This window comes from Pteropus medius, unplaced genomic scaffold (assembly GCF_902729225.1).
Source record: "Pteropus medius unplaced genomic scaffold, Ma_sr-lr_union100, whole genome shotgun sequence".
NCBI lineage: Eukaryota > Metazoa > Chordata > Mammalia > Chiroptera > Pteropodidae > Pteropus > Pteropus medius.
In genome coordinates this window covers 1,884,136-1,945,083 of record NW_024344371.1, presented here as the reverse complement: position 1 = coordinate 1,945,083, position 60,948 = coordinate 1,884,136, and the positions used below count along the sequence as shown (strand labels likewise).

At 44.0% G+C, this 60,948-nt stretch overlaps 2 protein-coding genes across 6 annotated transcripts in view; one reads left to right on the top strand and one right to left on the bottom strand.

Moving 5' to 3' along the window:
• Window positions 1-13,553: 13,553 nt before the first annotated feature.
• On the bottom strand, window positions 13,554-35,543 carry UTP25 (UTP25 small subunit processome component). 2 transcript variants are annotated; one of them, XM_039870316.1, is made up of 12 exons: window positions 35,324-35,543; window positions 34,514-34,553; window positions 33,653-33,902; window positions 31,733-31,906; window positions 29,942-30,030; window positions 28,403-28,813; window positions 26,466-26,685; window positions 24,623-24,825; window positions 23,293-23,475; window positions 23,081-23,193; window positions 22,092-22,337; window positions 13,554-14,853 (listed from the first exon to the last, which is right to left on the bottom strand). In XM_039870316.1, exons 1-12 carry the CDS (start codon window positions 35,428-35,430, stop codon window positions 14,610-14,612), a joined length of 2,280 nt encoding a protein of 759 aa, XP_039726250.1. In that variant the 5' UTR covers window positions 35,431-35,543; the 3' UTR covers window positions 13,554-14,609. The 2 variants fall into 2 exon arrangements, with proteins under 2 accessions (XP_039726250.1, XP_039726251.1); XM_039870317.1 differs by having other exon boundaries at window positions 14,267-14,853; window positions 31,733-31,903; window positions 35,324-35,542.
• Window positions 35,544-55,639: 20,096 nt separating this feature from the next.
• IRF6 (interferon regulatory factor 6) overlaps window positions 55,640-60,948 on the top strand; it is a 15,975-nt gene continuing 10,666 nt past the window's right edge. Inside the window, exons 1-4 of one of the 4 annotated variants that reach the window (XM_039870307.1) lie at window positions 55,682-55,710; window positions 56,859-56,921; window positions 59,697-59,782; window positions 60,312-60,488. In XM_039870307.1, coding sequence (XP_039726241.1) covers window positions 60,315-60,488 — 174 coding nt within the window. In that variant the 5' untranslated portion in view covers window positions 55,682-55,710; window positions 56,859-56,921; window positions 59,697-59,782; window positions 60,312-60,314. The other 3 variants (XM_039870306.1, XM_039870308.1, XM_039870305.1) reach the window with 3 other exon arrangements.

Here is a 60,948-nt window from a genome sequence, read left to right as displayed (position 1 = left end):
TCGTGTACATGAGTGAAATGCTCCTTGGGGTCCCCTCTAACCAGCAGGGAGGACTATGAGGAGGCTGAATAAAGAGATGCCATCTTTTAACCTCTGGGTGGTAGAGGAGGCAGCAATAACAGTTACAAGTGCTAATCCTCTCACCTGCCTTTGCAGGTTTTAGAGCTTCTGTCACGGAGGAGACTTTGGGCTCTTTCCAAGCCATACCTTTGGAGGTGGACACTTAAGCCGCCCAAGCTGAGTTTGTTAACCCTGGTTCAACAGGGCAGGGATATACTCCAAGTCGATCAGCAAGCAACTCCCTCACCGTCAGAAACTGCCTGCCTATAAACAGTTGTTTATGGTATTGGCATGGCTAACCTGTGGGATCCAGAGAAATGGTTTGGCCTGTGAGGGGAAAAGCAAAAGAAAACAAACACTCGTTTAACAACTATGATTCCCATTCGTGATGGGAAACATTGGCTTATAAACCGAGGGCTTACAATAAGTCCGAGTTAAGTCTAACCATTGCATGGGGGAGGTTATTTCCACCGCACCGATGAACGCGAAGGGAGATGTAAAAATGACAAAACAGTGACAGGCTGAAAAGTACGTAGGATTTGCTGTTTGGGTCACATAACTTCTGAAAACTATTTTCTGAGCTTACATGTGCTCGTGTATGGAGACTTTGTAGGTAAATGGCCTGTAAATATTATAAAGAGTGAAGCTATCTGTTAAGAAAAATTATTCAAAACTTGGAAATAAGAGAAAAATCACATGAGCCATTTAATGTCATGCCCTCTCATTGCCTAACACGCCCACCTTAGGATCACCTGATGCTCTAGGTGAGGTGACTCAATTAGACTTCCTAATTACTAATGGTCAGGGCCCTTGTTGTAAAGCTAGATGTTAACTTGAGAAGATTGCTAAGTTGCAAATGACTTTTAATTCGGTAAAATGTACATGAATTCTGTCAAATAGAAAACATAACCCCATAGGGTCTGATCCTATCACCATGTAGGAAGTTAATCAGTTTTATCTAACTTTGCAAACTACTTCTGCATCCTTTCTTTTAATGATCATATAAACCTGTCTCTTGGGTTCGAACGCCTTTGATTTGGCTTTGTTGTCCTGCTCATTCCCTTACTAATGAGTTAAATAAATCTTTGACTGTGTGTCTGTATGAGAATCTTGTTTTCAACATTTTATAGAACACCCCCCAAAAAAATTCACTGTGGGCTTCCCTGTTTATAATTATCATCTTATTCTTTATGCATCATAACAAATTGGACTCATCTGGCTTCCATTTCTCAGCTGGCAGATTAGACGAAGTCTCTTTGTTTTAAAAAATGAAAGTTCCTCCAATTTCTACCTGGAAGCCAGTTCACTTTGGCAGTTGCTTGCTGACGTTTTGGGCCCAGCATTGTACTGGTTACTCCACGAATTACAGAAGTCATAGCCTCTGCCCTTACGTATCTCAAAGACAAAATGGTGAGATTAACAAGTTGCATTTTTTAACAGTAGTTATCTGCATTGAGACACTGCTGTGGTATGTATGTTCAGACCAGTTAGCTATCTTGAGCTCTGAGGCTAATCTCATTTGATTCTAGGATCTAGAAAAAAAAGGTAGCAAGGAAGGTGACTAGAGCTGTAACAAGGTTCTGCCTCTCTTGGCTCTCGCCCAAACTAATCGGCCTGGGAAATTGATTTCCCCTCCAGCCAGCATCTTGTTCAGCATTTCTGCTCATCATGCGTCTGGCATTGCTTTCTCAGAGGACTGTCCATCATTCCTAAACCATCTCCCATCCTCTTGATAAATCAGCAGACAGGTGCTGTGGATGCAGGATAGAAATTCAGAAAATATACCTGATTCACAGACTCATTCCTTCCTCCTTCTTGTTACCTAGTGAACCAGGAGTGTGTGCGTGCGTGCGTGCGTGCGCGCGCGTGTATGTGTGTGCGTGTGTGTGTGTGTGTATGTGTGTGTGTGTTTAGGGTGGAGGTGGGAGCAGTTGGTGTAAAAGGGAGATTGCTGGGATGAGTTTGAGGGGAAAAAGCTTCTAAACAAGGTGTTCTCTAGCCTCCGAATTCTTATAGGCCATCTTTGAGAAATGTTTTGGATACCGATGCTGATTTTACAGTCTCTTCAAGGTCAGAAACAAAGGCCCGGGTGTTCAGTGTTAGCACAAAGGGAGAAGGAGGAAAAGCGGGCTTTGGCACCACATGTTCAATTGGATAAGAGGCTAAGAATTGGCTGCGGGTAGAGTGGGGAGGAGGTGGAGACAAATCTGTCCATACTTCTGTTAAACCATTTTATAAATGAAACCCAGCTGGGATCTCCCAGTTCCTTCAGAGCCAGATAAGGTTTGTTTGAACTGTCTGGATTATTCAAAAGCTGGCGTTCTCCTGTGAATTTCTGTGAATTATTAAGGAAGCTATATGATCTCTGGCTCCAACTTTTTGTCCCTGCTGAGTTCTTGTTCTCTGCCCTATATCTTGTGGCTGTTCCTTTATTTTCACCATGGCTTTAACCCAAAGATGAAAGAATGTGGCCCCCTTCCCACAAAATAACCATTCACACATGGAAACGAAGGAAACTTATGTTCAGCAACATAAATTATTTAAAATCGAGTAGTAGATATTCTTCTCTTTAAAAGTGCTTAGACCACTTTGCCCGGTAGCTCTGCTATCACCCAAATTCTCTTCTCCTTTTTTGCAAAGGCAGTATGGTGTAGAAGTTAGAGGCATGGAAGCTGACGGCAGGAGTTCAAATCCTAGTCTAACCCTCACCAGCTATACACCTTAGGTGAGTCGCTTCACCTCTCTGTGTCTCATTCTTCTCACCTGTAAACTGGAGATAATGATCTACCTACCTCATAAAGCAGTTGTGAGCATAAAAGGATAGATATGCCACTATACACACTGAAAAATGTTCGACATCGCTAGTCATCAGGGAAGTTGAAATCAAAACCGTAATGGGATGCTACTTCACACCCACTAGGATGGCTAGAATAAAAAAATTCAGATAACAACAAGAGTTGGTCAGGATGTGGAGAAATCAGAACCCCTGGATTACATCAGACACGTGAAAAGCTGCAGCAGCTTTGGAAAACAATCTGGAGATTCCTCCAATGGTTAAACACAGAACTACTGTATGACTCAGCAATTCTCCTCCTAGGTACACACCCCAGAGAAATGAACACGTGTACCCATGCAACAACCGAGACCGAATGTTTACAGCAGCACTATTCACAACAGCCAAAAGGTCGCAGCCATCCAAATGTCTATCACCTGATAACCGCATATTGGGACACTAAAAGGAAGGAAATACTAATACACGATACCATGTGGAAGAATCTTGAAAACATTATGCTGCGTAAAAGAAGCCAGTCACAAAAGACCACATACTATGTGGTTTTTCTCACAGGAAATCCCCAGAACAGGGAAATCTACAAATAGACTAGAGGTTGCTTAGGACTGACGGCTGGGGTAGAGGTAGCTAAAAGGGTTGATAGCTCAAGGAGATGGAGTTTCTTTGTGAAGTGATGAGAATGTTCTAAAATTGACTATGGTGATGTTTGCACCTATCCATGAATATTCTAAAGACAACTGAATCGTGTACTTTAAATGAGTAAGTTATATGGTATACAAATATCTCTTAATAAAGCTGTTTAAAAAAAAAAAAAAAAGATTATAACAGTGCCTAGCACATAGGAAAGCAGCCACTGCCTAACTGTAGCCCAGCAGGGAGAAGCCAGCAGAATGGATGCCTCCTCGTAATCACTTCTCATCTGCTGGGACGCCCCATCATCAGAACCCATAGGTCAGCCTGAGATGCCCACTAAAGGGCCCACAGATGCAGTCCATACAAGTTAGCCTCCGGGAGTAGAGGCAATTATTATTACGTGGACCAACTTGGCCTTCCTCTGTTCTGTCCCCTCCTCATCACCCCACCCTACAACCAATCTTCTAGGCCCTGGATTTTCCCACTAAGTGGTCTAGTAAGGTATTTTCTTAAAGACTGTTTACTTACTAAGAGGTTTGGGTACTTTTCTGCAACAAAATATCTGTAGCCTTTTGCAAAGATGCCCCCACAAACTTTCTCTGAGAATAATTGGAGAAAGAAAACTAAAGCATCGGAATGCTTCACAGAGTGGGAATGGGCGGGCAAGGACAGACAGGGCCGGACTGTGCAGTGGCACCCTTGCCTTGCAGTCCAGGTATAGGAAGTAACAAAAGCATGTATTGAAAAGAGACAGAAACAAAAGTGTATGTTGAAAAGAGACTCTCAACTTCCTAGTCTAGTAACCACACATACAGATGCCTGTATCTATTCCTCCCAGATGTTATTTCCTCCTGGAAATGTGGCCTGCTCCTCATAGCCTGGTGAATCTATGTTTGGATTAAGGTCTGAGCAGAAAAAGAGTATGGCTACCGGTTATGAGCTGAATTGTGCCCCATCCTCAAATCTCTATGTTGACGTCCTGACCCCCAGCACTTCAGAATGTAATTAATTTGGAGACAGAGTTTTTAAAGAGGTAACTGAAGTAAAACGAGGTCATTGGGGTGGGTGCTAATCCATAATGACTTAAGTCCTTAGATGATCAGAACACAGACAGACACAGAAGGAAGACCATGTGAAGACACAGAGATGGCCATCTAAAAGCCGAAAAAAGAGGCCTAAGGAGAAACCAACCCTGGTGACACCATGATCTTGGACTTTTAGCTTCCGGAATTGAAAATAAATTTGTGTTGTTTAAGCAACCTAGTCTGTGGTACTTTGTCACGACAGCCCCAGGCAAACGGATGCACCACCCATTCTAGAATGCCTGTCTTCTCATCTTTCTCCTCCAACTCCCCCACCCTACTTTCTCTTTAGAAGGTTGAGAATAAGGCGACTTGAGTCCCACTGAGTTTTGCTCCCCAGTTCTGCCCTATCGCTTACTCACGAAAGAGTATATGGGGTGCCGTACTAATCCTTTGAGTCATGTATACATTCTGCTCCATGAAATTTAGGAGTATAAGCAATATCATATTTCATTTTATTTCCTTAGAACAATTTCATCGGCCCTGAACTTCTTCTCTCCTAGTGGACTAGAAGCTCGGTCTAAGTCCCAGCTGAGGCTCCCCTTGCCAGGGCTATGCAAAGGTCCTGGGGTGCTGGAGAGTCTAGTGCTTAGGAAGGCCTTCAAGTCTAGGCTCCGGTCACCCTGGTCTCCGGTGACCTGCTTATTTTCCGACTTCTGAGAACTCTTAAAGGGAGCAGCTGCATGGCTCTTGTCACACTGCTTGGGCACGGGGCGAGTGTGTGTGTGTCAGGGGCGAGTGGGGTTCCGATCTAGAAGAAGCCCACGAAAGTCTTCTTTGGCTACTTCTGCCTCTTCTCCTCCAACCCTGGCCTCAGTGTTCTCCACCTCCAGGACAAACCGACAAAGTTCTCTCGGCCTAGAAAACGCTGTTTCAAGCCACCACAGAAGGCTCCCTGAGGCTGGGAAAAACACGGGCTTGGTAACCTCTCGGTGGGAACTTACAGGAACATCTACAGCAATAAACGCAGAGCACAAATTAGGATCTCGCTAAGCTGCCCTGCTCTGTTTTGATGGAGTTTAAGGAAACTAGCACACTTTCCTCACTTGCAGAGTCAAATTTCTGTCACAACGCAGCTGGAATTCTTCATGGAAGAAGCAGGAACAGGACTCCGCTGGCATGTCCTCTATGGTCAGCCTCCTGTGGGGAAAAGAGGCAACTGTAGGAATGATGGCTGCTGGGTGGAATTTCTTTCTGTGCCTGACAGGCTCGAGCTGCTTTTCGGACCAGGGGAGCTAAGTTAGGGTGGCTGGATTTTGTCTTTGCCTCAGGTTTCATAACCGATAGGACGAAATGGGGAAATCTCCCTGCCCACAAACAGTGGCTGGAAGAACTCGGTGACAAATATTACACATCCATTCTTCTTCCTGTCGACACCTCCTCACCTCACGTGGCTGGAGACGGAAAGAAAATACAAGTCAAAAACTCCAATTCCAGGGTGCAGGGTGGCCTTCTGGGAAATGATTAGGACCCCAGGGAGAGGCTACGTTCGCACTCTGAGGATCTAATTAAAAAGATGAATCTGACACCATGGTGCTTGAGCGAGGGGTGATGCAGGTGGCTGAGGGCTCATCGGGAGAACAGGTGGAGTCACTCGGTCACTGGATGTCCTTCACGTGCCATGCCTTCATTACTATGGCTCCTAGAAGTCCAGCCTCCTTCAGGAGGCCTTCTTAAGCTTTTTGGAAAAAAAGAGAACCAGTATTCCGCCTGCTAGAAAATGAAGGTTTTGCCTCCTATCAGCCTTCATCCCTGCCTCCAACACACACACACACGCACACGCACTACTCTCTCACATACATGTGGTGTGATGTTTCATTTTGCTATTTATTTGGAAGTTTGTTCCTTTGACCCCCTGCGAGGTTCCAGGGTACCTGCCCATTTCTCCCTTACCCACCCCCCCATGCCCACCCTGAGGGTTCGGCTCAATTGATAGTTGCTTGGGGTGCTAGTGTCAGTTTTCCTTTTCAGTGTATCCAAGGGGTTTTTCTCGAAGGTGGACAATGGTTCGGAGAACGTAACAATGAATAAGAGAGTAGTGGTCCTGAGCCTCCCAGACAGGCTTAGACAACCAGTGGGAAAGCTCAGACGAGGGCGCGATTAAGTTTGATAGGAAACTGCGATGATTTGGCAGATGATCATCAGAAGGGAGCCCTGGAAAAGGAGTAAGAGTTTCACACGGTGGAAGCAGCAGCTGGCATTCTGTGCAAAGAAACGGGATGGTCAAAGACCTCTGCCCCCTGACCCTGCTTTATTTTCTTCCGGCATGTAGTACCACTTGAAATTATACTTTTACCTAGCTTCTAATTGTTCATTTTCTGTCTCCCCATGCTCTCTGAGTGCAGAAGTGTGTCTGTCTCATTCATTGCTGTGTCCTAAGTGCCCAAAGAATTCCTGATGCTCAATACATATTTGTAGAATAAATGAATCAATGGGCGCCCGTGGGAAAGGGAGCGAAGGAAATTCTTATGAGCTCCAAAAGTGTGTATGTGGTTTCATTTACTCCTTACAAAACCACTCCCCTAGAAAGACACATCATTATCTCCACCTTACAAATAAGGAAACTGAGGCAAGACAAAAGTAAGCAACTAGCCAAAGGTCACACGCTCAATAAAAGGTGAAGCTGGGATCAGAGCCTAGGCCATCAGGTTCCAGAGTCAGGACTAAACCAGGAAGGGGCTAATAAAGGTCCGAACTAAGTAAAACTGTGGGACAGGAGTTAGAGAGGAGGGCTCATGCTTAGGAGGCGCAGCATTGACATCAGTGATCAGACGTGGCCACAGACTGAAATGCCCACGCGGATTCCTCTCCATCCAGACCACTGGTCCTGATGTGTGGCTTTGGCCACTAAGTAGCTGTTTAACTTTGGGAGACTTACCTACCTTCTCTGAGCATCTTTTTCCCCTGCAAAATGTGAGTTGACGTAGGTAAAGCACCCAGGACAGTTCCCGGCCCATAGGAGGTGTTTGATATGTCTTTCCCCATGGCCTCCTGCTGTCCTTTGGTCTGGTAAATACTGTTCCCAAGATGAGGACCAAAGATGCAGGAAATGGTAGGAGGACATCTTGCCCAGTGTAGGTGAGGAAGTGAACAGTCTCAAGAAGGACGTGAGTGACAAGCTAGGCCTGGGGGAGGTGGCTGGATAAGAGGCAAGAAAACTACCCAGCAGAGAAGACCTCCCTGTCTGCAAGATAAACTCTGACCCCTCCAGAATGAAGGTTTAGACAAGCGACCGAGATTCTAGGTCACTGTGGCCAATCTGCTCTCTGCAGAAGTTGCCAGAAGTTGATGAAGGAGAGCCAGGTTTGGGCCTCATATATACAAATTTGGTTGTATTTCCAAAGGAAGTTATTCAGAAAGTTATTATAATTTTGGTTTTGTGTTAGAAATGTTAATTTTAAAATTTATTTGTGAGTTTAGTATACATTGCATCTACTAGAGTTTCCATTTCTTAAAACACATGTACACTACTCTATAATTGTTCCTGAAATAAACACACTATCTGTGGAATCATTTTATAAGGTGCTATTTCATAAATATAAACAAACTATACCACAAATTTCTGTGACTGACTGAATTTTTTAATTTTTCCTGTGTTGGAGTGAATAAGAGAGAGAAAGGGAGGGAGGAAGGGAGAGGGGATCCGGGTCTCTGCAGCTCAGGAGTGCTCATAACAGGAGCAGCCCAGAGGCATCCAGAATGGGGAGGTGAAGAGTCTGCTACTGTTCTTGTTTACAGCGCCACCTGGTGTTTATAACTCATAAAAAGTTCAAACTTCCTCCTGTTTAAGAGTTGAAATTTGCTGAGTAAAATCCCCACAGCTACTTACTGAAGCACTTCTTTCAAATACAGATAAAGAGCTTCGAAGAGTTTCTGGTGCATAACAGTTCCAAAAATGTTACCTTTTAGTATAATGAGCTAGGTACTATGCTAAGCAGATTACTAAACAAATCACCTTTTAGTGCAAGGGTCTCTGTCTATAAACTGTTGGTCAGTATAATTCTTATTCATGCAGAAAAGAATCTGGAAAGAAACATATCAAGATATTAATAATAGTTATCACCAAGAATATGTAGTTGATTTTTTTAAAATCATTTTTCACTGTTTTACTTGCCTTTGCTGAATGAGCAAAAGTAAAGAATAACTTTTCAAGAAAAGAAAAATCATTGAAGGAACTAAGGGTGACTGGCCTGGAAAGAGAAGTGTCATAGGGGACATGGGAGATGTCTTCAAATAGTTGAGGGTTAACAAGAAGAGAAAGACTCGTACCGTGTAATTTCAGAAGCAGAACTAGGACCAAGTCCCTAACAATCAGAGCTGATGAGAAAAGCCACAGGAGTACCTACCTACCTCACCCTTGAAGGCATGCAAGCAGAGGCTGGACACCGCCTCTCAGAGATGACCTACAGGTGACACACGGGTCAACTGGCAGATTGGATCACGAGTCTGCTGAGTTCCTACCTTACCAGGGATCCTGATTCATTACCTAATTTTGCTTTGAAATACACCAGAAGAGATGACAAACAGGTGGTCATCAGCTTTCAGAGGGGAGATCTGATTTCTTGCCAATTCTTTTTCTGCTACTATCAGTGTCTATAAATTCTATGAGAAGACGCTTGTCCTCTCTCATTTTTATGCATTTGGTGTGGACTGGAGGTGACAGAAGTGATATAGTGCAGTCAGAGCCACCTTAGTGCTCACTCCCCACTGTCACCAAACGGCCAGCCGTCAACCCTGAAGTTCAGTCCTTCTGCTGGTTTCTGTAGAAAACAGAAGAATAAACAGGCAGAGTCTTTGTACTTCAGGACTCTGTGATTCCATTTTTGTCTTTTGTTATCAATGAGGAATTGCTAATAATAGAGGCCTGGCTTCCATGGCTTAAACAAATTAGGGATTTAGGTTTTTACATGAGAGTGCACAGGGAGGCTGTGTAGCATCAGCATGGCAGCTCCAGGCTGTGATCAGAGAACCAGACTCCTCTGACTTTCTGCCTCACCATCTTTTATTCTCAGGAGCTGCAGCCATCACTTGTTCACAGCAGGAGAAAGGGAAGAAGAGGCAGCAGCACTGTTCCTCTCAGTGATAAAGAGCTCAGTGGCTAGTGTGCACTTGCCTGGCCCCACCTTACCGCAAGGGGGACTGGAAAATGTAGTTTTGGCTGAGCACAGTGTCACCCCATAAAATCCAGGGGCCTGTGACCAGGGAGACTGTAGCAGTCTCTTCCACTTTCTCTCAAGTCCCTGTCAAGATAGTGTGGATAACTCCTTACTTCATAAAGATGAGAGAGCTGAGAAGCGGCCGGGGGGAAACGCACGGAGCTGCGGCAGGTTAGTGGCAGTGTGGCTCCCATCACCCAGTTCAGTGCCAACTTTGGGAAATGATGACTGCGAAGGCAGAAACCCATGAACATCTGTGGGCAAACACCAGCTGTGAGCCCAGGGCCATCTCTCTGGGAGGAGTCAAACTGGCCGATAAGGGGGGCTGCAGAGGGCAGTGAGGACAAGGGCTGCAGGACACGAGGCTCCGTGTCATTCTCTGGGTTGGTAAGAGGTAGCTAGTTTTGGCCTTGGCTCAGTTGGGAGAACAGATGGGCAGGAATTCAGCACAGCTTCCAAGTCAGCCAGGCGCAAAGACTCCTGCCTTCCCATTCTGTGTCAGTTGAGGCTCCACGTCCCATCCTGCCACAGCCACAGAGGCCCAAGACTGAAGAACATGACAGCTGGGCCAGTAGCAGCCCTAGGAATGTGTCATTCTGCCCAACTATGGGGGGCAATCAGGAGGACAAGCAAGTGCAGGTGTTTCTCCAGCAGTGAGGGTGACACCTGGGTAAGCTGTGACAAGGGGCAGGCTCAGATTCCCCTTGTCGCAATCAGATCTCAGTCCTGACCCTTTGGAGCACTAACTCTTGAGATGGACAGTGTATTTGTTTGAGAGAGGCCTGGAGCTGCTCCTTCTCACGCCCTCCCCTCCCCTCCCATGGGAATAATGACAGTGTGACCAGAGGTGTAAGGGGACCCCGGAATGATGCGGAAATACATGCAATGCAAGCAGAGGCAACTCCTTCCCCCACCTGAAAAGAGGAAAAGTCCTCAGAGCAGAAACAGAAACAAAGCAAATTTGAAGAGGGGATGGAAACGTGTTCATCTTTAGCGAGGATATAAAATGCACAGAATTTTACTGCAACTCTGGTTAGAGCACGTGGCACAGGAAGAAGCAATCCAAGTTTTTAGACAGAATCACACTATCTCCTGTCAGCCGAACACGGTGGGGCTCACTTGGCTAGGCCCAGAGGAAAGGAGAGTGAGCTCTCTTCTTGTCTTCAAAGACTACATCCATTTTGGATTATCTGTGTACTACTCCCAATTTGCTGACTGTAATTAAAAGCTGACTGAAATTTGTTGGGAATTCTATTTAGCTGGGCTTCCGGAAAAGCTTTTTCAAACAAGAAGCCTGGAGTAGAAACAAGGTGGTGAAGATCACTACCGTGACTTCTTTAGAGAGAGAGAAGCGGGGAGAGACTGGAAGGAACCTGGTGGGAGGAGAGGGTGCGCCAGCTGTGAAGGCTGCGCCCCACTTGGAGGCCGCATTCCCACTACATTCCCCTTGCATGAAGCTTCTGGCACCTCACAGCCACCTGCAGGTTGCACAGTGAGGCCCTTTCGATGATTATAAAGAACTTGCAGCCCGTGCCCTCACGCCTGGCCTCTGTTATCGTGAGAACCTAGACTCCTCACATCTAGACTCTGCTGCTGGAAGAGCTGCTCCTGTGGCCTTGCGGAGGCTGGGCGGTGGGGCTCTCAAACCACCTGCCTGCCCCTCCTCCCTCAGTAGCCTGGCTCCTTGTCCCCATGAGGGCACAATCAGGGCTGAGGGTCTTCATGAGCCGCGTTGGCCCTCTGGGGTGGGAGGAGTCAGCAGGGACACACTCCTCATCCCACCCGAGCCATCTGCACTCAATTATAAGCCCTTTGGAAGCCAGAGGAGAGCTGTTTAGCTGCTGCTGCTTCTCTATGATTAGCTAGTTCTTGTATTCTGAATATTGCACATGGTGCAGCCAGCTGTAGGAAGCATTCATGATTCAAAGCTTTTTCCCCCTCAAAGAGAAAAACGCTAAGCTAGTTGTTATTACTATGGGGAAGGGAAAACAAGTTTCAAAGTCTTACTTTCTGGATAAGTTCCTCTTCCCACCCTATAATTCCACCTCCTCCCAGGACTGGGACCATTCCTTTGTCTGTTTTCTATAGGCACCATAAAGCCACTTGCTACACATGGGCCTTGCTAAGAAATACCAAGATAGTGTGTAATTGCAGCTTAGGCAGTATTACCCGTTATCCAGTAGGCTCTCTTCTCTCCCTTTATTTTGTGTGTGCAAGAGACTTGATGTTAAGGCATCCTTTCAATGAAACCATTCCAGAGATGCAACTCTGTAAGCAACTCAGGAGCCGGGGCTAACTGCCGAGGCTTACCTTCTTTCCCAGGTGCTGAGTTAGGAACAAAAGTAATACTTAGTTCACACTTGAAATCCTCAGTGTTCTCTGCAAGGAGCAGCTGGCCCGCTCTGAGCCAGCATTAAAATCATCAGGAATGCTTACTATAATGCTTATTCCTGGGGCTACAGCGTGGACTTGAAACCCAGGCTCAAACGTGAGTGGAGGTCCAGAGGAGCTGGAGATCTGGGAGTCTTGTGAATAGTCATAATGAAAGACTTGAGATTAGCTACAATTCACAGGGGAAAGAATATGGAAATAGAAGATGAGGGTAATCAGAGTCCCTTCTTCTTCACATCTCTGAACTAGGCATATAAACTCATTTCTTTTCTCAAAATATACAGGCTCGATGGTAAACAGCAGCACCAATATGCCAATAAGCGCAGGGCACTCTATAGATATAAAGAGTTCCTCGTAGCATCAGTTTGTAGGCTTACGATTGTCATCCAAATTTTCATAACTTTAGGAACCCACCTAGGTATGCAATGAATAATTCTACTTTCTATGTTGAGAGAAAAAATAAAAATGCCTATTTAATAGCAGGAAGACTACCCCAAAAGTGATTTCATTTTTTTTTTTTTTTGATAAGCAATTTTATGTGTCCAAATAGAAGAAAACCTTAAGGGTTTTCTTATACCAATAAGGGCTGCTCCATTGAGAATAGTGGGAGCTACGTGTCTGCCTGAGAAGGGAGTTACAGAGGTGAAAAGGGAGAAAAATGGAAAGAACCCTGCGGTGTCAGACCAAAGTCAGAGGCATGACATTAATTCACAGTTTTCAACATATGGATACAAAAATAAATTCAGATGCTGTGTGCACATATGTGTGTGTATACATGTATCCACATGCAATATTCCCAAGCTCTGACCACTGACAAGGCCTGGAACCAGTGGCTCCACAATGGTATTGAGCATGCCTAGCACTCGAATCTTAGCTTTAAATTAATTTCCCACTAAAGCAAGCAGGGCTGGAGTTGGGAAAATACAAGACAAACTTGGAATGTCTTACTGTGTCAGAAAATGAAGAAATGCCCAATTATAAGGGGGACACGTCAAAAAGACACAGGTGCCAGCGTGAAGGTGCTCCTGCTGGCCACATCTGAGATCGTTTAAGTATCTAAAGAAATAATAACAGTAATGTATTACAACCCACTGAACAGAAGATGAAATTACGAGTCCACACTGATATAAATTAAAAAGTAAAGGAGGAAAGAATCATTCTGCAGTGGAAAAGCCTGGCAAACACCACCTTAAACATGTAGTCAGTTAGTGTCATCGATGATAGGACAAGTGGAAACTGTGCACCACCTGATGAGACGCAATGAGGACACAGCATCATTTCTGCACTGCTCCTGCCAAAGATACATAAACTAAACCTAATCACAAGAAAACATCCAATATAACCAATATAACCAGCCTGTAATCTTCAAAAAAGAGTCAAGGTCAAGGAAGCCAATGAAAAGCTGAAGTAGATTCCAGAATAAAGGACAGCACAGAGATATGACAACTAAAAGCAACATGTAATTCTCAACTGTATCCTTTTGCTATAAAGGTCATTTGTGAGACATCTGGCAAAACCTAAATGGGGTGAAAGGATTAGACGATAATAATGTATTAATGGCAAGTTCCTGATCACGGTTGGTTTTTGGTTATGCAGGAATGTCCTTGTTCATAGAAAATACATGCTAAATTCAGGGGTGATTTTCAGGAGCGACAGGCCCATCAGGTTAGCAACTTACTCTCAAATGGTTCAGGTTCTGTACTTTTAATTTTTCTGAGAATATTTCAAAATAAAAATGTTTTAAAAAGCACTTCCTTTTCATTTTTGTTATACAACAAAAAATGAATACAGTAATGTTGAAGATGGCGATGTTGAAGAGGAAGATTTCAACATCAAGAGTTTCACAAAATTATTTCTTGAAAGAGTAGAAATTGTTATTTTATATAACATAATTTTAAGTGTATATTTTAACTAAAATGTTTTCTATGAGTTAAAAAAGATCAGTGAATGAATACACTCTTCTAGGCTGAATTAAAATAGAATATTTACAATTTTAAAAAGTTTGGCTGGGGAAAAATAAGTTCTATAAAACCTGTGTGATCCAAAATTAAGACATTCAGCAGCAAAAAGTATTCTCATTTCTCATAAGCAGTTCTCACAAGCAATGACCTGTCTGCCTTACTTTATGAAAGTGTCAAACAGAAATAGGCAAATCTGAAAGAATTTACCAAGTGTAATAAATCAGAGGTCAAATCACAATAAAAGAATTTATGGCTTACAAAAAGATTCACAAGTAGGAGTTTCCTTCCATCAACTTCTCAGAGTCCCATTATCTCCCTCTTGACTTCTGAAAGATGGGAGTTACCAAAATTCAGTTTACATTTAACTTCTCAGGGAAATGTGACGTGAAAAGAAAGACATATCGGATATGATGCTGCCTGCTGCTTCTTCCTTCTAGCAGCCCTTCTCTTGTAGAAGTGATCAGAATCAGGGCCAAGTGGCACAGAATCAAGCATTATGTATCACTCCAAGTCCCATTTCCTGTTCAACAAATTCTCATCTTTCCCCAGTGATGAAGAGGTGTACATTCTTCGTGGACTGCAGCATCTGTGCAGCCCGCTCCACACCAACCACTGCGGCCAACCTCTGGGCATCGTACTTGGAGTAGAGGACAGTACAGGTCCAGGTGGCTTCCTCGCCTCTGGTGGTGGCTCTCAGCATGTTACAGACTTCACTGTAGAAGTGGGGATATGTTGGCAGCTCATAGAAAATTAGGTTCCTGATGCCTTTTATTGTATACCTGTTAGAAAGGGAAAGAGAGGCTATGTCTACTTGAGAAAATGTGTGGAAAAACTACCCAAGATTTATAGAGAAATATTCACTCTCGTTGCCTCATGCTCAAGGAAGAAGATAACGGCACAAACAACAGACCAAAAGTTATTCTAGTTTGAGGGCTTATTTTTGTGACAGCATATTTGAATTCCTAGTGTTTGGCTTAAGGTAATAAAATAAATTTGTATTTCTTGAGCCTACTCTGGGTAGACTGAGGTAGAGTGGAGAATAGCAGACTTAGGATTAGAAGTCTGTCACAGAAAACTTAAAAAGCAGGCACGATTTAACATTATCCTTACTATAATTGGGCAAAACAGAATGTTCTGTAATGGAGATGAGGTCAGAGCCAGCGCATAAAATAAACTGCAAAAACTGTAAATGCATTCCCATTAGTCTTTTCTTGTCACTCTGTAGACATGTTAACTCTATGGCAGATGTCCCAAGCTCGTCCATTTACAAAATCCTGCCTGAGGACCCAGTAGGCATCATGGGAAAGCAATTAGTTTCAACAGCTTACGTGCTTCTTTCCCTGCTGCACAGGGCTGCACAGTGGTGGTGGCGGGTGTAGGCCCTAGGGACGCACCGTATGTTTTGGGTTGAGGTCAATTGTTCCCTCGGGGGTCCCACAACAAAAGATTTTGTACGTTGAAGAGGTTCTGATTTTTCCTGTTAGATCTCTCATACGTTGCTGATGTTAGTCTCCCTTGGGAATTTTATTTTATTCACAGAGGATAAGGTTTCCTTGTCTTTTTATCCCATGAGATCATCTTGACCTCTCTGGAGACCCTCATCTTCCAAATTGTAACTGCAATCCATTCCTTGGCTCACCTTTCAACATCACCTTTCTATAAAGAAGGAATTCTAATGGATAGTGATCTTGAATAAGCTGTTCTATCTCACTAATCAAAATAAACAAAAACAAACATTGAGTTCCACTTCCGCTTAGTATGTAGAAAACTCGAGAACATTGCTCCCATGCTAATCAGAAAAAGCCAGAAAATCTACAAAGTATTCCCTTCTTATGCCTAGACAACTGATGTCACAAAGCAACCAGGCAAAATGATTCAATGGGGTGCTGGTGTACGTTTAGTAACTGGTTCTCAGTGGAGAAGGGTGGGTGCTAATTTAAAGCATTTGCCAATTTCTACAGTGTAAATACTCCCACCACAGCCAGTTTCAAACTACCAATATCACGTTGCTGAACTGGGAGCTGGGAAGAGACATCCAATCAGATCTCAAGAACCTGCATGAGCCAGCTTTGGGCCACCAATGACTGAATTCCAGAATGACAAACCCCTTCTAAGAGAGGACATGAGAACTACTTCACCTTTGGTAGATCACAAGCGGAAGAGGACAGCTGCCAAGAAAGTGGGTAGGAAGAAAACAGCTATACTTTTAAAATTCTAAAGGGCAAGTATGGGCCTGTGTGACAGTTCAGAATCCTGAGATTCCTGGACACTCCTTCAGTTCACAGTCACTCATGAGCTCTTTTCCACAGGCCTCCGCTGGGAGCCCTGGAGAAAGGCTGGAGGCACGGCGGGAGACCTGAGAGACCCTGCTTGTGGTCCAGACGTGAGCCCCACTTACTTCCCAGACCCAGATCTGGGAGGCAAAAGCCTGAAGCAGATGAGAGAGGGGCAGAGGTCAACTGCTGGGGTGTGGGGAGAGCAGATGAAGCGGAAGTCGTCTGCTTCTAAGGGAGGGGCAGTAAAGCCCCCATTCTCTCCCTCCCGTTCACAACTTACACCCAGTAAAAGGCCACAGCAGTCTGTCCCTGGGTAAAGAACGCAAAACCCATCCAGCCCAAGACCCTGCGCTGATGTAAGCAGAGGTCTGCCACCACCAGGGGAAAAGCAGGAACTCTTCCTCACCAAGGCCCCTCACAGATACGAGATAGAGATTGGCTGCCATGGAGGGTGTTGCAGGAACCCTGAGAAAGTCCCACCTCTTAAGTCCAGAATGAACGGGGCCTACCTAAAATGGAGTTGCACCAGGAGAACCCCCACCCCACCTCAAGCTTTGGGGGAGGGGCCGGAGTGTAGTGAGAGACTCCCCTCTAGCACTGGGGTACAATAGGCCTTGGTGAAAGCTGAGAGGAGATCACAATACTGAGAAAAGTCTCTCTAGCACTGAGAAGTCTCTCTAGCACCCCGGGCCCCACACTAAGCCACGTCCACTAGAGGTGCTTGAAGTCTTTGATGTATGGAAGGTAATTATAGTAACAACCAAATCCCGACTAGATTCCCAAACCCCCACACCAGTGGCCTGACGGATGAGGTGTGCCTGGACATCAGCCTCTACATTCACTGATATTACACACACACACACACACACACACACACACACACACACGACATTAAAACAAATAAGGTATCAGACTATCAAGTCACTGGCAATGAGCGGGGTTTTGAAGAAACAGACCACTGAAGTACAAATGTGTGTGTGTGTGTGCGCGCGCGCACGTGTGCGTGTGTGCGTGTGTGTGTGTATTTGGTGTCAGGGGGTAGATAAGAATTAGATGAAAGGAAGCAATAAGTGGCAATGTACAGCAAATTTTTAACTGTATACGGCCTTTGAGCTAACAAGTTTTCCTTTCCATATTTATTCTAAAGAAATAACTAGCAACCACCGACTATGCGTATAGATGTTCTTGGCATTATTGCATATAATAGAAAACAGGAAAAAAATCTGTATGCCTAGTAACAGGAAAGTGGGATAATTACACATCCATATAACATAATGCTATGTAACCATTAGAAGGATTCAATATACAACCCCAAAGATTACTTATCACTAACAGTAGAAAAGATATTTTTATAATGGAGAGATGGAGGGGGAGCAGACCCACCTGGACCAAGTGATTACATTTAGCATCACCAAAAATGGGATAAACACCTCATGCAGTGGGAAGTATACGATATCCTCTACGTAGAATTCTTATCAAAAAATATTTCATCTAAATCAGTGGTCTCTGAACTTTGGCTGCATGTTCAATCACCTTTTTGTTGTTTAAATACCTATGCTTGGTCCGCATCCCCAGGCATTCTGATTTAATTGTTATTAGGGTATGACCTGTGCATTCAAATTTTTAAAAGTTCCAAGGGAATTCTAATGCACAGCAAATTTGGGAACCACTGATTTAAATTAGAAAACATGTGGGACATTCTACAGGAAACTGGATTGGATTCTTCAAAAAATGTCAATGTCATGAAAAAGGAAAAAGCAAGAAAATTATTTTAGATCATGGTTTCTTCACCTCAGGAGTACTAACATTTTGAGTTAGATAATACTTTGTTGTGGCAGCTGTCCTGTACACTGTAGAATGTTCAGCTGCATCCAGGCCTCGACCCAACAGAACCATCAGACCACTGGAATAACCTTCCAGCTGCGACAGCAAAAATGTCTCCAGATATTGCCAAATGCCCCTTGAGAAGCAAAACTGCCCTAGTTTGAGAACTGAGACAGACTAAAGAAACATGTTAACCAATGCAATGCATGTTCCTTAATTAGACCATGAGTTGGGGGGCAGGGGGGTAGCTATAATGGTTATTTTGGGGACAACTAGGAAATCTGAATACAACTATATATTAGAAAATATTATTGTAGTAATGTCAAGTAGTACAATAATGGTGCTATGGTTAGATAAAAGAATGTTCTTGTTTTTAGAAGCTACATACTGTTGGGGAAGGCAATCGAGAAGACCTGACCACCAGTTTGACCCTCCAGCTGACCCTGGGCCATCAGATAGAGGCTCCTTGCCCCTCATCTGTGCTTTTGAATGTGCACTCCGTTTGCCTTCCCAGCTCCCAGTGCTGCTCCAAGGATCCAGCCTTGAGACAGAATGGTGTTGAGACTATCTGGACTGGGCACGTGACTGATCCCAGTTAGAGCCTCTGTACATAAACTTTTAAGATTCTGGCGGGTGGATGCGGAAAACTAATCTTGTGGCCGCCCAAACAAGCCTACAAGTTAAGTTCCCTTGCTTATTAAACCTGCCACCTACCACTCTGCCTTTTTCTTTGGGGGCCAGTCTCAGATTATTAGGGTTTCGATGCTGAAAGATTCAGGGGTTAAGTGTCATCGAGCCTCCTGAAATTTACATGCAAATGGCTCAGGAAGAAAAAATACTCTTATAAAAATACTCTTATGAGAAGAAAGACGGGAGACAGGACGTGTGTGTGTGCAAATGTGGCAAAACGCCAACAGCTGGTGAAGCCAAGTGAAAGGACTTCTCGATGCTCACTGTCAGTCTTATAATTTCTTCTGAAAGGAAATCATACCAAAAAAAAGTTGGGAAGAGGGAAGACGGAACAGAATTATATATATATTAACTTAAAAATATATCAATGATATATAAATATATATACCAAAATGTTAACATATTTAAAATTTTTTTCAATGAGCACATAAAACATTTACGATAAAAGGAAAAAATCCCAATGTGTATAGTGTGATACCAATTTTGGTATGTTTTAAAAAAATGCCTGTGTGTGTGAGGGTGTGTGTGCATGAGTGCACACACACATGCACGTGCATATATGCATGTGCACATATTTTTCATATAAAAAAAGACAGGAAAGAAATATACTAAAATGAGTATTTATATCAAGGCAGTGAGATTATAGGTGATTCCACATTTTTTTAAACCTAGATTTTCCAAATTTTCCACAATAATGTGTAATGTTCTTATAATCAGAATATTTCTGAAACAACAAAACCAACTCCAATAAATGTTATGTTTAAAAAACAATAACAATCTCAGTCCCAATGTGCCCACAATGGAGACTAGGTTTCCTGGAAACAGAGCACGTGACCAGGACCTCTTCAGAGGGCCAATTAGTGCCAGTCTCCATAATCTTCAGCACCCTTCCCCTGCCTTCTTCCTCTCTTGTACATGCTTTGGGGTTTGAGTGATGCCTACAAATATGGCCTAACACCCTGATGGGCCTAAAACTAAGAACATTCCATATGTCTATTTTACCTGCCAACTGTCAAAGATAAATGAGGCACCCACAACTGACTTGAAAGGCTAGCTCCTCCGTTTGGTCTAAAAAGAACCGGTCTACTATTTCCAGAACTGGGATTCTCATATAGGAGCCGGGGTACTCAGAAACACCCCAGCAGCCTTTCCCAGCTTGAGAAATCTCACCTCTAGAGTTTCTGACTTGCCCTGGCTGACAATCCTTCTTACGGGGTAACCCACTGATAATGCTCAGGAAGAACTGGGAACCTCCTCTCTGCAGGAGGGCATCATGACCAAGTGCCATTCACTCCTAAGAATCTGCTGGTTTTATCTCTGCCTAAGAAAATGAACTTTTTGCTGGCTCACAAATAAACTAATATTTCTAACACTGTCTACTTCCACAGAGAACATAAATACAGAATTTCAGAATTGGATACTAAAGTTTAAAATACATGAACTTTCCCCAAGATCAAATAAAAAAATCAAACCACAAAGACACTGCAGATCAAAACACCCATCATCACCTTGGTGATCTCTCAAGCAAAAGAATTCTATAGTTGGAAACCCTGAGATAATTAGCAGTTGCAGAACTCTGAAGCACATTTTCCCCGTTCACCTTCGACACGGGATGCACTTATTAACCTGGTCCAGGGAAAGCAACTGGCACATGCTAGGTTTGTCTTCATAATGACTTTGTGGGCAAAGCGGTTTGGTAAATAAATGAACAGTGTAAGACAGGGGACTGACTGTCTTGCCGACATAAGAGAAAGGGTACCTTTCTCTTAAGTAGGACCTCATGCCCTCTTCTTGAAAAGCTGCTTTCTGACAGCAGTCCTCATCCCAGCTTAATTCGCACTTGCTAAGACAATCGCACTGGGAAGTTTTCCAGTCTATCCACTTCACTGAAAGGGCTTGCTTTCATTTGTCAAGCTGATAGAAAACTAAGGGCTCTTAAGACCTGCTGACTACAAACTCCCCCCAAAATGCCTCTCTTCAACCGAAATGAAAACAACTTACTGGAACAAAGCAAATAATGATGCCAACGAGCAGGCATTCATTAACAAACCCTCTGGCCAAATAGCCTTGTCTGGGTGGCCATGAATGGTGCCCAGGGAACACAAATGTAGTCATTTCTCAACTCTCCCCTAAGAGATCACCTTGCCAGCAGAGTACCCAGAGAGGACACGTCATGGCAGCCTGCTCTGCCTGGCAGGCTGCTGTGTTCCTCCCTCTCCATCTTGGTAACAAGAAGGTGTCTGGGGCATACCATCTTAATATCAGCATAAACTAAAAGGCAATGCAATGTCAAAATGCATCACCTAACATGCTCCAAAGCCTGGAAGATTTCTGGATTATATGTTAGGGACACTGAGAAAATGTGCCCCTTGTTTGTATATATGACTGAGAGTTAATAAAACAGCGAAGTCAGAACTAAAATTAACTAGACATTATTGTGAATCGGAAGGAAGAGTTAGTAATAGGATGTAATTTCCATCTCTCTCTAGGCGAGGGTTCAAAAAGAGCTTTTCATTGGCAAGAGACAACTAGCAACACAACACCTGAGCTCTGGGAGTGTAAAAGGCTGCAACTATCCCAGACAGTCACAAAAGACTCAATATTACCAACACTCTAATTAGAATTAAAAAAAAAAAAAGGCCAATCTAATTTTGTCAAAGTCACATGGTAGGGAAGCTAAACAAACGCTGAAACCCTAAAATATCCAACTTTAAGCCCCTTGCTTTTAGCTTCCTGCACACGCCAGGGGCCCCGTGGTCCTAGTTCTTCTTGGTGAGGAAGTATGACCACCTCCTCAGGACACTGAACATGTACACCTCCACAAGTGACCCGGACCCCGGTATTTTGTCTGGGCTTCTGTGACAGGGCCCAATCCCTCTTGTACGCATTAGTGTTGTCCCTGTCAAGAGTTGTTCAACTCTGTATTGTCTTTCTTGAGGGGTAGGACCACACCTACAGGAAGTCCCCCACATAGGGACCCTCTCCAGATCTACACACAGGTTATGCTATAGTCAGTCATTTGTTTCTATAGCCTTTTCCAACAATGTCAATTTGGGAGAAAACCAAACACCAAGAAGAGTCTGTCCAGCCGCCAGACTGGCTCCTCTGCAGGAGGCAGAGTGAGGGAGGACCTGGTAACACCGCAAAGCCTACCATGTGCTCAGAAACAGGCCGATCTGCTTTGCATCCCCCTGAGAGATGTCGCTGGAAACCTGGCACCACCTCACCTTTTGTAGAAATGGAAGCGCTCTGTGAAGAGCAGAAACTGCTTCTCTCCTTGAAGGAAAAAGTGTCTGGCCCTGGAGATAGCAGACTTTTTCGTGTACTCGCAGATGTGTGTGAAGTTCACTTCCTCCTTCTTGAAGTAATTTCGGAGACGCACGAAGTCAAAGTACGAGGGGACGTAGACGAGTGTGTGAGACATGACTGCATCACGATATTGAGGCAAAATCTTGTTCACAAAAAAGTTAAACCTGATTTGGAAAGGCAAAGGGTAAAGTCAATGATCTCAAGTTGAGCCTGTAGCATCACTACAAACTGAGTGGCCCTGGGCAAGCCACGACCTCCCTCTATCTCCCCAAAGAGACCACCATGGCTTATGTCATTGCAAAGACGTTACTTAAATAAAACTTGACGAGCACATTAATAAGTGCAAACACCAGTCATCATAAAGAATAGGTGTAACGCCAGTTATCCCAGAAAACTATTCTAGGAAGTATCTCACCTCATCATTCATTCACTCAGTCAGTCTGTCATCAGCCAATCAGTCAACAAACAATTGCTGAACACCTCCCATTTGCTAACCACCATTCTGCTACCATGAGTCCCCTGACTAAACACAATGCAGAGAAAGGAGGAAAATAAAGAGAAAATTACAAAAACAGTTCTTGCCCTGAAAGGCTTACAATTGTTGACACAGATACTTTGTGGCATTAAGCAGTGTGATATAGTTAAAAAACACCCCAGTCTAGAGAGAAAGACCCCTGATTTACGGTACTAACCCTGACACTAACTAGCTATAAGAAAGAAGCTGAGGACCATTTCTCTCTGGGCTTCAGTTTCCTCCTCTGTCGATGGCATGATTGGGTTCATCAACTCATTAGGTAAATGGTAACCAAAAAAACCAGCATGGAATCCAGGTTTAAATTTGTACGCCAAAGTCAAATCCCTCTGTGAGGCCCCCAGGCATCCAATGAGACTGGGGAGGGGTGGATACCTGGCATCGATCACCGAAGCTAGGTTTTCAGCTTCCATCTTCTGGAAGACATGTGGGAGTTGCACCAGCACGTGACTAATGGAACCTGTCATCGGGACGTTCCTCACAGCCACCTGCCAGGAGTCGATGAGAGCATTAGGCGGTAAGCCATTCCTATTATTGACCAAATACACATGCTTCAGGAAGATCCAGAGAAACAAGGGCAAACCCACCTGGCCCTGTGCATTGACACAGTACTTGTTGAACACGGAATTGATCTGGGCATCCTGCAGGGCCCCGAACAGTAGAGTCTGGCGATAGAACTTCGACCAGTTATTGAGGCTCCACATCCTCACTCGAGAAAAGTCCACCCCATGTGAGTCCAAGGGCAGCAAGTTCATGTGATTCATCAAGTGCTTTCAGCAGAAATAAAACTACCATTAATAGTTACTGAGGATTTTTACCTGTTAGGCACTGCCAAGCATTTTATAAGCCTGCCATCTTATTTAACCTGATAAAGTACATACTATCATTTCCCAAATTACAACAAGAAAATTGAGGCTCAGATGAGTAAGTGACTTGCCTATAGTCAGGCGAACGCCTCCAACAAAAAGCTAACTAAAACTGGCCATCTCTCGGACCTTCGAAAGAGGATCAAAATAGTAACTACAGGAATTTTCCTTTAAAAGGAACTTCTGAAATGCTACTCTGGTCATTCTATGGGTTACTCAGTCCCAAACTTAGACAAGAAGGGAAATGACATGGAAAATAGCTGTTATCCTTCAATGATCTGGTTCTTAAAATATTAAATTTCCAGAACCACAACACATGCGTTTTCTACTTAATTATATTTTTATCTCACAATATATATTGAAGGGTCACGAGAACTATAAATTTATTTCCACCTTTTAAATAAGTACTCCCCTTTATTTGTCTCAAACTTCCTGTAAGCCCTGAGGTTGTAGGAAAGGTAAATTCTCATACACCTTAAAAAAATAAGCCTATGAACCGTGATGGAATTATTCAAATGCACAGGTTCTTAATCCTAAAACTGACAACAGTACAGAGTATGTAGAGAGGGAGAAAAAAATTACAACACAAATTACAGTGAGAGGATAAAAACATCGTACATTTCTCTGCAAAACCAGATCATACACATTAAGAAATCATGAGCAACGGTTTTTCATCTCCACTGAGGACCAAACAAAAAAAGAGTAAGCATCAACTGTAGGAGGAATTATGTCAGAATAAAGACATCCGTAGTGGAGGATTTTCATCCAATCACCTACCCACCCAACTAATCACACTAAAGTGGTCTATTAGAAGTGAACTTTGAGGGGAAGAAATCTTTTCTGGAGATTTCACAATATTGACAAGAATTTTTATCTTTTCTGATAGTTTCCTGACCAATCTGTGGGTAGAAGGGATAAATTTCCCATTTTCAAACTGGAAAATGTGGACTTTTCCCTGTTTCACACCAAGTTTTAATCTGGACTTAAATAACCCTGTGGGACTTAAACCACTGAGCTTCTTGTCCCTCTAAATGCGAATGACCAGCATTACCAGAACATGCTCCCAGTTCTGCATCAGGTAAATGTCAGCTTGATCAATGATGAGAAGCTCAACAGAAGACAAAAAGTCAAAATCTCTCTTCTTCTCTCCTTCTGCACCAATGATGGTCCTCAAGCCCAGAGGGGAGGCAATGAGGATGTCCGAGGAGTAAAAGGGGGCATAGAGTCGGATGCTTCTCTGAAGTATTGCCACTCCTACACGAAACAGCCAAGTACACATCAGTGCATTCATCACTGCCCAGCCATTGGCTTCCACCCTCTCAAAGCATCTCCATCCTTGTACCTTCCAAACCTTTCCCCTTGGCATACAACCATGCCCAAACTGCTTCAGTTATAAATCATCATCATCATTATCCCACCATCGTATCTGGGTCCCCTCCGGCTCCCATTCTCTTCTTTTCCTTCACTGTTAAACTTCTCCAGATAATTGTCTCTACTTTGAAACTCGCGCTCGCTCCTCAATGCAACCACAATCTGGCCTGTGATGCTCAGGACTCCACTGATATGGCGTCTGCTAAGGTCACCAACAGCCCTCCATTACCAATTCAATGGCGCTATAGTGTTTCTTGTCATGACTGTGGAAGCAGCACTCTGAACACACCTTCCTTGAAATGTTCTGTTCTTCAATGGTGGTTTCCATACCTTTAACACTTCATTTCTCTATCACTGACTCAGCCCTATCAGTCTTTTCAGATCCAAATAGCTCTTCTACAAATCCCTGGATTCACCCACAAGTTCTACTTCCACTTTACACAGAGCTTTGGGTACATTTATTCTCTAACCATGGTTTTAATATCGCCTTCACACAAATTTTTATTTCCAGCCCATATTTCTTTCCTGAGCTCAAGACTGATATATTGGTAACTTGCTAGACACCTGCCCATGTTTAAAACTGGACATCAGCTCTTGTCCCCTTGCGCCTTACACTCCAGCCACTTCGAAGCCTGTCTGAATTCTAGGCCATGCCAACTCATTCATCCTGAGGCCTCTGCACATGCAGTTCCTTGTCTGAAATCCTTTCCTACAGTCTGACCACTCCCCTTCGTGACTGGTTAAATCTCACTCAGGTTTCAGCTTAGCACAGACGGCACCTCCATAGGAGGCCTTCCCTAACCACCCTGCACCCCTTCTGGGTGTGGAGATTGCTTTAAATGCTCCCAGAACACCCACTGCGTCCTCTGATCATAACACTTCCTGCTCTGTACCATTTCTCCACTAGGCTGGACTTCCTGGAGAATAGAAATCATAACTTTTATTTCTACATCCCCAGCTTCACAGTGTCGGGCACACAGTAGATGCTTAATAAATGTTTGGTGAATGAGCATATTTGACTAACAAACTTCCCCAAGAACTTCGTCAATGTACAAGCAACCAAATACGTGGGAGCTGAATGAGAGACAAGCAAAAATGTGAAAAAGTTGGGTAGGAGAAAATAAGTCCCAAGTGGCTGTAATTCAGAGCCACTCTGCGCAGCAGGCAGGAGGAAAGTCCACCATTACAGAGACGCTCAGTTTATTCAGCCTCCCCAGACCGATGCCCTCAGCCCATCAGTCACAGCTTCCTCGAGATTTCCTGTAGCACTGACCGTGTGCTATCAGCTATGGGTGTGCTGAGACACTGTTATAAACGTCTACATGCCTTTTCCATATGCCTTCAGATACACTCCACCCCATTAGCCATGGCAAGACTGTCCCCTGGCAGACGAGATGTTTCAAATGCACCCTGGTTCTGCCGAGAGGCTGGGTCAGTGACCCACTGAAACAATGCCTAATTCTAGCTATGTGAACCTTGCCCCTCAGGTCCCTCAGGGCCTCAGTTTTGACAGGAGGAGTTACCAATCCTGAAGTGGTCATCGATGTTGCCCACGAAGACAGCTTCGTAATCCTCAGGCCTCTTCAGGTTGGGTGGTCTCTCCTCAGGATCTGAGCCATACTCTCCATTAAACCTCTTTTTGTTGCTCACAATTATTTTCTTCTTACTATCGCCCTCAAGGAGGCTGATAAAGAGCTGTACCACCCGCAAAGCAGCTTCCCGGAACGGCACCACTATCAGCACCTACGGGAGAAATGACGGTGAGCCTTGATGGGGTGACGGCGGGAAGGGCAGCTCGAGGTGAGCCTGCCGACGGTGTGCTGCTAAAGAATCCCCTGTAAGCAGTGGCCCCAGCCAGGGACAACGTCACCCCCTTTGCAGGGAATCTGTCTCGAATCTGGAAGCTGAGCACATCCACAGCGTCATGTCCTGAGGACTTTCATAGTTCCATGGGAGGCAATTCTCAAGCAGAATTTGAAATACATTTTAGGCTAAGTCAACACCTCTAACAGAGGTGTCCACCAACAAAATCCAAGAATATAAACACCCAAGTTCTTTGAGGGCAAGAAATGTACAGTATTTTTATCCATAATACCCAAAGAACAAATATGTTCTGAACAAAAAATGAACTAGATGTAATAAGCGGGGAACGAATAAAGCTGGTAAGGAAAAGGACTAAAGCATCATTACTTTTCTAATACACTTTCTAGTAGATTTTTCAAAAACGATAAAGTATTTCTGAAATAGGATATTTGAATGGGAAATAGAGGACTTAGTTTTCCAAACATTTCCTAAAATGCTTCAAGTTATAACTGTTAAAGGAAAAAACAAAGATCCCCCCAAAATGATTAATTTCTAACTACCCATTTGTAAACAATACAATCAGTGGAAATAACTCCAGATTTTGCAATTCATTGAATTCTAAATGTGCTTCCTGGGTAATCTGTCTCTTGTTCTTTTTTGTAATTCTAGATGGAAACAGATAATCTTATAAGTCTGATGTCAAGAAAACTCTGAGTTAGTTTCCCAGAAAGACAACCAGCAGAGCCAGAGGGGGCAATAATCAGTTGGGTACAGTGCAAGGTGGACAAACCAAGAGTGAAGAGGGCCGAGCTATTGTCCCGCTGTGACACCAAGGAAATGTCTAGGCTTTGGTTTCCCCAGCTATCAAGCAAGAGGGTTGGACTAAGAAATCTCTAAGTGCCACATCAGTATTAAAACCGGAGAATCCTATAAGCTCAATGAGAACAATTTAAAAAGATGAGGCTTCCTCAAAATGGAGAGGCATGGCTAAGGGGTAGAGGGGATGGAAGACACAGATCTAGCTCTATAACATCATGAAAAGTGTAGACAGAATTAAAAGACATTTCTGTCAAAGCCCTAAATCCACTGGAGCTTAGGCTTATGAGCCCAAATAAATGTAATCATCACTTTAAATGGCAATACCTATCCAGTGGAAAAATAGGGGTTTTTCTTTTCCATTGTTTACATATTTACGTGGCTGACTGAAGAGGATCCTTGGTTCTAGTCCCACCTCTGCTGCTCTTCTCCTGGTTCTCCTTAGCAAGGCCCCCTAGGAATCTAGGTCTTGGTCTAGAGCTGTAACAAGTAGGAACTGGATGAACAGCTCATTATTAAGGTCCCACTCAATGCTGACGATCATGAAGAAGAGATTTATAATGGACTGTTAGGTATGTTCAGGGCTTACCTTTATGGAGAATTATCATGGAGGTACTGCCTACTCACAAGTCTCCAGTTAGATGCACTGTCACAAACAGTCCACTGAGGCATCTGCAGCGCGGCTCTGACAGTACCTGGCCCAGCCGATATGCTCACTCCTCAGACTCATTCATTACTCTAATCATTAAAACAGCTGAGTACCTGCTAAATGCTAGGCACCTATACAGCAGTGCTCTACAGCCTAACCTCTGGAGGGCAGAACTCTCCTGCTGCCACTCACCTTGGGCCTTGTTAGCCCTTGGTCCCTGAAGTCATTATCATCACCCACGCCAAGTTTCTGGCTTCGGCGTCTGCTGTTGTTGCCAAGCACCTGGGCATTGGCTTTGAGGACGTGATTCACTGCATGCAGGCAGTACACATGGCGGATCTCTTCCCCGTTCTTCAGGGCAGTCCTTTCTGGGTAGAACAAGTCCCGGTAAGAATTCATAATTAAGAAGAGCTCTTTCTGGAGGGGTGTAAAGGGGCTACTTGATTTTGGGAGACTAGACAGGAACTGGCTGTTGGTCTTGGTCCAAGTGGATTCCAAAGGCTTCTGGAGATGAAGTGATTTTAAGTCAATGTCCTTTGGGGGTTTAAATGTTTCCAACTTCTGAAACTTGGATGAAAAGACAAGCTGCCCCAGGATAGGCCACTAGGGGAGAAACAGATCAAGAGCTGAGTTAGAAATGAATTTTAATATATCACAGTCACATACTACTTTATAATTTACCAAGACCTCTCGTGATCACCTCATTTAATCCTCACAATAACCCTGCGAGGTAAATACTCTAATGTTCTTACAGTTTACGAAATGCTGAGGTTCAGAGAGGTTATATGATTCAGACAAACTTTTGCAAACAGTTCTGAAATGACAAAATTATAGAAATGGAAAATGAATTAGTGGTTACCAAGCATTAGGAATGGGGGCCAGATGCTTATAAAAGGGCAAGGGGAAATGGGAGGCATCTTCACGGCGCTGGGAACGCTCCGCATCACGACTACGGTGGTGGATGGGGGAACCCACACATGTGATAAAACGATATAGAACTAAACACACACGACTGACTAGGAGTATAACTGGGGAAATGTGAATAAGACAGGTAGATTTATCACTGTCAATTTTCTGGCTATGACATTGTATTACAGTTTTACAAGATGTTACCATTGGGGAAAACTGGGCAAAGGGCACCTTTTGTATTATTTCTTATAACTGCATCCATAATTATTATCTCAATAAAAATTTCAATTAAAAAAGGATGACCACTCTCATGAACAGCACCAGTTGGTAAAAAAACAAAAAAACCCAAAGCAAAAACTGCTCCATATTTGAGTAATTTACTGGTGAACCTATATCTGATACTCCACACAAATGAACAGCTGTAGCTACTGTTTTACTGAAAACTTTCTATGTATCAGTCAGTAAATTACTTTATTTTAAGGTAGGCATTACTGTCCCCCTCTAACAGATGAGAATAGTGAAGATCAAAAAGGTAGATTAACCTGCCTTAGGTCATTTAACAGTTCCTCACAGATGTTGGTCTAGACCCTGGGGTACTCTCCAAAACACCCTTATCTGGCTCCCACACCCCAGCTTCCCAGTGCCTTCTCTAGCTACACCTGTGCCCCACTAGGCCCTTCCCGCCTTCCTGTGTCCTGCTGTCCCATCGCGTCATCTACCTCTGGTGTGTACTCTACATTTGGGGAGGCTGCTGAAACCCAAGACCACTGCTTCACTTAGAGCTTTTCTCCCTTGTGACTGAGATAACCAAGCAACACTTACTTTTAGCTGGTGGGTAATTTTGGGATTTGTGGCAGCAGCCTGAATTTCTTTTTCTTTCAGTTCTTTGTTCACGTGTTGTAGAAAAGGATCTAATTCAGAAATAGAGAATGTCAGAACACTTGGAGCAAACGGCAGGCATGTTCCCCTGTGAATGACATGCTGTTCTTCATGAACTCATCCTTCTTTCCATCTACCTTCTCCATCCTCTCTTCCAATCCAGAGCTTGAAAGTTTCTGACAGGTCATTTTACTAAAGCATTTCTAATGACATTACTTTCCAGCTCAAAAACCTTTGAAGAAATTTCTCAGTGTGAAATTTGGGGCACTACAGGATGCACCTCCAAGCTACCTCTCTGATGTAATTTTTAAATTTTATGGTCCTCAAATTCTTCGGCCTCTGTGGCCTTCCTTCAATTAAAATTTCTATCCTCTCCTTCACTTCGTCTTTGTTGTAAGCAACAGCATCAATTTAAAGTTACTCCCTGACTCACAATAAATATTTCCCAGGAGCCTACTGTGTAGGCATAGTGCTGACTCCACTACAAGGCCGTCCCTAGTCCCCCAGAGACAGTCCCCCACCTTGCCCCCACCCACCAACCCAAAGCATATATGTTCATGACATCTCATTGACTAAACTGTAAGATCCCTGAGGGCAGGTTCCATGTCTGATTTATTTTGCACTGCAGAACACAAAGAAATGCTCGATACTCAATTGAGTTGGGCAAATGATCTAAATGGCAGGTAGCACCTGCACTCTTTATCTTTATCTTTAGTGCTCTGAGCTGGCCACCCAATCAGTTGCCTCATTAAGAAGCAAAGTTAAATGACCCATTCAAGGACCTAAATGGTAAAATTTCAAATGCAATGTGCCTTGTACTAAACAATAGGAGATAAGAGTGAACAATAGGAGATAAGAATTCTAGGTTCTAATACATCTATACAGGCAAAACCACCAAGATATTTTAGGATAGTCAAGCTTCCTAATGTTTCCTCCAGGTTTTTAAGTTACGATGGTTCAGAATGGGGTTCGTACTCACATTCTCCTCACTTCTCCTTCTCTAGCATAATAACCAACAGAACCAAATGAGCCAAGTTAAAATGTCACCTTCATTAATAGTAGCGCTGTCTTGAAGACTGGCACTGGGACGAAAAAAGGCAGTCAGGACACAGAAAGAGACCAACCTGACTTGCCCACCCAGACACAAGTTAAGAAACTGGACCCAAGAGAGAGAACAGAGACCTGCCTAAGCCTACCATAGGCAGGCCTTGTCCAGGTGGCTGCCATTTAGGCAGAGGCAAGGCCAAGAGGCTGAGAGAGCCTAGGGAGACAGAGCGGAGCTTTCTGGCTTCCACAAAGCTCCGTTGTGACAAGGACCAAGCACATCAGCCACCCTGGGCCTCACGAATCAGGAAAATTACTGTTCCAACAAAAAGGAGCAAGTGAAGGGTAGAGAGGAAAGTGCAAAGTATTTCTCCTCTTTCCTTCTTTCATACTTGCGGAGAAAAACAAAAGTCTTCCCCTGACTCTAACTGTGGAAGTATGAGGCCTGGGGTACCAGCCTCCCGTGTTACCATTCCTAAGCTGTTTGTTCTCCTAAACAGCCCGCACGTACTGCTAACCATGGAAACGCACAAAATACCTTTGAGAAATATTTCTTCTCAGCTATCGATCTAGCTGCTAAAGTACCTGCTTTTATTGTTTTCGTTCCAATCACAGAGATTTATGTGTATTAGCCCGCACCCCCCATACTAAGCAGTTGGTGAATTCGAATAACACGTACTGTGCTCTGACCTTGTGATGCTTTCACAGAACTGTTGCCTCCACTTTCCTCTTCAAGAAAATTGGTTTCCAGGCTAAAAAGTGACTCATGTTTTGCATCTGTAAACTCCTCAGGGGATTCTTGTGACATGCCAGGTGGCTGTTCCCCATCTTTTCCCTCAGGATCAGCAGGTAGGACCCTATCTCCAATTTTGAGAAACATTTTGTAAAATTATTTACTCATAAATAGAATTATACTTCCGTTGACAAATAAAATCTAATTCCTTAGCCTATATCAACACTGAGGTTCATTGGCATTATTTGTTTTTAAACAAATTCAGGTAGAAAACAGATTTCAAAATTAAGCTTGATTACTGACCCATTTCCATTTCTAGGCATTTATTCTAAGATGATAACTAGACAAAGTACACTAAGACATACATGTAAGATATTCAAGGCAGCACGAATTATGATAAGAAATAACTGGGAAAGTGATTTCATCAGTTTCTATCAATGGGTTAATTGAATACTAAGTAATTAGTACATGCGCTGCTGAAGTGAGCACGGAATACTATGTAATTAAGAAGCTAATGTGAATCCACAGTTAAACACATGGAAAAAATGTCAATGGTATGTTATTAAAGAAAAAGGAAAGTAACAGCAATGTATGAGACCATTATGCACATACACACAAATATATGTACATACTAGTACTCACACATATATTCATAAAAAAGTAGTCTGGAAGGTAATATAAAATTTTAAAGGTGTTTAAACCTTCTTACATTTTTACAATACATATATTACTTTTGTAATTAAAAAAAAAAAACTTCATTTTGAAAAATCCAAAAAAGGAAAGAAAAATGGAAAACCAAAACCAAAATAAAACAAAAAGATCGTAAGTCTGAGGCAATAAATTTTTATCCTAGTAAAACTAATAAAATACTGAGAATGGTGTGTGGCACCTTAAAGTATAGAAAAAAATACACTGTAAGGAAAATAGGCATTAAGAGAGTGAGATGTAAAAAGTCATCCAGATACATTCACACAATGGAATACTACTCCAGCATAAAAATGAATTAATAATACATGAACATGGATGAATCACAAAAACGCAAGGAGCCAAAGAAGCCAGACACAAAGGGCTCCCACATATAAGAATTATTACTGTATGCTTCCATCTATAAGAATTTCTAGAACAGCCAAAACTAATCTATCATGAAAGAAAGTCAGTCAGTGCCAGGGACAGGAAACTGACTGTAAAAGAACAAGAAGGAAGTTTTGGGAGGTATTGGAAATGTTCTGTATCTTCACTGTGATGGTAACATAGATGTATATACTTGTCAAAAGTCACTGAATATATATAGTTATATATGGGTATACTTTATAGTATGCAAATCATACCTTAATAAAGTTAATTTCAAAGCTAAAGAAAAAAGTCTCCTAGAAATCTGAGAAAGAGTTCCATGAAGCTTTCAATCCCAGCTCTTCTCTGAAGCCTTCCCTGGTTATCCCACCAGCATGTGACCACTCAGCATCTCTACAACACTTTTCTAGCTGTTCCATAAAACTCTACTTGAAAAGTTTTATATATTTGCATCTATTTCCATTAAACTTGGTTTCTCTATGAGAGGAACAGTAATCTCTAATAAACTGAGACCATCACAAGACACAGAATTATGTTCTCATTCCTCTGAACCAGGAAAGCTTTAACTAGGATTCATGAAGTCCTAGAAATTCTAAGCAAAAATGTTATTTCTGCATTTCTCTGGTGAGAAGTTTCTATGTTTTCATCAGATTCTCAAAGATATCACTGAAGCCAACAAGGTTAAGAATCTCTGCTTTGGATTGACATGCTTTTGCACAGCTCACACAATACAGGGTGCTGTGCCCATGGGGCTATCTGTCTATAGTCCTGGAACAGACTGATGAACCCACACCAAAGACACTTACTCTCCTGCATTTCAGTAGACTCTGCTGCTGTCTCTTCCTCTACAGGGACATCACTGTCACCATCTTCTTCATTCATTTCTTCCTCCTCTACATCACTGTCTTCTTCCTCTTCCTCTTCCTCCTCCTCCTCTTTGTCCTCATCTTCCTCAGAAACATTCTTTAATGTGGCCAGTAGTCTGTGGTAACCAGAAACCTGTTCTGGTTCACTCTCTGCTTCACTTTCAGAACCTGAAGTATCTGAACTCTCTGACTAAAAGGAAAATGGGAATTTTAAAAACAAAATGATATTGTTCTCATTGCTACCCTATGACTATCATCAAGCCAACAGTGCAACAGATTCTGACTTTCCTAAATAAAAATTAAGCTTTTCTGCAAATACGCAATCCTAGATATTCAACCAAGCCCAGCGCCAAATTTATTTAAAACAGCTAATCTAGCTAAGTCCCTAGAAGCTCTTCATCTTCTCTGAACTGCTAATGTTCCACATAGGAAGAAAGGAGACAGAGCTTTAGGCTATAAGGAAACCTAACCTATGTGTCAGACATTTGGCCCATTTAAAGGAGCGACAGGAAAATTACAATTTAACAAAAGTACATAGGCTGCTAAGCCTCCTTAACAGGTTCAAATAGATTGATCTCTTAGGGCAGTTTCAAACTCTGGTTACTGTTGAAGTTATCACAATAGACATTAATTAGAACAGGCATTTTAATAGACAACTGTATTCAAAAATGAAGCAATATTACTAAAATAATAACATATCTAAAATTGAAGAGTAGAAATGTAGCCAAACTTTATTATTACATATAACCTTAAAAGTAACAACCCAGAACCAACTATTATAAAGAAAGAATAAAGCATTACCAGTTGACAAATCTGTGGTTTAACTTCCTTTCTGGAAACCCTGAGAAGAAACACGTAATGTTAAACTCTAACTGCAAGTATTTAGCAGTTAAGAAAAAGTCTAATGATACAACTTTAAATGAAAAGGGCAGAATATTCCATTATAAACACATTATAACTATAATCCTGTAAAAACTACATATGCACTGGGACAGGGATTATAAGAATATGACAAATAGATTATAATTGACAAATGAAGTTTCACGAGGTCTCATGACAAATACTAGAGTCATACAACAACTGGCTAAATCTGGCAAATAGAAAACCTCGGGTTCACCTTTTCGCGCAAATTTCTAAATTAGAATATCCCTCTAAGTCACTGACAAAGCAGCCTAAAGTGTTGGATGAGGACTAAGATCATAACTGAGAGTCTGAACACTCACAGAGGAACCCACAGCTACCGATACAGCAGTGTCCTCCGTGTAACTGTGGCCAGTGATGTCGAAGGTCCCAAACAATTCTTTAAACAAACACACACAAACAATTCAGAATATCTCTTAAAATACAAAACCCAGCCCACACACAGCGGGCGTGTGGTCTAGCATAAAGTTACGGCCCCAACAAAAGGTAGGAAGACCCATGTGGAACCCCATCTCACCCAGAATGTACGAGGCCCTGCCCTGAGCAAAGAGGAAGCCGGGGAAGCGTGGAAAGAGGTGGGAGCAGCCCCGTCACCATCCCATGGGAGACCTGTGGACCAAACCAGGGAAAACGCGGGCTTCTACTGGGAAAAAATGCTGCAGCTCTGGCCCCAGCCATGTCCCTCCATACCTGTCATGGAAAGGATGCTCCTCGCCGAAATCCCGAAGATGCTTCTTCTGCTTTTTAGTCAGAGTGTTGAGCAGCTGGCTCCGGTTCCGGCTCCCGCGTTTGCCCATAGTGAAAACTCAAGTTTGTCGGCCTTCAAAAGCCAAATTTTCCAACAGGAAGTTGTCCTGTCAGTCCACACGCCGGGCCTCGGCGACAGTGCTTTACGGCAGAAGCAGGTTGCCGTAAAGCAGGCCAGCTTTACGTCGTGCTTGTACGACAGACAGTTAAAATTTCCTGGTCGCGATTTTGCCCCCTAGCGAGGCTCCTTGGAAGCACATGCACGCGTGCCCAGTTATTCTGAGTCCTAGAATGTTGACAGTTAGGCTCGGGACTGCCAGGGGTGAGTAAATGGGTGGGCGTTCTTGTGCTTCTGTTTTGGCTGTGGGACTCAACCTGGTAAACATGTAGTAGTGGAGATGGTTGAATGCAGTGACTTTATATTATTCCATAATAAAAATGCCAACCAATATTTAAGGGTGACGGCACATCTCACTTCATCCTCACAGCACTACACAAATGTGTCTTATTAATAAGCCTGATACTACAGATGAGGAAACTGACACCTAGAAAAGGTTACACAATAACAAGAGAGGAGATGGAAACCTAAGTCTGTCTGATGTGACTATAGGCTTTTACCCCACTTGGGTCTGTCACATGCGTGTGACAAGAATGGAGACGCAAGGCTGAGCTTCCCATCCCTCACCCACCTCCCCCCATTTCCTGAAAGTATTAGAAGAGCTAGAAACAAATCTGTTCCAACAGTCTTCGTGTTACAAGAACAGAAACACATTCACAGAGGTGCAGTGTCTTTTCTGAAATCACCCAGAGAGAGTCTACAGCCAGGCTACCCTGAACAAGCCCGGGCCGTCTGGTGTGATCTCAGAAGCTAAGCAGGGTCGGGCCTGGTTAGTACTTGGACGGGAGACCACCTAGGAAGACCAGGTGCTTTAGGTGTAAAAAATAAAAAAATAAGGGATTGTAAGCTGATAAGATCCTTGCAATCTGTAAGGTCAACCAAGGGTTGCCTTGCCTGAAAAATAAAAATAAATAAATAGTTAATTAAAAATAAAATAAAATCACCCAGAGAGCCAGATGTTGGAGGATGCAGTGAAACTGGATCACAGGTCTCACAGCTGAACTCTGGGAAAGAGGGATTGAAAACTTTCCAAAGCGGAGTAACGAATGATTCTGATTTTAATCGTGGCAGTTGTTACACCTCCTTTACAATTACCAAAATTAATCAAACTGTATATTTAAAATTGGTGAATTTTAATGTATGTAAATAATAACCTCAATAAACAAAGAGGAAAACATCAAAAAGCAAAACTGGACTCAGTACTCCAGACATGCAGAGTGCACTGGGCTGCTTGAGAACATGGGATAAACACAATGATACTTTTCTCCTAATAGTAACTTATAATATCATGTTCTGTAAAAACACAGTGGTAATTCATAGACCACAAAATTCACCTGAATTTTTAAGGTGAAACGGGAGCCATCAAAGAGTGTTCACTTTTGGCTGTGCTACTAGAGGTGTTTCCATGGGAAAATCTGAGCTTTGCCCAGTACCACATCATACCTGTAGAAGTCGTACTGGAGCTACTAGGTTCCTATTCTTGTCAGTTTTGATGGCCATCTACTGTTCCTAATTAGATTGAGAGGTTGGGTGGGGTAGGGAGGGCTGGTGGAGGGAGTACCAAGGAAATATGCAAACAAATGGTGATGCCAGCAGCTGGCCCAGCCAAGGAACCCATAAACAAATAGACATCTGTCTTCAGTCTAACGTCAAGATAAAAGGTACAGTCACTTATGTCAACAAAAGGCTGTTTGCAAAATGTCATCATATATTTTAAGGTGCTAACCATAGTATAACCTGCCTATAACAATAAAGAGATTTTTTTTTTCTCCTCCCACCCTATCCCAAGTGTCCCAGCTTCCTTCCCCAGAGGCAACCAATTTCTTGGTAATATTCCAGAGATCTATAAAAAGCTATACTCTCGAGCACTTGAGGTGACTCCTTCCTCTCTCCTGGTTTCCACATCCTTGTAGTCCTGTGGGCATGTCTAGACTGTTCCCATATTCAGGCAAAAATGTGCCCCAGCCCCACCCAAGCGGCCTCCTCATTGGCTCGCTGAGCAATGAATGGAAAAGGGGCCCCTCTTTTTATAAGTATTTTTTATAATTATAAAAATATTTATATTAGCCTTTGACAATGTAAAAGGGGATCCTTTGTGAAATTTTAACCTGAGAGTCCAGAATTTGAATATTTTTTTTCACGCCTCCGGTGAACATTCTCTTAGTAAACCCCACACAAAGAAGATGTATGTGCCAACTAGTGAAGGCCATGGGAAAATTGTAATGAAGGCAAATTTGTTCTTCCCTTTCTCCTTTCCATGTACAGCCTTCCTTTTCCTTCCTCCAAGGTTTTCTTTTACCTTTACCCTTAGGCACACAGTATTTTCATGGATAAAGGCAGTCCAGGAAATAATCTTTTATGCTAGTTCATAAAGGCATGTTTATGAATTGTTTCTTTTCCCAAAGTGTTTGCACTTCCCAGGAGACTCACCACAGTAATGATCTCAAAGGGTGGGAGAAAGGTGACAATCTCTAAGGACAAGAATATCAGAATATTCAGGAAGGTGTTAGTAATTTAAAAAAATAACTCTTTTCTTTGGAAAATTTCAAGTATATACAAAAGTAGACAAAATAGTATAAAGCACTCCCATGTACCCATTACTCAGCTTCAACAATTATCAGCACGAGGCCGTGTTGTTTCATACACGTGTCCACCCAGGGCCCCTGACACTTCTCTGCATTATTTGTGAAACAAATTCCATACATTAGACTATTTCATCTGTAAATATTTTAGTATGCATATCTAGAAGATAACGATTCTTTCTTTAACAGTTACAATGGCATTATTTCACCTACAAAAGTAATAACAATTATTCAATACTATCATATATCCAGTCAGTGTTCAAATTCTGATCATCTCTTAAATGTGGTCTTTTTTTTTCTTTTTTTTTTTACACGTTGCTGGTTTTACATGTTCTGCTGTTCTATTTCTCATGAATAGGTTGTTGGATATAGAACTTTTACTGGACTTCATTATAGATGGTATTTTATGCTGTCATCGGGAGTCATATAACATCTGGACGTCTGATTGCCTTTCATTTTGTGATGTTACTAGCCATTAGGGCTTAATGTCTAAATGTGTTAATTCATTAGAGGTTCCATTCTAATTCTATCATAGAGGTGATATTCTAAGTCTGCATTTTTTCTTCACTTACTTGCTGGACTGTTCCATGACAACAGACTTCTCCCTTATCTAAATGTGGGTTACATAATGGTACCATTTATATAGGAAAAGCAGATTAAATGCTTGATTCACCGCTTCATTTACTAATTTTCAACACAAGGAGTCAATTCACTAAATCTTCTAATGGCAATTAATCAAGTCTTTGTTTTTATTTTTAGTATCATTATCGACTCCCAGAGTTATATGAACTGATGTGTTTTAATCCCTTGCAAACATTACGATTTGAGAGTATTTATTTAATATATAGCCAATGCAAAGACAGATAAATCATTTTCTAATGCAAACTGCAGAAAGTAAGCAGAGGTCTGAGAGTCTCAACAGTTTGGGGGGTACAGCTTAAGGATACAGATCAGATACTGAGAATGTTTGAGTTTTGAAACTTATATGACAACAAGAGCACATGGGTTCAAGGCATGTTTACAGGGAGCCATATGTGATCCAAAGGTACAACTCTCTAATGATGGAAGTTTCGATACCTCAGCTGCTGATTTGGGAAGATTCTGGGGAAGCCAAGTGTGTGTGCCTGTGCATCTGTCTCTTCCTAGAGGACTTAAATCAGAATTTCCTACATACAAGACCAGCCCCCTCTACCATATGCATACACATGACCCCAAAGCAATCCAGCCTCTCCCTGAGAATGCTGACAGAAGTCAGTCTTTTGCTACCCTTATAATGAAATGAGCTTATCTATTCATTCAAAAAACTTTACTACACACTGTCTGCCAATTGCTATACTAACAGCCGAGGCAAGGAGACTCTTCAAGACGTTTCTAGATATGAATAAATCCACAGGTTATCACAATATACTGTGATAAATGCTGAACTGAAAAACGCTGGGTGCAAAGGAAACTAAGGACAGTGTTGAGACTAGGGGCCAAATGGGGGAGGGAGAAGCCGCTGCTGTTGAGCGTTTGTCAGTCAGTCACATTTACTGAACATCAGTACTGAGCTCAAAATTTATCTAGATTCTAGTTCTTAGGCCGTATGAGGTGTTTCGGCTGACTTCATGAGCAGTGCGTGTGTGTTCAAGACAGGATATGAGGGATCTAGAACAACAGGAAATTAGAAAGCTGTGTAGCCATCAGATGCCACAGCATTTATTGTGTATGGAGCAATAAGCTTTCTACGTGGTGCATATTTTAGAAAACAAAATTATGTCTGAGAAAAGAAAAGCTTTGTAATGGACTTAAATGCACTCTACATAATAGAAACATAAAATATTATATCTAGTTCCTTTCCTTTTTATTCATCTGTACCCATAGGAAGTTACCCATTGTCAAGCCCAGAGCATAGTGTATAGTGGCCTTTAATAAATGTTTGCTCAGGTTTATCAGAGGTCAATTTACATTAGGTCTAACCTAAAACTGAAATATTTTATAAGATTATGTTAATCCAATTAAGAAGGAGCCTAAAATGCTGCGCTCGAGGGAATAAAGGTTTACATCTCTCTCTAGTGGAGTATTGATATAACTACACTGTATTTTTCATATTTTCTGGCAAAGGCTCAGCATGCATACATTCATTTATTTATCAAACATTTACTAAACAGTTACAGCGATCCAGGCATGACTCTAGGCATCGAGGATTTAAAAAGCTCAGACCTCAAACTTATACCTTGAAGATCTCATAATCTAGTTAGGGAAACAAAGTGATTAACAAATAATTACAGTTCCATGGGCTAAAAGCTGTATTAGAAGGATGTATGAAGGGTTCTAAGAACCCAGAGGATAAAGAAACTCATTTTACTGTAGAGGGGAGGGAAAGGGCCATGGAGAGCTATACAGAAGATGTGCTGAGTCAGGGTTTCTGGGTAAACATGTAGGGAAAGAATATTCCAGAAACAGGGAGTAGCGCTAGCAAAAGTATAAAGATGTATTTGGAGAACTGCATGTGGTCCATGTAGCTGAAGAGGATGGGCAGGAGAGGAGAGGTTGGAGAGGCAGGCGGATGAGGAGTCAGTCTATTAAAGGAGAGGTCCCCAATCTTTTTGACACCAGGGACCGGTGCTCCTATGGGAATCTAATGCCTGATGATCTGAGGTGGAGCTGAGGCGGTGATGTTAGCGCTGAGGAGCGTCTGCAAATACAGATGAAGCTTTACTCGCTGGCCCACCACTCATCTCCTGCTGTGCGGCCTGGTTCCTAACAGGCCATGGACCAGTACCAATCCGCAGCCCAGGAGTTGGGGACCCCTGCCCTAAAAGCCTTCGTGCCTTGCTTGGGGGCTTGGGCCCAATCCTATATAAGGTAAGGAGCCATTAAAAGATTTCAAGCAAGGGGGTTATGTGATCAGATTTGGACTTTAGAGAAATCGCAGTGATGTCGGTATGGATGACAAGGCTATTTAAATCTTCCCTTCTGATGCCTCCTTGGGGCAGTTAGTTTGCTGTTGACGCTGCCCACCAACACTTTGGAGACTTTTTCATATTTTTGCCAAATGCTTCCACCCACGTCTCAACATCTCTTGAAATTGGTATCTCAAGTTTCTCCTGATGGAATCATCCTACATTGAGACTGTGGTAAATTCAGTTTATGAACTCCACACCACCCATGCTAGTCCCTGTGCGTGGCATGGCTATGACGTGAGGGGATCACATGGGCTAACCTAAGGGTCCTGCTCCCTATAGCTGTAGCCTCTGTCCTCCCTTTGTCCTTGTGGCCTCAGAGACCCTACCCTACATCCCTCTGCCCAACATATGTCGAGGTTATTTGATTCATTTGTTAAGCTTGAGATTTTTATTAGACATCCAAGTGGGGAAGTCTCGAAGGCAGTCAAATATGCGTGCACATTTGGGGTTCTGGGGAGAGATCCAGGATGCTTGAGTGTCCATGCGCATTTGGGAGTTGTCAGCCTATGACTCAGAGCAGACGAATACAGAGGAGCAGCCTGGGAACTGAACCCTGTGGCCCTGCACATTTCAGAGCCTGGGGGGATGAGGAAGAACCAGCAAGGTGACTGAGAAGGAGCAGCCGTTGGGGGAGCAGGGAAGCTGATGTTGTCTCTCATTTACTGACAGATCCTTCTCAGGAAAGGCAGGTTTACACAGGTTTAAAACTGAGGACTAGACTCCCATGGATCCAGATTCAAACCTCAGTCACTTATTAAATATTAAATGAGTTTACGCTTCTATATACTACTGGGTCCAGTATGGGAGACCTGCCAAGGGAATTTTATGTGAAAAAAATCAAACAAAGGTCTTGGCCTCAGGGAGCTTAGAGTCCAGGAGGAGGGGAGCAGTCCATGGAGATGATTCTCTATGACATCACAACATGACAAATCTTTTAATGAGAGTGTGAGCCATGCACTGGGAGAATGGAGAGGAGTGGTTAATCCAGCCTGCGATGGCCTGACTTAAATGTGATGCATTTTTTCTCATTTGTCTTTCTCATGCCATCCTGTCCAAGAAAATCATGACTCTTCTGAGCACCCCCAATCAATCTGTGAGAATTTTTTCCTTCTTTTGGAGAAAAGTGGAAAAATAGCCTTGGGATATAGATTGCGGTCCTGCTTTTTCAAAAATGAAGAATTACCATCTTAAATGAAACTGAGTCTATAATTGCCTCTTAGCCCAAATCAACAGCAGCTGCTGAAATGTTCTCCCACTTTTGACTGTTAGCAAATCACTCCCCAGTGCAGCACTCACATCGCAGGCTTAACTACCGAGCCCGTTACATCTGCTGGGGGAGGCTTCGGTGATCTTAATATTTTTCCTTGAGCAATGATTTGCCTACCATTGGGGCAGGGGCAGCTTTTCTTTCAGATAGTGAAGCCCCAGCCTTTCTCATATTTAACAACCATACATTTTTCATGAACAAGATTTTTTAGCTGCTTCTTGTGCTTTTAATTTCCCCTTGCTTTCTCCTCGAGGTGTTCATTCTAGTTAGAACTAAACATCTTAGAAATCAAATTTGTAATTAAAGATGTCCTTCATGAGTGTAGGATAAATTCTTGCACTGAAAATTTCACCAAGACAGCCTGCAAAGCTGGAACGCGATGTTGAGCACAGTGGAGTGCTAGCCCTATGCTGCAAACTTCCGGCTCTTGCAGCTCTGCATGAGGATACGACTCGGTATTTTGGAGCCAGATGAATGTTTGGTTCATTGCGGCCTCCAGTCCTAAAGTAACTGTAGCCATGGTCCCTCTGATGGCTGGCGTGGATGATGGTGAATGTATTTGGGACAAGGCAGGTTCTAGTGGAAATGGAGATGAGGTCGGCGTGGGTAAGGGCTGAGCATTGTCAGCTGGGATCCAAGAAGGAAAATTTTTTCAACCACACAAGAATATATCCCAGATCAGTTTTTCAGAAAACGAACAAACAAAAACTTGAATAATCATTAAAAGAAAACTCACAGAATTGTGTATTCCTGATTTAAAAATGAAGAAAACCCTAGGCTTTTCTCTTAGAAAAGATACTTAGGATTTATTTTCCAAGAAGGTTATATGTTATCTGAAGAATAATCATTCTTCAAAGTTGTCCCTGTGCTTCAGCCTTTAACTAAAAGGATTGAGTTTCTTTTAATGTAGGAATCCCGATGACACAGAGTATAAGAGATTGAAGGTGTGAAAAATTAGTTTGTTGAAATCCTAATGACCAATGTGATGAGATTAGCAGGTGGGGCCTCTGGGAGGGGGTTAGATCCCGAGAGTGGGGCCCTCATGAATGGGATTGGTACCCTTCTAAGAGGGACTCCAGAGGGCAACCTTGTCCCTTCCTCCAGCGAAGACAAACTGAGAAGCAGCCCTTTAAGAACCAGGAAGTGTGTTCTCACCAGACACTGAATCTTCTTAGACTTTCCAGACCCCATCATTGTGAAAAATAAATGTCTTCCATTTATAAGCCACCTAGTTTGTGGTATTCTGTTCTAGGAGCCCAAATGGACTAAGACATTGAGCTTCTACGTAAGTAGATTAACAAGAAGTCCAGTCTTCTCCCAGGTTTGGCCAAGTCTCTCACTGATGCTGACCCAGTCCAAAAGGTCAGTCTGGTTACATTCATCCTGAGCAGTCACTGCTGAAGCCTGGCTGGGCTCTATAAGAGTATTGTCCCTGACCTCCCCTTCCATTCTCCCAGCTCCTCTGCCCCCCACCTAGCTTGTAATACTCAGTCTCAGCAGTGCTGTGCCAGAGTTAGCTCCCAATTGGAATATTCTTTAGGATCCAAACTCTGCAGTTGACAGGGGCACTGCCGTTTTCCCAGGCACTCCCATAGCATCAGGCTGGATGGGTTGGAAGGAACCTTCAGCATCAGCCTCATGAGGTCCCATAGCCAATTCTCCCCTCTGATGGGCTCTAGGCCCTAGGTCACTGGTCCAGGTTCTTCCTTGTCTTATAGTGAAGGTCATTTCAGTAGCCTCGTCTCAACTGTCTGTTACTGAGCCTTGGTTAGGGCATACCTAGTTCATCTGACATATTCTGGCAACTCTAAATCTCAAACAAACTAGATCAATAACGTTCAATATGAACTATTATTGTTGTTAAGCATTATTTGCTGTCTAAGCACAAGTTCCTATAAATTAAACTGAATGAAACAGGAAAGGTAGGGAGGAGTTAGCTCTCTGCTCCCAGATGAGTGAGTGAGTGAGTGAGTGTGAGTGTGTGTGTGTGTGTGTGTGTGTGTGTGTGTGTGTGTGTGGGGAGAGGAGCAGGCTATAAAGACCAGGCCCTTTGAACATATTTTTTTGAGGTCCAAGACTCTTCTTTCTTGTGATTTCCTAAGAGAATCTATGGTAGGGCCAATATAAACATATTAACAATATAAACAATATAAACAATATAAACATAAAGACAGATTCTGGGTGACAGGGAAATTTTATAACTTCTTGTTAATTTGCCATCATCAGAGTCCACAACCTAAAATTCTTGAACTTTTGGCTAGTTTAGGCAGAGGTCTTATACTACCAACAGTAACTGCATAGAACATTTCTGTAAGTTTTGACAATCGCATAACAGGCCAGATAAAAATCATACTGTAGGTATGCACGGAACCCTGGGAGTTGTCTGCTAAGAGCCCTGGGAATCCAGAGAGGGATAGGGATGCTTTTTGGTCTATCACAAACAGGTTAATTTGGCACAACCCAATTAGTAATTCTGAATATCTCCTCTATGCCAGACCTTTAGAGAATAAAATACTGTGTTTCTTCCTGTGGAAGGGTTGATCACCTTCTTGGAAAAAGCAGAAGGATGCGCTCATAGAAATAATTAAGACAGCAGACTCTGTACAGGGCCTCTGGGCATGACCTTTAGCTGCCCTGGTTACTAGTGTATGACCAACTGGCTTTGGAGGGAAATAATGACCTCCCGGATGGTTCTGCACAGCAACAATGTGATTCTTGGAGACAAGGAGGAGTTCACTCCTAGCGGTGGGGCCTTTGTCTTGAGAGGTGAGGCCACAGCAGCTGGCATTCCCTCTGTCTGGTCCAGGGCTAGGGTAGAAATGGTGTCTCCAAGCTTCGCATTTACCAGGTGTTTTGACCCAGGAAAGTAGGCACAGATATGTCCCCGGAAAGAGTGGCTCCTGTGCCTGTAGAGCAGGGGGAGTGTTGGGGTGGCGGGGTTGGAACTGGGTCTGGGGCTTCTAATCCAACACCAGTATTGGATTAGAAGAGGCTGGCCATTTCCTGAGAGAGTGAGGTAGGTATTTCTTGCAAAAAGTGAATTCCCCTAGTTTCCTACCGAGTTAAGAGAAAAGTTGCCTTTAATTATGTTAATTATAACAACAGAACACTTAACTTCTCAAGAGAGCTTTTCATCTTCAAAGGGGCTACAGGATGGAGCACAAACTATTGACATGAAAGTCTGCGTGCGAACTGACTCTGAAAGTTTGAGAACTGAAATTGGAGGGGCCCTAGCTGTGTGGGCTGAGGCAGCTGGTAGTGGCCTGGCCTTCTCTGGGTGGTGGGAAACAGGTCAAGGCAGGGAGGGATATGTGTCCGGAAACCAGCCCTCACCTGACTGACATTGGAGAGGCAAGGGGATGGAGTGTCAGCCTCAGTCCAGTTCTCCTGATCCCTGGACCCCTACATTGGGATTGCCAGATAACTATAGGACACCCAGTTAAATACAAATTTCAGATCAACAATAAACACATGCATGCACTGAACAGTTATTACTTATACATGCACACACACACACACACACACACCCCATGTAGAATCAGAGGCTGAGCTTCCTACCTGATAGACTCCTACCTGAGAGGTCAGCAAGTCAGGGCGTGTTCCCCCAGGGCCACAGGGAACAAGCCTGCCCCAGACCTGCCCAGACCCAGCCTCTTTCCCACCCTCGTGGGAACTGGGAAAAGCCCTCTTTTCAGCTCTTGAGGGGTGGGAACTCAGAGCTGGGTGCTGGGCAGAGTGTTCAGCCTTCTCACCTTAAATTTGGGGACGAAACAGCCCAGGAATGAAATGATTAAAGCTTCCTTTTCCTTTCCTCCCATTTTTCTTTATTTACACCTTGACATTTACCCCAGTGCCCTGTAGCTTAAGGCAGAAATCTGTGGCCACCCACCCCCATCGCTCTGAACTGCCAGAATAGAAATTCTTCTGTGAGAAAAAACAGAGAGATGGTCACTGGGCTGAGATGAGCTTCCTGCCTAGGCAGAGGAATCCAGGCTGCCAGGACGGGTCTGGGCCTGAACTAGAAATGCCGCTGGTTTCCCGGGCTGGGTGGGAAGAGAAGACAAGCTGGCACTTGCCACAGCAAAGAATAGTAACTAGGAGGTGGTGATGCCTGCTCTGAAGCAGGGCGAAACTCACGGGGCCTCCAGACATTGACACACTTAGAGAGTTTCCCAGGCCCCTAAATCTCCAGATCCAGCCCCTGAGCTCAGTCAGGGTCAAGGGCAGAGCACCCGTTGCCTTCTTCACGTCCCCAGGGCAGACAGATGGTCACACACATCCTGGGATATTACTTTAAGCCCGTGGGCAAGAGGAACATTCTGAAGCTTGGGTTCCCCTCCTGACCTAATGGGAAGGGCATGGAATCAGACAGATCAGGTGGGGGCAACTTCCTACTCATCATTTACCAGCTGAGCGACCTTGAATAAGACTCTTTTGAAAATTCGATTTAAAAAAAATCCCCCGACGTACTTGAAAATAAAGCCCTTTAAAGAAAATGGAAGTATATAAAAGTATATAAGATGAACCCGGCTGACTGGCCGGTGGTGCCGTGCAGGGGATTCCTGCACAGGGCACCCAGCCATGACTTTCTCCAAATACACAATTCTGGAAAGATTCCAGAAAAGCTAATGTTAGTAAATTACTCTTAGAATTGTAATGGAGAGCAACAACTTTTCCCGTGAATTGTAATAGCCGGCAAAACAGGCTAGTGTTTCCTTCCCTTCTTATCCTTTCTTAACAAAAGTGTGTGAATGTATGAGTAAAATGTAGCACACTCAACTCATGGGCATCATTCCAGTCATTGCCTGCCAGTTATGGAACATTTATTGAACACTGACCAATAAATGTTTATTGACTGACTAATTAACCTACTGTCTGAGGAAGGGAGGAAGAGAAGAAGGAAGGAAGGAATGATTTTATGTCAACTGACTGGATCTTAGCAGAAACCCCAGCTTTTATTTTAGAAGCCACTGGTGTTCTATTTCCCCAAGTCCCCCCTCACTGGCTACTATTTTCCCACCTCTTTCCATTTCTATTTCTGCAACAGCCAAGCCCCAGCTCCGCTAATAATGTTTTGTAAATAGTGAACAAAAACAGAAAAAGCTTTGAAGCTACCTGGCTGCCTCAAGGGATTTAGTCCTCCAGGCGCCTGGCCAGCGAAAGCCTGGAGGGTCCTATGGATTTGAAAGGCTACAGCCAGCAGCAGCTCCACATTATGCAGATGTCACTGTGCTGGGGAGGGACAGGTGGTGTGTGGGCCACCTCTTCTCTGATTCTTAGGTCTGAACAAAATAAGAGGGGTAAACAGTCCCAGTGAATGGGATCAGAAGTTTCCCAGGGGGGTTAAAACTGGGTGGAGCCACGCGAAGGAAGTTGGTAACAAGTGGGGATAGCCTGCGGCTAAGGGGTGATAAAAGGGTCAATGCAGAATTCTTTGTTCTCTTAGCCCATCTCTCTTGTGAGTCATTTTGTTGATTTTGAAATTCGAGATTTGAACTTGAACATGAGCATGGCCACTTTCCATGTGACCTGTCCTCCTCCATGAGTCTCGGTTTCCTCAAATGAAAGATAGGCATGCTAATAACTAACCCATATATATGCATTTAGCAAATATGCATCGAACAGTATGCCAGGCCCTGCAGCAAGCGCTGAGAACAGGGTGGAAACAAGACAAAGTCTCTCTTGTCCTGGAACTTACTTATACTCCAGGACAGAAGCCCCAAATGGCAGCTCCTGTGGGGTGCTTTATACGGCACATGTCATTCAGACATTTAAAAAGTTCGTTGCAAACATATAAAGAATCGGAAGATTTTACATAAAAATCTAGACTTCGTAGCAGCAAAACTGGCCTGTCTTTCTGTATGGCAATGATCACCCAGGGTTTGGTGGCTGCTTCCTTTAAAAGAGTGTTCTCCAGGTAGCCAAGGTCCTCAGCATCTCCCAACACTCTTATTTTGCTCAACCTCCAGCAGTATTTTGTTTTAACCTAAAACCTTGTGATGCTTCTTCACTGTTAATAGGAGAAAGTTCAGCCCTTTGTTGTGACATTCAAGGCCTTCCAGATGTGTTTCCTGCGTAATTCATCCCTACGAATACTGTATTCCAGCAAATCTGTTTCCTGACCATCCCACACGGTATCTCTGAACCTTTGCGACGCTATCCTCATTGCCTGAAATGTCTTTTGCTTCTATTTTTCTAACCAGAAAATTGATGTTGACCTTTAAGGGCCATCTTAAACATCTTCCCGCCCCTTTGTGAAGTCTTCCTGTGAAGAAATGCCCAGAGGGTCACATGATCTGGAGACCTTCAAAGATATAAATGATCCTTTAGAGACCAAAAGGCCATCAGTTATTCTTCATCTTATGATCAGGCCCAAAGACCTCCCAACTGGTGACAATTTATAAAAAGCCTCAGCTTTCTCAATAAATAGAGACAAAATATAAACATTAAATGAAAGTATGTGTGTAAATGAAATTAGATAATACATAAAAACATTCTAACGAAGTTACTGGTGCTAATGAGTTGTAGCTAGGATTCCGGTTGTTATTATTATGAACATTCCAAGCGAAGGTGACTTCATCAAGCATGGCAGGTCAGGAGCTGCAATGTGTTCAGGGAAGAGCCCGTTAGGGCTGCAGGGTAATGGAAGGGCAGGAGATATGGTCGGGAAAGTAGGCTGGGGCCAGAAAGGGGTCTTCCACCTGTTCTCCTTGCTTGGCCATTTACTTCCTTCTCTCCTAAACACAGCAGCCAGAGCAATCCTGCAAAACAGGTCACTTTATGTCGCCCTTCTGCTCAAAAGCCCCGAGTAGCTCTCTATTACTCCCACCGTAAGCTGGTCATTATCTCTCAGACCTCTCATCCCGCCACGGTCCCCTCACTCCTCACACTGCTCCAGCTGCTAGGCCTCATTCTGACCTCCCTGCTCATCTTTTGATTGGCAAGCCTACTCTTGCCTCAGGGCCTTGTCACTTGTCAGCGCTTCTTCCTGGAACTCTCTTCCCTCTGCTACCCAAAGGATGCCCTCCATCACTTTCTTAGATCTCCACTCAAACGTCATCTTTTCCCTAATAAGTCTATGTGAAATTTGATTCCTCCTTTGTCTCTTCCCCTTCCTAACCTTCTGTTGCCTTGTTGTTCTTCTTAGGACTTACCACCAACTAACATGTTTTACTTATGTATTTTATTGTCTGTCTCCTCCACTATCATATCAGTGCCATGAGGGCAGAAGTTTTCATCTGTCTTGCTCACTGCTGTATCCCCAGCACCTAGAACAGAGCTTGGCACACAGTAGATACACAGTGAACAGTTAGTTGTTGGATGTGTGAATAAAATTTCTTGATTTCAATAAACATTAGGAAATCGCAGAATGTTTTGAGCAGAAGAATGGATGGATCAGAGTTCATGGAGGGCCGTAGAATAGGTTAGAGTGGGGCTGGAAGCTGGGGACAGAAGGTGGTCACAATAGTAGGATGACACATAGTGAGAGTTTAAAACAGAGGATTTTGGCCGGTAAGTTTTATAAGGACAGGAATTTTGTTTGGCATATACTAGATATTCAATAAATATTTACTGAATGATGAATGAAAGATTGATGCTTGTGTCTCACATGGGTTGGACCCAGGCTCTGGTCTGGGCCTGTCTTAGAAAAGACCTGAACCGTTTTTGCCTTTGACTCTGGGATTTTCCGGGCCAGGGGTTCCATGAGGTCAACACTGAACTCGTACATCCATAGGAACATCTTCCCTTCCTTCCTTGATTAGGCTAACCCTCCATGGCATTTAGTCACCTTTTAGGCCTCAACTCAGTACAGACAAATTGGGGTTCAGGCTGTAGGCATTGAATGGGGTGGGGGCTGTAGGTGACTAGGGGCAGAGACCAGACTGAATGACCTTTCTAAATATACATAACTCAAGTTTCAGGTGATGTGGAACAATTAGTGTGGAAGGGAGCCCATAGTATAGAAATTAGTGTGCCTGTCTAGATCCACCCAATGAGTGCAGATCCCTGTGGACATCATCCTTACCTCTTCTGCAAAGCCACAGCTTGTTGGATAGGAAGCTAATCTAAGTTGAGGCTAGGTATGTGCACTATGTTTAGAGAAAGTTCCCCTAGTGGAAAGGTGAAGGGGTGGAGGGGAAGGGCTGCAACTTGGTCAAAGAACCTCTCATTTATACCCACCCTTGACTACCTTTTATACATCTCTCTTGGGGAGATGGAGTTAGCCACATCTCCCCAAAGGAATTATTCACTGGGCTCTGAGATCCACACTTGGACCTTGTCCCTACTCCAATCAACAGAAATGAGGGGCTTTGTATGGTCTCTGCCCCAAGAATAAATGTATAGTAACTCATTTTAAAATTCTTCAGGTTTTTATTAAGCAAATGAAGGGTGGCCGGAACTGTGCCGGATTTTTGCCTAAAGATGAGAGGGCGCAGCAGTGAAGAAAAATAACTTTTGCTGAGACCTATTGTTTTGTTTATTCCATTTAATTCTCTTGTCAATCCTGTGAAATAGGCAGTATCCTCAAGTATGAGATGGTGAACTGAGGTCCACTTACCTCATTCTATAAGGAATTGACGAAAGGGAAGTTTGAGACAAGTATTGACTCATTGCAAAGCACAGGTTGTTTTTCTGAGGACGTGAGTGCTGCTTCTAGAATTTAATCACAGAACTAGGAGTTGTTACAACTGGCAGGTGATCATGGAATTTGTTCATCTCATTCAGATGAGGGGGCTCAGGCTCAGAGAGCAACAGCCACAGGCTCTGCTGTCACCAAGTGCCAAAGAAAGTTCTGACACCCAAGTCTCCCAACTCCCAAGTTCTCTCTTTCTTAAAAAACAGAAAAAAGTAATGATAATATTTTTCTTAAATATTATGCATATCTGCTTTAAAAATCAAATAGTACCGAAAGCTTCATAACCAAAACATCAGCACTCTCTACTCCCTACTTTTGCTGAGATAATATTTCATCTCCTAATGTTTTTGCTGAAATCTCTCATCCCTTCTTAACTCCCCTCCCATGCTTTTTGTCCTGCTTTAACCTTGTGGGTCGATATCTCTTTTTATTCCTTCATTGTTATTGTGCTGGAATGGTCTGGGAAAAGAAAAGAGATAAAACACATTTGGTCATTTCGTCTTATTGAACAGAAGTCCAGTTTCCTACCACATGGCCCCCCAAAGACTCTGTATTCCCAAATAACTCATTTTTCTGAAGTTGACAAATTGTCCAGTGCTCACAGACCTCGAGCTTAGCCCTGTACTAGGAGCTCCTGGCTTGTATGAGTTCCTGACTGGCTGGTGCCTGGCTCCCCTCAAGGACTTAATTGAAGCCTGGAGAGAATAATTTGCATGAGGAAACAAAGAGCAGATAACAGCAGTGCTGGCCATGGCACTGCAGACTTTCAGAGAGCTTTCATATCCATGATCCCATGCCACAGTGGGCCGGTTGTTTGGTGCTGACCATGAAGTCGAAATCAGGACCCTGCGCGGTCCTAACAGGGCAGCGTATCTGAAATCAGGACTATGAACCCTCACATTCTTGATAGTTGTAGTTTCTTATTCGGCTCTTTTGTCTGCAGGGCCAATGGAAGCTTCCTTTATCAGAGGAGATAGAGGTGGACTCTCAGATTGGCACCCAGGGGGAGAAAGAACCTCCAGAGGGAGGGCCCCGGGGCGCAGCTGACTTCCAGGTGACTTACTGGGCCTCATATTTCCTCCTTCTCCGCCCACACAGATCCAAGTTCGGAGTAAAGCAAGCTGCTTCTCTGAGAACACTTAGGAGTACTCAGTTTGGCTCAAGAATAAAAAGAGTCTGAACACTAACTGGAAAATTCTCCTAAAGTCCAAAGCCAAAGTCTGTTTCATTGCCTGAGTTGGAAAGCGAGATTCATTTATGAATTAATTTCTGCTGCAGCTTCTGCTACAGAAATAGCAATAATTCTAGGATTTGGATCGCATTCTGGGATACACTCCGTCGAGGGGAAGGGGACAGAGGAAGGGGCAACAACCAATGTGTGTTAAAATTTAAGCTGTAATTTAGGCAATGTGTTAGGCTCATCTGTAGCTCTGGTACCTCGAAACACTTGGATGGAGCCAGAGAGAAATCGGGGTAGAGAAAAGATTTTGGGTACACCTGGCAGGCTGCAGAATGTCTTCCAGAAGGCTGGTTGGTGTCCGAATGCCTCGAGAGTACAGACTTGGATCGTTTAGCTTGAGGTCCCCACCCCCTCTTCAGCAATCCCACGAATCTGCAGCCCAGTCTTATAGAGTATTTGCTATCACTGACCCCGGGGACTGAGCTCTCCACTGCAGTGAGCCATTGGAAGTCTTCCCAGTTGCCACACCCTCTGCTCTGCTAAGGAGATTTGGGCCACATGGCTTTATTGTCATATGTTTGATATTGTACAGGCTAAAGCCTCTGGGTGATGAAAGAAAACCCAAGTCAGAGCTGCCCTGGAGCGGGAGAGGGGAAGTCCCTGATTCCCTGTAGTTGTGAATCAGGGCTCCTGTGCTGAAATGTCCATCCCACTGCCTGAAACTCAGACTCATAAGTGAGTCAGCACCGCCTCACCTGAGCAGGGATGGAGGGCGAACGATGGGAGCGTCACAGGCCCCAACTCCACTGGGAACGTCTGAATCCCCAGAGAGCTCTTTGAGAACATGGAAGAACTGATTCCTCCAGAGCCTTGGAGGGGCTCACGAGATGTTCTTATGCCACATCCAAGCAGATGAGTGTTATCTCAAGCTAGGTCTCACCATTTGCAGAGCCAGAACCTACCTCCTGGTCTCTGCCTTAATTCCTCCTGTTTTATCCCCTTTCATTAGTTCTTCAGTGGGGTGACATGGGAGTTGGGACTTTGTTTTGTTCACCACAGTATCAAAAGTACCTAGATATGTGAGTCATTTAAAAAATATATCTCTATCTCTCTATCTCTATCTCTATCTCTATCTCTATCTATACTATCTATAGCTATATCTATCTATTTAACAACCAGTACAGTACCAGTCAGAATAGACTCTGGCTGGAGTGCTAAGCAGAGTCTAAGTACAAAGAGCCCCGGGCTTGGGTTCTAGTCTTGCCTTTGTGGCTAATTTGCTGTGTGACCTTGAGCAAATCACTTGACCTCCCTGGGCCTCAGGTTGAAAACTCATATGTGTACAGGGTCAGGTGATTAAAGTAAATGAGCTGCTGCTGGCCTAGAGTGTCCAGAGTATTTGACTCTTCAAGAGATGCGGAGAATGTGGACATTTATGTGAAATCTCCTGGTGTTTAAAAGACTATAAGGTTCAAACATATACCTATAATCCAGTTTTACCCCCAGAATAGAAGATTTTAAGGGCTTTCTCAGCTTGAATTTTCTGATTTGAAATTTGTCTTCTAAGGAAGATCCTTACGAAATCACCTTAGTTGTAGGGATTTCAGCTAGCGCAGAAGTGAATGCCTGTGTGTGGGCTCGTGCTTGTATGCCATTGGGCTTTTAGTTTCTCTTAAATGACACTCTTCTGGTGGTTCTCCCCCATCCCTCACGCACACCACCAGTGGACTGTTTGCTTAGTCTCTGGAGCCCAGCTGAGGGTTAGATGGAAGATGTTGCTTGTCCAGTGAGCTTATCAGTAATAAAAAGCTGGTTGTGCTGATGAGCTAGGCCTTTCCTATAAATGGGAGAGTGGCCACAGCAGTGGCTGAGACAGAGGCTGGCTGAGTCAGGCTTGCTGCCTTTCCAGGCCTTTGCTGGTTATGTCCCTAAGCTTAACTGGGGCCAGGAATCAAGTCCACATTATTACGAATCTGGAGCTCTCCAAACCATCTATATTAGTTTGCTAGCGCTACCGAACCAAATACTGTAGACTGGGTGGCTCATACAGCAGAAATTTGTCTCACAGTTCTGGAGACTAGAAGTCCAAAATCAAGGTGTCTGTAAGGTTGGTTCCTTCTGAGGACCATGAGGGAAGGATCTGTCCCAGGCCTCTTTCCTTGTGTCTCCTGGCATCATCTTCCCTCTGTGATGCCATCTTCTGCCTGTGTAGATGCCACCTTCTCCCTGTGTTTCTTGGCATCATCTTCCCTCTGTGCCTGTCTGTCTCTGTGTCCAAATTTCTCTTTTTTATAAGGACACCAGTCATATTTGAATAGGGTCCACCCTAATGACCTCATTTTAACTTGATTTCCTCTGTCCAAGTAAGGTCTGAGATTTGGAGGGTTATAGGACTTCAACATCTAAATTTAGGAGGACACAATTAATTCAAAACCTAAGTATCTTGCTAATGTCCCGTCTTACCTGTGATAGCTCAGTGCTTCAGGGACTCATGTACTAGTACACAGCACGCTATCAGCATGCATTTTTATGGACTGAGGTTCACTGCAATGGAAAAGGTAAGAGAATTCTCATCAAGCACCTATTAGGGGACATACAGGCCGTGAATTTCAGGTAATAACAGGAAGTGTCATCGTATTCTGTGAGGCACTGTCTCTACGGTACTTTTTATCTTTATGCACTGCCAAAAATTGCAAATATTTATGTAGCACTTCCTAAGTGCTAAATGCTGTTCTGAGCACTTTATATGAAGAAACTTACTGAATCCCCTTCGAAGCGGGGCTGTTATTTACCTCGTTCCACAGAAAAGAAACTTTCCCAAGTCTGTAGTAACTGACATTGGCGGTTATAGGACTTTAACCTCTGAATTTAGCAAATTAGTAGCCCTAGCAAACTAATACAAGTCTGTAGTAACTATTGGTTTGAATCCCAGTAGTTGACTTGAGATGAACAATTGGGGTTTGACTCTCTAGAGGCCATGCTTACAATTTTTTACCAGAGAGTGATTGGAAAAGGCAGGAACTATTATTCTCATTGAATAGATGAGGAAACTGAAACCAAAAAAGTAACTTAGCCAGGGTCACACATGTAAGAGGCAGAATAAAGGCAGAATTCTTGCCCTGGAAGCCACAGGGCTTTCCCTCAAAGGGACCAAGTTGTCCCTGAGTCCCTTCCCCATATTCTGCTCGACTTACACAGACCCACGGGCCAACTCAGAATCTCGAAACCCTTATCTGTGGTTAACTGTCTCCATACCGCAGGGTAATTATGGGACATGAAGGAGGGGAAGCACCCTTACGACTAGGACCTGACCTCCCAGTCGCTTCCTGTTCCTTAGACCACAGCCCCCCAGGCATAAGGTGTAAGCTTGAGTCTGGAAATTTTCTCAGCTGAGGTAAGATGAGAGGGAGTGCGGTGGGGCAGGGGCTGGGCGAGGCTGGGCCGTCCAGAAACGCAGAGTATCATATTTCTCGCAACCCGCCAATCCTGAACGCGGGAGGGCGTGGCCACACCTGGGAGGCGTGGCCAGACGGCGGTCGGGGCTGCGGCGTCCTGGGCTAGGTGCTGACGTGAACTGGGCGCACCTGGGCGGAGCAGGTAAGGGCCGGTGCGGGACGGGGAGCGGAGCCCGCAGTCCTTACCTGCGCAGAGCCAGGTGTTGCTCGCCGAACCTGTCGACGAGCACGGTGACGACGGGTGATCTTAACTGGGGACATGGTTCGGAGCGACGTCGGCTTCTGGTAGCCGGATTGAGGAAAGGTGGGGACGCCAACTTCTGGAGACTAATTTGAGGGAGGGGGGACACGCCCGCTGGTGGAGAAGGGTCCTCTTCAGAGTTTGTGAGGTTAGGAATACTTGCTTCGGGACATCTGTTCGTTTGGGGATTCCCTCTGGGTCTAGGTGCCTGTCGCCCTGCCGGGGGTAGCTTTTGGGCGGTCCTAGTCCTGGAGCACTGGACCCCTCCCGACCCCACACTGTTGATTCGCTTTCCTCCCGGACCAACCTGAGTGTGCCGCTGTGGCCCCTACCCACTCACCGTCGGGTGGAGCCAAGGCCCCTCCAACCCTCCTGTCTTACCAGCTCGCTGGGCTGCCAGCCCCGGTGTCCCCAAGAGGGCAATCCCCAGGCCGGCAGGCCCTTGGTCCTGGTGGGTGTTTGGGGAAATTGGGACTCGGGGAGGCCAAGAGCTTTAGCCAATTTTTATCTCCTTGAATTTGCTTAGCACAGTCAGGCTCCTCCGCCCTGGGAGACACCTGTGGATTTCCAAGTAGCCAAGCTAGGTGCTAGGGAGGGTGGCGTAGGGCGTGGTTGCTCGGGGGTGAGGCCCTCTTCGGCTGTAGGGGCTGGAGGGCGGGTGTGGAGAAATGTGGAAAGATTCCCAGGCCTGACTGGAAAGGAGGCCTGGGGTGCCACACTTTACAGGGAGCCTGCTTGGTTGGTGAAGGGGTCATCCCTACCCGAACCCTGCTCTTGGAAGATGTCAAAAGGGGAAGCCAGAGAAGGGAGAGGGAGAAGGCACTTGCGTTTGGTTGGTGAGCTAACCCAGGAGAGTAGTTTATGATTAGATGTATGTATAATGTATGCATGACAGCAGCACCCAAAAACCTGCACCTCCCTCTCACCAGCCCAATTTCAATCCAGCAGGGAGGAAGGGTGTGGGGATTATGGCTAGAGACTGGGGATTTACCCCTCAGCAGAGCTAACCTAAATGGAAGAAAGACTAAGGAACCTGGTTGGCATTTCAGTTCCCTCTAGGAGGAAGAGAAAACACAGGACCACCACTGAGGCCTGTCTGCAAGAAATAGCAGGTGTGTTTTACTTTGAGGAAAACCATTGACAGCCAAATCTCAACTTTGGGGTTGTGGTGCCCCTGGACCCTTGTCTGGGCAGGGGCTAACGAGGTGGCACTGCGGTGTTTATTATAAAGGACCTGCTTTCTGGAATGGGGATGTGAGTGAGAACGGTTAGTGCCTTGGGGACGTTGAAAGTGTGCCTGCCCAATGCCCAGTGTGAAGGGAGTGCATGGGTTAGCATCTTTGTTTTTTGGCTGTTTAAATACCTGTTGAAGACACAGGCCTTGAATTTCACCGTGATGGCACCTAGAGATACCAAGGACTGAGTTCAGCTGGCTAAGGTTGTTTGTTCTGTGGGCATTGGGATTTGGGTGGCAAGAGTTTTGAAAGAGAACTCTGATTTAGTTGTGTTTAAGGGTAGGTGTCATGCAGTGTTCTCCTGAACAGCTTCATTAGCCCTCCATGCTTCTGGGATCTTTGTTGATGTTTTTGGGTTACTCTCCTAGTGTGTGGCATAAGGGAGGGACTTGGATGACAGGCTACAGTGGCAGGATTTGGTACAGCACACTCAGACTCAGGAGTGTTGGATCCAGGCACCAGCTGAAGCACTTAACTTTTCTGTGCCTCAGTTAATCCAGCTATAAAATGGGGATGAGAATAATACCACTTTCAGATCATGATGATGAACTCAGACACGTTAAGTGAAAATGCATGTGAAAACTGTAAGACCTGTGTAGATATAAAGAATCGTTGTTACCATGTTCTCACCAGCTGAAGGCTGTCATCTTTTATACCTCCCAGTGGCCAAGAAATGTCTTAGCTTCCTGTGGTTAAAAAAATACTACTTGTAGGTTTTTTTTTTTAAATTATAAATTGAAACATGTTGTTGCAGGAAAATGTGAATCATATATAAAAGTATATAGGCGAGTATAAAATTCACTCATAATCCTATCAACAAGTAACCATTAAGAATATCTTGTTGCAGTGGCGCATTCTTTCTTTCCCTTTTTAAAATTCTGTGTGTACACAAGTGCATGTTATGTTACAAAAAGGAGATACTACTATACAGTCGATATTGAATGCTGCCTTTCCCCCCAACTTCATACTGTAAACATTTCTCCAAATCTAATAAAAATTCTTCAGACGCCCTATTGTTAATAGCTGCTTAATAGTGCAGCCCGTGAATGTGTAATTAGCCATTCTCCTCTGTTATTTGGTTGCTTCCAATTTTTCGCTCTCTGCCTGTTTTTAGAGTCTTAGTTACTGGGTGGCAGATGGGGGAGATCTTGGCCGACTTTCAGAAGGTGAAGGTTAGCAGTGATGGAGGTGGGGCACAGAAGAGGGCAGGGGTGGAGTTGCTCGTGTGTACTGCCATCTTAGTAGAACACCGAGAACCCAGGGCTCCAGATCTTAATCGTCCATCTCTATGGGTGGCTGCTTCTCCTTCCCCATCACTATGGGCAGTTCCCTGTGTTGGCCTGGTTGCCTTAATTTTTTCTTAATGGGCTGTGGATCAACTAGATAAGCACTTTTCTTCAAAGTCCATGCTCTGTCAGGAGGTGGATTTCACAGGTCTGACAGGCCCAGGCACAGGACTCAGCCATATTGCAATCGAAATTCTCACAAGCCCCTTGCTAAGTTGACTGGTTTACTGCCCATTTTTCTGTTTTCTTCCTCCTTTCATTGCCCCATCCCCCTTCCAGTAGGTTAGGACTGAGAAGGAGATGGTAGAACTTGCCCTTGGGAGAATATGTGTTCCCTCCTTATAAGGTAATGTTCTCCATGGTTTGATGGCTTGTCTTGCTGCCCTACAAAACAACATAAACCAAGGCCAGGACTATGGGGGACGGGGGGCACTCGCACACCTGCATGCCAACCTCACCTGCCCACTGTAAGCTGTACTCCCAGGGGGAAGGTTTCAATTGCAGGACTTGGTAACTGGGTCAGAAGGCTCAGGTGAGAGCAGGTCCTGCCTCGCTCTTAAAGTGCCAGAGGCGGAGTTGGGTTTGGGTTTTCCCCCTTGGTTGGAAGTCTGGCTGCGGAAAGAAGTAGTGTTAGGAGACACCCCCTCAACTAAGTTCCCCTGACTCACCTGGTTTGGCTTCTAAACAGTGATCCAGGTGGGGATCTTGGGGTTTGAAGATGACTTATTTATTTATCTATCTTCTTTCATTGTCAGGACTTTGTGAGGCTTGAGTAGTTCCAGTGTGGATTTTTTTCGGGAAAGAGTCTGATGAAAACATTGGGCTTTCGTGTTTAGTAACTAGCTAGCATAGTGCTCGATGCACAGTAAGTAGCTGATGACCAAAAAGAATTGTTAAGTGAAAACAGTAAAATAAGAACAAAAAATCTAAGCGGAACATCCCAGGCAAACAATTCTCCGGTGACTGGTTTTTCCTTCAGGCATCCAAACTGGACAGGCCTTTGTTTCCTGCTGTGAGTGCAGGCTGCTGCCTTATGTTATCTGCTATCTGTTATTCCTGGATATTTTTATGAGAATCAGTTGCAGGCTTTACCCAAGCTGGCTCCTACAACCAATCTGTTCATTCAGCCTCTGTGGGGAAACAGACCCAGGTAAGGAGGCTGTGCTAGCAGCACAGGGCTTGTCTTGTGACTGTCTTCAGTGCTGTATGGTTAGGAACGGTGGTATTCGATATTCTGGGGCTTAGTTTTACTAGACTCAGTTACGGAGCAGGAATCTCAGCCTTTGTCTCCAGTGTTCCCAAGTCTTCTTTCTCACATTGGATTGTCCTGCGGATAACCAGCTCGGACTTCTTTTTCTTGGTACAGAATCTTGGAGTGGCCCAGAGAAAGGAAAGCTGACTTGAGGCCCAAATCTCGAGATCCTCGTGTGTGCACACTGCCAGCTCATTTATGTAAGTGAGGACTTTGGAACCTGGACCTACTTCTCCCTCACCAGGATGGTGTCATTTCTTACTAAAATATTCCCATTTACCTTGTCTGAAAAGAGAGCGTGCTTCAGGTTCCTGCCCATATCCTTGCCGTTCCCATAACTTTTTTCTTCCCTCTCCTGAGATAAGATTGAAAAGAGCAATTTGCCTTCTCTTCCAAAGCCCTTGGTTCTTCAGGAAGGATTGTTCCAGGAGGGATGACATCATCTTTTTATTTTACTGCTTCAGGATTTAAATAGAAGAAATATGATCTACTTACACGATAATTCTGATTTGGCTAGAGCATGAAGTATAAATGGATTTGGAATAAGAATCAAAAGAAGCTTTTAACCTCTTTTCTTCCCCACCTGGCACAGTTTATTCCCATATTTAGTTTCTTTGCTGTGATCTAATGAAACTGTAGCTCTGTCATACGGGAACAGTGGCTGGGAAAAGTTCCCAGAGACTGGCCTAATTCTGCTCTCCCCATTTTTCCCCTCTTCCCCCTACCCAGATCATGGCCCTCCACCCCCGCAGAGTTCGGCTGAAGCCCTGGCTGGTGGCCCAGGTGGATAGCGGCCTGTACCCTGGGCTCATCTGGCTACACAGGGACTCCAAACGCTTCCAGATTCCCTGGAAACATGCCACCCGGCATAGCCCCCAGCAAGAGGAGGAAAACACCATTTTCAAGGTAAAGGACTCCAACCACCTGACTTGAAATGATTTCCAGTTCTCGCAGACCGTTTTTGCTTTTTGTTCTGTTTTCTGTTTTGGTATGAGGCATACACTAGATCCAAAATGCTGATGCAACAGAGAATGTTTACGATGGAGGTGCCCAAATGTAGCGGGCGTAGTAATTTCTCTTGTTGGGGCACATCTATAATGGTCAAGGTCGTTTATTTTTTTCCCGCTAGTGGAAGGTACGCAACTCATACCCCAAAGGGTCCCGGGTGCAGTTTGCTAAACTTCAGTGAGTTGTTCTAAAAGCTTCTAAGTGTCAGCAGTTGACTCTTTCTCTTCATTCGCTCGAGGCTCTTGCTATGAAGGGAGGTGCTTGGGCCTGAGAATGGCTCTCTTGACCAGGACTGAGCTATCGAGTGGCAGGAGGCTCCTGACATATTCTGTAGGAGGGCTGTAAAGGACCCTCCACG

What these genes read in the sequence shown, in the direction of transcription:
- UTP25 (XM_039870316.1), bottom strand. Translation starts at nt 35,430, where the DNA reads ATGGGCAAACGCGGGAGCCGGAACCGGAGCCAGCTGCTCAACACTCTG. An exon ending in AACCACAGATTTGTCAACTG is followed by an intron (nt 33,903 to 34,513) that starts GTAATGCTTTAT and finishes TTTTCCTTTTAG; the next exon opens with TCAGAGAGTTCAGATACTTC. An exon ending in GTGTCAATGCACAGGGCCAG is followed by an intron (nt 23,194 to 23,292) that starts GTGGGTTTGCCC and finishes GACTCCTGGCAG; the next exon opens with GTGGCTGTGAGGAACGTCCC.